This window comes from Peromyscus leucopus, chromosome 19, assembly GCF_004664715.2.
Source record: "Peromyscus leucopus breed LL Stock chromosome 19, UCI_PerLeu_2.1, whole genome shotgun sequence".
In the NCBI taxonomy this organism is placed as follows: domain Eukaryota; kingdom Metazoa; phylum Chordata; class Mammalia; order Rodentia; family Cricetidae; genus Peromyscus; species Peromyscus leucopus.
In genome coordinates this window covers 10,912,319-10,984,407 of record NC_051079.1, presented here as the reverse complement: position 1 = coordinate 10,984,407, position 72,089 = coordinate 10,912,319, and the positions used below count along the sequence as shown (strand labels likewise).

At 44.4% G+C, this 72,089-nt stretch overlaps 1 protein-coding gene across 1 annotated transcript; it reads right to left on the bottom strand.

Moving 5' to 3' along the window:
* Positions 1–13,513: 13,513 nt before the first annotated feature.
* On the bottom strand, positions 13,514–38,891 carry Rnf125 (ring finger protein 125). The gene is made up of 6 exons (XM_028886556.2): positions 38,345–38,891; positions 24,654–24,807; positions 20,032–20,129; positions 18,582–18,672; positions 16,722–16,829; positions 13,514–15,121 (listed from the first exon to the last, which is right to left on the bottom strand). The coding sequence occupies exons 1-6, from the start codon at positions 38,506–38,508 to the stop codon at positions 15,035–15,037; spliced, it is 702 nt and encodes a 233-aa protein (XP_028742389.1). The 5' UTR covers positions 38,509–38,891; the 3' UTR covers positions 13,514–15,034.
* Between the last annotated feature and the right edge of the window lie 33,198 nt (positions 38,892–72,089).

Sequence of the window (72,089 nt, the reverse complement as noted above, 5' to 3'; positions counted from 1 at the left end):
GGGCCAGGGAGATGGCTCAGTGGTTATGAACACTAGCTGCTCTTCCAGAGGACACAGATTCAGTTCTCAGCACCCACATGGCAGCTCACAGCCATCTGCAACTCCAGTTCTAAACATCTGAATTCCTCTTCTGGCCTCCTTGTACACTGAACATGGAGGTGCATGGGTATCCGTGCAGACAAAACATTCAGAAAAGAAAAATAAAATTGCAAAGAAAAAATATTTAAAAAAAAAAGACTAACCAGGCAGAGGTGGAGCACGCCTGTAATCCCAGCACTTGGGAGGCAGAGGCAGGCAGATCTCCAAGTTAGAGGCCAGCCTAGTCTACAGAGTGAGTTCCTGGACAGCTAAGGCTACCAGGAGAAACCCTGTCTCGAAGAAAGAAGAAACGAAACAAAACAAATGAAAAAGACACTAGTTGAGTCTCTCATGAAGGTCCTTGTCACTGTAAAGAAGAAACATTGGCAGGACACAGGTCTGGACAGAGCATAGGTATCACACATACCAGGCTAGACTAACATGGAGTCAGCCAAAGTCCTGTGCCATCAAACTTGAAACCAAGTTATCTGTCCTTGGTAAAAATCAGGATAGAAAGTGAGAAATAGTCACATTCTCATATAATCGAGTTTTAGCCGATCTAGGAAAGTCTTCCATTCTATGACCTTCACAGGGAAACTACACCAACAGACTGGAATCCTGCTTGTTCTAATCCTGCTCTCCTCAACCCGCTTCTGTCTATGCCGCCAGACTCCTCTACTCACAACAACACTGCTGTGCTTTACGGAATGGGGTGTTGTGGATTTCACAAATTGCAAATAAAACCCAACTAAGGTTTCAAAATTTATAATATTTCTAGTAGCACTGTTAGGTATTTTTGCAGATGCCACAGCTCTTATTGTCAACTAATTTCACTCTGATAGTTATCAAAATGATGGTTCAAAGAGTAACTGGAGGAACAAAGCATGCTTTGTATTACATTTTACATTAACAGTGATTATGGAGGTAGGTAGGAAATGGAAGGATTAGAATCTACAGATTCTTGGAAAACCTCCAGGAGCCTCAATGTGCATGAGAAAGCAAGGAGGAGTTCCTAATCAGCATGTGAGAGGCTGAAGGAGGAGGATGGAGAGTTCAAGGTCAACCTGGCCTACATAACAAGACCCTGTCTCAGGAAAAAAAGAAAACCGTAGAGGTGGGTGGGTGGGGTTCTAGAATAGCGAATTCCTTCTACCAGGCTGTAAGTGCTTGCATTCTTGTTCCTTTTGCTCCATAACAGTGGAAGTGGAAGCAGAGCAGGAAAGCTAATATTAGCTTGATATTTCCTGGGAGGGGAAAGAACATGATAGGAGGCATGTGCTAGCTTCTCAAAGTCCCATCAATGGTTTTCAGATGCCCAGTGTCACTGCTTGATAGTGTATTTTAACTCATTCCACTCATTCTGACCACCTTAGGAAATATATTATCTATATGACATTCTGTTTTTATTTAAAGTTTATACAACATATTCTAATCGTGGTTTCCCCTCCCCTGTCACCTCCCAGATCCTTCCCACCTATCCAACTCTATGCCTCTTTTTCTCTCCTTACAAAACAAACGGGGAAAAAAAGAGTAAAGGTTAGTAAGGGGCTGGAGAGATGGCTCAGTTATTGAGAACTCTTGCTGCTCTTACAGAGGACTCAGCTTTAATTCCTAGTACCCACAATTCCAGGAGACCCAATGACATCTGCCTTCTGAGACCACCAGCACACTGGTGGTACACAGATACATATGCAGGCAAGACACATAAATAAAATAACAAAGGTTATTTCATAAGTAAATAAATAGAGTGAAAAAAAAGTACAAGAAACACACATATAATATGATATTCTTTAATGTCATTCTTTTTTTTTTTTAAAGATTTATTTATATGTATACAGGATGTATGACTGCAGGCCAGAAGAGAGCACCAGATCTCATTACAGATGTTTGTGAGCCACCATGTGGTTGCTGAGAATTGAACTCAGAACCTCTGGAGAAGTAGCCAGTGTTCTTAACCTCTGAGCCATCTCTCCAGCCCCTTTAATGTCATTCTTAAGAATACCTAACAATGAAGTTAATTTCATGACTTTAATTTTGTTTCATCCTCTGCAACCCTAACTTTCCACATGTCTACTGCAAATATATTTATACTACTTGCTCCTGTATTCTAAATCGTGTAGCTGTAAGCATGTAGTTGGTAACATGTGCAAATTCATCAATAAATTGGTTGTAAGAACTGGATGTGGCGGAACAAACCTGTAATTAACACTCTATACGGGTAGAAAGAGGAAGTTCAAAGCTAGCCTCAGCCACAAAATGGGCTTCTCATGAGACCTTGTCTCAAAATTTAAACAAGAAAATAATTTTCCTTTCTTGACAGAGCCTGGCTTTGTGTCATTATAAAACTTCAAAAGCCCCTGGTGTTGGTTAAGTGATTGCCTTAGAAGAAGCCACTGGAAAACTGACAGAATGAGAGAAAGGCTCAGGTTTCACCTTTTGTTTGTTCCATGACCTTAAGCTACGAATGCCTAAAATGTGTCTATTGTCTTCTTAGATGATGATCTTAACTTGAACTTGCTCAGGAATGACTCCTTAATTGAGCATGCTTAGGAATGGACATGACTATATAGAGGCCCTGAAGAAAATCCCCATGATTCCTAAGTTCAAGAAGGGAATTGATGTGGAAATCACATACAAACACATTGTCCAGGCTTAACCATCCTGCTGTAGGAAAGACATCAAACACACACACACACACACACACACACACACACACACACACACACACACACACACACACAGATCTAGGTTCAACCATGCTACAGCAGGTAAGACATTTCACCATCCTGTTATGTCACGCTTTAACTTAATTTGCTGCTTTCAAGTCTCTAACTGGTCTGCTAAAGGTAACACAGCTTACCCTGAGTCAGCTATCTCATCAACTACCCCACTGTCTGGGTCGTGGCGATGCTTATTTCCCTTTGCACTCACCCGGAAATGAATCACTGTCAGTTTGTGTCAGGGGAACTTCCAAAATGCAAACATCAAAACCTCTGTCAGACTGCTGAATTGAGGAGCTGGGGCTGGGAAGGTGACTTGGTGGTAGAGCACTTGACCAGTATGGGTATGGTACGTTGCTGAGAAACTAGACCTTCGACTCCCGGGCAGGCAGGCAGACAGGGAGGTGGACCATGGCTAGGTAATAAAGGTGATGAACCTTTCAAGATGGCTAACTTCTTCCTCACCCTTTTGATCTGAGACAAGAGCCTAGCAGCTTAAAACAAGGGCTTTTCCAGCCCCTGCCTCCCATCAGTGGAAGGACTGGTTCAACAAGTTCATGGCTGGATCAGGACTCCTTTACAGCTGTGGGCCAATTGGCCATCTGTCCTTCTTCAAACTGACCAACCCTAAGTTAGTGAAGAGAAACTCTCCAGAGACTTTCATACTTCAAGCCTTCCAGAAAATACTGGATCTCTCACCTTCTCGAGCTTTGCAGAGGGTCTTTTCCCCTGTATGTCTGTGCATGTACATGTTTCCTCACCTCCAAAAACACCTTTCTTCAACTGCTGCTCTGTCTGTCTGCTCCTGTTGGAGGTGTTGGAGAGTTCTCGTGCTACCTGTGGCGCCTGAGATTCTTCCTGCCATTGGCAGAGAAAATGAACCCAATAAAGACACCCTAAGCTGTCTTAGGTCCAAGTTCATTTCTTAGTTCCAAAAGTACATAAGGGAGGGGGGAACAGAGCATGGTGGTGTGCTTCTGTATTCCTAGCCATTAGGGGGCTGAGGCAGGACGAACCCCTGGGGGCCACCAGTGCTACATAATAAGTGAGATCTTGTCGAGAAAAAACTCAAAGGGGATGGGGCTTTGGTTCAGATGGTATTGTGGTGAGGCCTGGAGTTCAGACTAGGTGTAGAGACATACCCTTGCACTCTGTACTGGGGAGGTAAAAGCAGGGGGATCTGAAGTCCAGGGGGAGGGACTCTACCCGGCTTGAGCATGGCAAACATGGCTCTGGCAGACCCCAGCATGGGGAACATGGCTCTGACTGACCACAGCATGGCAAAGATGGCTCTGGTTGGCCTTGCCCTCCCCCCCCCATTCCCTCTGCCTTGCTAAAATCATTAGATTACATTCCTAAAGCCAGCCACCAAGGTCCATCCCCTTGTTTGGCCACTTCCTCCTCCCGAGGCTGACCACCAAGGTCCAGCTATCAAAGTATTGAAGTCCAGCAACCAAAAGTTCCCCTTTGGCTGCCTTAATTAACCTGTCCAATCAAAGCTAAACATCTCATCCTAATAGGAGGTGTCCCCTTTTCTCTTTATAAACCGCCATTTGTCTATGGGCCATGTCTGTCTCCTCTCTATCCAGAGGCAGTCCTTTGTCCCTTCAGGATAAATACCCCTTCCCCTTCTCCCTTGCTCCCCTCTCCTTCTCTCCCATCCTCTGTCTTCTGTCTTTCTCTCTCTCTCTCTCTCTCTCTCTCTCTCTATATATATATATATATATATATATATATATTATTTTACAATACCATTCAGTTCTACATATCAGCCATGGGTTCCCCTATTCTCCCCCTCCCACCCCCTCCACTTACCCCAGACTACCCCCTCATTCCACCTCCTCCAGGACAAGTCCTCCGCCGAGGATTGCAATCAACCTGGTAGACTCAGTCCAGGCAGGTCCAGTCCCTTCCTCCCAGACTGAGCCAAGTGTCCCTGCATAAGCTCCAGGTTTCAAACAGCCAACTCATGCAATGAGCACAGGACTTGGTCCCACTGCCTAGTTGCCTCCCAAACTGATCAAGCCAATCAACTGTCTCACCTATTCAGAGGGCCTGATCCAGCTGGGGGCCCCTCAACCTTTGGTTCATAGTTCATGTGTTTCCATTCATTTGGCTATTTTTTTTTTCAATAATTGAGTAAAACCGAAATTTATTATAAGCCACAGTCGTCTAGGGACCTCCATGCTATATATATAGCCTCTATGGTTCTATGGGTTGTGGTCTGATTGTTCTTTATTTTATATCTAGAATCTACCTATGAGTGAGTACATACCATGACTGTCTTTCTGGGTTTGGGTTACCTCACTCATGATGATTTTTTCTAGTTCCATCCATTTGCCTGCAAATTTCATGCTTTCATTGTTTTTCTCTGCTGAGTAGTACTCCATTGTGTATATGTACCACATTTTTTTTCATCCATTCTTCCATTGATGGGCATCTAGGTTGTTTCCAGGTTCTGGCTATTACAAATAGTGCTGCTATAAACATAGCTGAGCATATATCTTTATGGTATGAATCAGCATTCCTTGGGTATATGCCCAAGAGTGGGATGGCTGGGTCTTGAGGTAGTTCGATTCCTAATTTTCTGAGAAACCGCCATACTGATTTCCACAGTGGTTGTACAAGTTTACATTCCCACCAACAGTGGAGGAGTGTTCCCTTTGCGCCACATCCTTTCCAACATTGGTTGTCATTGGTGTTCTGTCTTTGTCTCTTATTCCCTGGCTTTTGTCCCTCTGGGGCAAATAAATCTCCTTTGTTCTGAGAACTTGGTCTTGGTATCTGTGGTAGTTTGAATGTAATTGGCCCCATAATTTCATAGGGAGTGGCGCTATTAGAGGGCGTGGCTTTGTTGGAGTGAGTGTGGCCTTGTTAGAGGATGTGCATCATGGTGAGGCAGGCTTTGAGGTTTCCTATGCTCAGGATACCACCCAGTGTCTCAGTTGACTCCCTGTTGCCTGCAAAATATAGGACTCTTTGCTACTACTCCAGCACCAAGTCTGCCTGCACACTGCCATGCTCCCTGCCATGATGATAATGAACTGAACCTCTGAAACTATAAGTGAGCCACCCCAATCAAATGTTTTCTTTTTACGAGTTGCCGTGATCATGGTGTCTCTTCACAACAATAGAAACTCTAAGACCGGGCCCCTTCACAGGGTTATATAATCTTCCTCTGCTATATTGCAACCTGGACATCAGCATGTCTGGATTACATGACAATCCATCTGGGAAAAAAATGTGCATGAGAGAAGTTTAACCATGTCCAATGTCATACACTATAGTCCAGGCTATTTGAGAGACTGAGGCAGAAGGATCACTAGTCCCCAGGAATTCAAGAATAACCTGGGTAACATAACAAGGCACCCACATCCCCCGCAAAAAAAAAAAAAAAAAAAAAAAAAAATCAGTCCATTCCTATGTGTGTAACTCAGTGATAGAATACTTGAAAGAGGTAGTTAAGCTGAAATGGAGTGGGGAGACTAGAGATGTAGCTGAGTGCTAGAATGCTTGCCTAGAAGTGCAAGGTCCTGGGCTCCATCCCATCATTGCAAAACAAAATGCTAAAATGGGGTGGAGGGGTAATCATGGTGGTACACAACTTAAGTACCAGGCAGAGGTAAGAGGTTCTTTGTGAATCCCAGGCCAGCCTGGTCTACATAATGAGACCCTGTCTCAAAACAAAACACAAATGAACACAAAGTGGGGGTGATACACCCTGACTGGCAATCAGCCAGAGGAGCCCCACAGCAGCACATGAAAGGTGAAAAGTTCAAACAAGGCTGTGTGCTTAGAGCTTTATCAGAAGTCTGATCAGAAACCCGTGGGTGAAAACCAGCGACAAGGAGTTTCTCAGTCTCTATATTTAAATACTTTATTTTTGAAAGTTCAGGAGCATTGCCAGTGAGATGACATTTCTTTTATTCCAAATTTCACTGACAACTATAATTTACCAAACTGGTTTAAAAAGAAAAATGCTCGTGTGTGTGTGTGTGTGTGTGTGTGTGTGTGTGTGTGTGTGTGTGTGTGTGTGTGTGAGAGAGAGAGAGAGAGAGAGAGAGAGAGAGAGAGAGAGAGAGAGAGAGAGAGAGAATTGGGGTGAGAAAAACAACACTAATGTAGACTCTTAGGAGCTGGAGAGACAGCTCAGTAAGTGCTCACTGGACAGGCAAGAAGACCTAACCTTGATTCCCCAGAATCCATGGTATATGTTTGTTTCTAAAAAGGTATGGAAGTTCACATCTGTAATCCCCATGCAGGCCAGGATTCTCGGGACTGACTGGCCAGCCACTCTAGCCAAATTAGCAAAATCCAAGTTTAGTGAGGACCTTGTCTCCAAAAATAAGGTGCTGGGTATAGTGGTATATATCTTTTGAGGCAGAGGCAGGTGAGTTTGAGGCCAGACTGGTCTACATAGCAAGTTACAGGCTGGCCAGAGCTGCATAATGAGACCTTTGCCTCAAAAAAAAAAAAGGTGGAGAGTGATTGATGAATACACCAATCTCTAGCCTCCATGCAGTCCTCACACGCACAAAAGCACACACACAAAAGAAAACCCATCTAGATAATTTTTTTAAAGATTTATTTGGGGGTGGCAGTAGAAAGATGGCTCAGCACATATAAAGAGTTGTAACTCCAGTTCCTGGGTATCTGACGCCCCCTTCTGACCTCCAAGGGCAACAATCATGGACATGGTGCAATACACATGTTCAGGCAAAATACTTATAAAATAAGTAAATCTAATACAAATATTTTAAGATTTATTTCTATTTTATGTGCATTTATGTGCACTGGAACTGGATTTATCGACAGTTTTGAGCTGCCATATGAGTGATGGGAATTGAACCCAGGTCCTCTGGAAGAGCAGCCAGTGCTCTTAACCTCTGAGCCATCTCTCCAGCCCCTAATACAAATATATATGTTTGGTCTTTTGAGACAGGGTTTCTCTGTGTAGTTTTGGTCCCTGTCCTGGATCTCACTCTGTACACCAGGCTGGCCTCGAACTCAGAGATCTGCCTGGCTCTGCCTCCCGAGTGCTGGGATTAAAGGTGTGCACCACCACTGCCCGGCTGATAAAAATATTTTTAAGATTTCTTTCTTTCTCTGTGTTTAAGTGTTTTGCCAGTCTGCATGTCTATGTACCGTGTACATGCAATTCTGGCAAAGGCCAGAAGAGGGCTCTCCTGTGAGTGTTGGGAATTGAACCTAGAGCAGCCAGTGCTCTTAACCACTGAGCCCCTACCCATTTTGATCACTTTTAAATGTACAGTATCATAGTATCAGCTATATACTCGGTTTGTACAACAGGTTTTAGCACTTTTGCCTATTGCTGAACTGAAAGTCTATCCCATTAAACAACAACTCCCCATTTCTTCTTCCAACCCCTCAAAACCATTCCGTTTCCTGTTTCTATGAATTGTATTATTTTACTGCCTGTTTTTCACTGGGAAGGCTGGGGTGTTAAATGGTAGAGAACTTAAGTAGCATGTGCAAGGCCCTAGGTTCAGTGCCCAATACTTGGGGGCGGGGAGTTATTCTCTCTCTGTACCAGGCCTTTTCTTTTGGCTACCAGCCAGCTCCCAAATCATGACACAGAGACTTACTAGTTTTGAATGCTCGGCCTAGCTTAGGCACCTTTCTGGCGAGCTCTTTTGACTTAAATTAACCTGTTTTTCTTCATCTACCTTTTGTCTCGGGCCTTGTTACCTTTCTCACTTCTGCACATCTTACTCTCACTGCTTCTGTCTGTCTGTCTGTCTGTCTGGCAGCTGCCTGGCTTCTTACCCCAGACATGTCCTTCATTCTCTCCTCCATCTTCTCTCGTTCTTCCTCTCTCTCCTTTCAAGCCTAGATTTCTCTTCCTATTTATTCTCTCTTCCTGCCAGCCTATCCTTTCTCTGCCTAGCTATTGGGCATTCAGTTCTTTATCAGACCAATCAGGTGCCTTAGGCAGGCAAGGTGAAACAAATGCAACAATTTTTTTCATAATTAAATAAACGCAGCATAAACAAAAGAAACACACCTTTACACAATTAAAGTGATATTCTGCAGCATGAACAAATATAACACGTCTTTACCTAGTTAAAATAATATTCTACAACACCCCTGTAAGGGGTTTCAAATCAGCAGGCCCCAAGGCCCAAATTTCTGCAGAACACAAACTTGAAATCCTATAAAAGGATAATATAATGTTGCATTTTAGGCCCTCTATTAAAACAAACAAACAAAAAAAGATGTGGATGTCTGTGAGTTCAAAGCCATCCTAGTCTACATAGTGAGTTCCAAGACAGCCAGGCCTACATAGTGAGATCCTGTCTCAAAAACAAAACAAAAGAGAAGATAAGATGATAGGTGCTGGGAATCCTAACATTTGAGTGACAGAGTTCAAGGTTGTTTTTCAGCTATATGTTGACTTTGAAGTCAGTCTGGGCTACATGAGATCCTGTTCAAAACAACAACAACAACAAAACAAAACTTCACTAAGTTTTGAAGTCTAGACTTGAACTCCTTATTCAGCTCAGGTTAGAACTGAACTGTCTTCCTGCTTCAGCCTCTAAATGCCAGGGTTATAGGTATGTGCCCCCACACCTGGCTCTCACATATATTTTTGCCATGGTAACTTTTAGTTAATTTTATTCAAACTTGGGAATCATTAACAAACGAAAGATGTGTTTGGTTTTTGTTTTGTTTTGTTTTGATTCAGGAATGGTGGCACACATCTTTAATCTCTGTTCTTAGAAGGTAGAGGCAGGCAGATTTCTGACTTCTAGGCCCAGCCCGAGCTATATATTAACATTCTGTCTCAAATAAAAAAACAAAAACAAAAAACAAACAAACAAACAAGCAAAAAAAACTAGGATGTGTTCTTTTCTGGCTGGAGAGATGGCTCAGTGGTTAAAATCAGTTCTCTTGCAGAGAACCTGGGTTTCATTCTCAGTACCCACATGGCAGCTCACAACTGTAACTCCAGTTCCAGGGGATCTGATGCTTCTAACCTAAGGATTCCTGCATCCACATGATATATATACACACACACTCAGACACACACACATACATATATATTTATATTAAAACTTTTTAAAATGTGTTTCCTGAAATGTAAGACTGTGTATATTTTGTGGGCCAAGCTGACCTCAAACTCAATATAAAGCCAAGGATAACTCTGAACACCTGTTCTTCCTGCCTGTACCTCTTCGGGGCTGATATTACAGGCAAGTGTAACCACACCTATTTTATTTGGTGCTAAGGATGGAACCTACAGATGTGTGTGAGAGACAAGCACTCTAAGACACATCCCCAGCCCACAGGCAATGTAGAAGCACTTTTCTTTTTTCTTTTCTTGGGACCGAGTCCCATGTATCTCAGGCTTGACCACAACTTCTTCATAACTGAAGGTGTCCATCAAAGAATGCTAAGCAAGCTTTCTTATTGAGGTACACCCCACTTCTTTGTTTTTAACGGTTGCTAAGTAACATCAACCACAAAAGTAATCTTCATTTAGTTCAGTGGTTCTCAACTAAAGATTCTATTCCCAGTAGACGTTATCATTGTCTATAGACATGTCTGGTTGTCCTAACTGGGAACAGTATGCTATTGGCTTGGGATCCAGGCAGAGACTAAGGATATTCAATATTCTAAAGTGCAGAAGCTAGCCCCTCATCACTAACACTCCAAATACCAGTAACAGCAGTTTAGAAAACCTGATATTCTGAGCACCACGGTGTTACTGTTGGCTGTTAGCTCCACTGTTGGCTGGAACTGTGCATGTGTCCTGGGTTTCTGCCCTAGTACTGCAAAGAAGAGGGGCAAAGGCTTTCCTAACCTACTTGGCCAGAAATAGCAGTGCATAGCTACAATCCCAGCACTTGGGCAGAGATAGAAGGATCACAAGCTCAAGACCAGCCTGGGCTATGTAAGCAAATTCCAGGCCAGCAGGGCTACATGCTGAAACCTTGTCTCAAAACAACAAAAACTGTGTACAGTGATGCATGCTTGTAATCCCAGCTACTTAAGAGGCTAAGATAGAAGATTACCAGCTCAAGGGCAGCCTAGGCAACTAATTTAGATTCCGTCTTGAAAAGGAAGAGGACTAGAGATGTAGCTTGGCACTAGAATGCTTGACCAGCATTTGAGATCCTAGGTTCAATACCCAGTACCATAAAAATAAGAAAACCGAATAGACACAGTGGATATTTTAATGAAAGCAATGGTCCTGCCATTTTTTTATTTCTCATAATAATAGTTTTCAAAAGAAAAAGAATTACACGTTTTAAATTCTGATCAGAAGTTCTTTTTACATTTGAACAATAAAAGAATGAATCTTTTAGTACTTAAAAATACTTTCAATGTGTGAGCATACAAATTATCATATGATAACCATTCAAAAACTGGAGTAAGCTCACTTTAAAATGAAGCACACATAATGCTCAGTAACAGTAGGGAACCAACATTACCATCCTCAGGGGTTCTTAGGAGCGTCCACAATCAATCCATTTTCCAACCAAAGTTTAGCAGAACCTAGTTTTAAAATATCATTGGAATTGTTCCCCCCCCCTTGATAAAGTTGTAGCATGAGGCAGTATTTACAAAAAAGCACATGAAAGATTTTTATTGGTAATCAACAACTTTGAATACTGGCTTTTACTTCTTAAAGCAATGAATTACAAACTCCTTTTTATAAAAAGGTCAAAGCACAGTGGAAGGCTATCTGCATGTCATTTTCAAACTGCAGCAATTCAGAACACAAAATACCTCAGGCAGCCAGCACCTAATTTATCCTGTAGGTGACAAAATTAAAAAACAAACACACCAACCTCAGGTAGACTTCTGAGTGTGTCCCTGCACTGTTAGCAAAGCATGACTTCAACTTAGGACTTAGAACACAGGGCTTTGGTTTTGAGGCAGAGTCACATGTAACCCCAGGCTAGCCTAAACTTGCTAAGTAGCTGAGGCTGGCCTCAAGCTTCTGATCTTTTTGCTTCTATCTCCCAAGTGCTGGATTACAGACTTTAGTCACCATGCTCAATTTAGAATTCGGTTTTGTTGGGTTTCTTAATTTTTTGTTATTTTAAACATTTTGTGTAAGTGCGTATGCTCAGGCACCTGTGTTCTCAAGTACCAGTGGAAGCCAGAAGAACTGCTTGAGTGAGCTGTCCCACATGGGTGCTGGGACCTCAGACCTCACGATGGAGCAGCAAGTACCCTAGCTGCTGAGTCATCATCTCCTCAGCCCCGCCCCCCTGTTTATTTTTTTATGTGTGCTGATGTGAGTTCCGACATGAGCATGCCATGGTGCATGTGCAGAGGTGAAAAGACAACTTTCCGGAGTCAGTTTTCCTCCCGCCATGAGCTGCTGGGGATCAGACAAACTTGGGGGGCAGACTTGCACAGAGAGCAGTCTACCTGCTGAGTCATCTTGGTTATCCAGAATCGGTTTTTATTTTTCTTTTAATTTTTTCAATGTTTATTTTTTATTTTATGTGCATTGGCATTTTGCCTAAATAAATGTTTGTGTGAGTGTGTCGGATGCCCTGGTGCTGGAATTACAGACAGTTGTGAGCTGCCATGAGTGTTCTGGAATTGAACTGGGATCCTCTGGAAGAGCAGCCAGTGCTCTTAACCACTGAGCCATCCCCCCCAGAATGGAGTTTTAAACTTACTTACAGGTGTAATGACTTTATGGCTCTAAATTAACACAGATTGACTGACACACTAGCCTGACGCACATCAGTTCCTGGGTCAGCAATGGCCTGATGCACACCAGTTCCTGATTTTAATCTAACACCAAAAGAGAAATGAAGGAAAAAAAGGGATGTCCTGAAGTCTTTTTCTTCCCCTGCTTTATATCTCCCAAGTGACCTTGTCCTGGTGAGAAAACAGTAGCAATATCAAAGTAGTCATGGAAAATTCATTAGAGGAATTTTAGAAAGCAGTGGCCACATTTAAATCCCAGCACTAGGAGCTAGAAGCAGGAAGATCACCCAAAGTTTGAGGCCAGTGTGCTCTACACAGTGAGTTCCAGATCAGCCAGGTATACATATCGAGAACATGTCTCAAAAAAGGGGGAAGAACTCATGGCACCATGATTATGACAATGTTGAAGTGTAACAAATGGTGCTTATAAACGATTACCGTTTAAGGTGTTTTATGTCCATTCGTGGGTGGGTATGGGGGGTACCCATTATGTCAGCACTTGTGGGAGTCAGTTCTCTTCCACAAACGTGGGTCCCAGGGACCAAACCCAGATGGTTAGGCTTGGCAGCAAGTGCCTTTACCTCTCCAGCCATTTAAAGAAGCTAATTTTAAGTCAAATAACAGTTCACGCCCAGGAGTTGATGGCCATAGTCTCTGATACTTTTCTCTTCATTTCAAGATGGAAATTCTAATCAGTGTCCTGAATGTGTCATTAAAGAATCAAATGTGAAAAACTCCAGTAATAATAAATACACCTGAAGAACTGGGGGATAAAAAGGGAGGGAGTAGAGCATAACAAAAAATGTTGGCACAATAAAACTATTTTTGAAAATGGGGAATAATTGCCAGGCATGGTAACACAGACCTGTATCCTCACACACAGGAGGCTGAAGCAAGAGGGTCTTGAGTTAGCAACCATCCTGAACTACCATGACTACCATAACCACCATGCCTGGCCATAACGTATTCTATCTTTAAACAAACAAACAGCTGTTTCCTAGCTCTTCCCCCTGAAACAATGGCCATCTTAATAACAGCAATTATCCGTAGAGACTTTTTCTGGAATAAAAATAAGAGGGGGGTGGATTGAGACAGGGTCTCTTGTAGCCTAGGCTGTCCTTGAGTTGCTATGTAGCTGAGGAAGATCTTGAACAGATCTTCCTTACAGGCATGTGCTACCATCCCCAGCTTCCGACTGTGTTTTGAAATGTCATTCTGCACAGAAAGAAATCAGGCTTCTGAGGGAGTTGGTGATTTCAGGTCCATAATAGCAAACACAAATTCCGCATGGAGGATCTTGCCATAGGAAACAGCAAGGAAAGTAATAAAGTGTTCAAAGGACTCAGCCAACCTTCAAGGAATGGCCAAAGAAAAGAGGAGTCGGACCTCAATAAAGTGACGTTTGTAACTGATGGAAGTCCATTCATAAATGTCTAAATATATGAGTTCATAATGCTTTTGTTTCTTTGGTTTTGAGACAAAGTCTTACACTATAGCCCAAGCAGGCTTGCAACTTGTAGCCCAGGTTGGCTTTGGACTTGAAGCAATCCTGCTCTGCCTCTCAGGCATACGCGTGTCACCATCCATGAGTACTAATGTTTCTTATAATAACACATTAAGCTATACATTTTGCATCTGGTTTTTAGTATGTGTGCTTTATTTTATACTTTTTAAGATGTTAAAATTAAAAACAAAGCTTAGGAGTTCCACTCAAAATTACTAATGTAAAAACGTTGACCACAGATTGGTCTTAAGAAATCACTTATATTATAAAACACCTCTAAATAATAAGCTACAAATATTTGAAAAATATTCCATCAAATCTTTATATGTGCATATACAGTATGCCAATAGTTAAGTCCACATAATCTTTTTCAGTTTTTTAATGTTTTTTATGGTCTCATTAGCCAAGGCTGGCCTTACATTTCTGATCCTTCCACCTCCCAAATACTTGGGTTACAGGCATTCACCACCATGCCCAACTAAGTATACATTCCAAACACAAAATCCATTAGAGTATTAGGTACTGTAATTTGGTTAAAATGGATTTTGTTGATTTCAAGTTCTTTCCTTTCCTCCTTTCACATGAGGTTATTTACATTCCTTTATTGGAGATTAGAGCATGAAGATTTGAATAAATTTCAGATTTCCTTTAATGTCCATATTTTGTTCCTTTCTCCATCTTTTTGTGCAGAACGGAGATTGGTTATCTTGCCTAACCATGATGATAGTCATGAACATGTAGCATTATGCACAGCATCACCAATGTGCACATGGAGCTCCTCCACATACTCAGCCTCCGTCTCTTCCATCTGTTAATAGCTTATGGAGACTATTGCCTGTGGTTAAATGTCTACGAAACTCAAGAATGTAAAGGCAGTTCTAAACCGGAATGAAAGCAGTTTTTGAATGCAAGATAGCAAAAACAAGTGTGTAACACTGTAGTACAGTTTTCTCCATCAAACATTGACAATTTCCCTCCAGTCCTTTAAGCAGCATCTTAAATGGTATAAGTGAATGGTCCCTTGCTATTTATAAAATTATGTGGTGTTTGAGTGGTTCACATATTCAAGAAGTGAGCGGTCTAACACTCTTCGGATAAGGGCTTCCTCGATTATATCAAAGTCCTACAATAGAAAAGAATGATTAGAAATAGTAGTGGTTCAGAAATGGCACCAGGCTCAATGCAATGCTCACTTTTCAGGAAACAAGTTCCCTGAGTTCCAGGGCCTGTCCATCATTCCAGGAAGCCTGTCAGACCTAGAACTTATTGGAGGTTACTGTTTCCTATTTGACTACACTGGCCTTTCAGGAATTGCCATCAAGTCTTAATGAATAGTTTATAGAGAATCGTAGACATCTGGGTTGGAAAAATGGCTCAGTGTTAAGAACACAAATTGCTCTTCCAGAGGACCTGAGCTCATTTCCTAGCACCCACTGTGATGGCCAAAGAAACTCCATTTTGTACTAGGCATCCACCTTGGTATCTAATAGCTGTTTGTCTCTGACTCAAGTTACTGGAAGATTAGTTCCCGGCAACCCTGACTCCTTGACACCACCCCCGCCCCAGAAATGCACAGCTGTGACCATCTGCTCGTTATGATGACTAACTGCTGATTTTGGCTTCTGTGACTTACTTGTACAGACATTCAAGAATATTCTGAGGTCACCTCCACCATCTAATCTCTGCACAGCAGACTAGTTTTTGTGGACAAAAGGCTTTAAAAGCCCTTCCTTCACCTGCTTCTGCAAGGCACATCTCTGATTTGGGTTAAAGACTGTGTCCCTGTTAGTAGCCTTGATAAATTTGTTTAATTATACTCTGAATTGACTCTGGGGTCTTTTCTTGGTAGTCTCAAACTCTACAACACCACATCAGGTAGCTCATAACCACTAAAGACTCTGATGTCCTTTTCTGACTTCATTGGATAAACATATCCCCCCCCTTCCCGCAACATACACCTAGACATATAAGTAAAAAGTAAATTAAAATCTGAAGGTTCAGAAAAGGAAAAGAAAGCCTTGTCAGGTCAGGATGGTCTCTCTATTTCATAACTGGAATAATGTTTACACATTCCTGCTAGTTTGGGGAGGGGTCAGAGTTGAATGACAGCATTTTCCTAGAATGGGCAAGACTCCAGGGTCGATCTCTAGCACTGGGGAAAAAAATCAGGCCACTCCTAGGACTCAGAATGCTAACATTTCTATTAATTATTGATATACGGACAGGAAAATGCAAACAAAATGCTCTTCCTGCTTCTTTATGTGCCAAAGTAAAATTTAAGCTTCATATCAGCACTTCTCTAAGTAAAAACAAAAGGCAGTAAAAAACCTATCCCTCTCTAGTCCCTCTTGCTTCTAAAACAAAAGATGAAATCGCTATTGGAAGTCCATTCTATCATTTTAGTTTGTTCGTTGAGACAGTGTCTTACTATGTAGACCAGGCTGGTCTTGAATTCACAGAGCTCTGCCCACCTCTGCCTTCCCAGTGCTGAGAACAAAGGCAAGCACCACCACAGCTGGTTAAAGAAGACCACTCCAATATCAGTAGTGAATGCTATAAAGCATTCTGCTGTCTTGATGTTCTCCTTAATGCTAATGCTAAACCTGAACACTTTACCCACATGCTCCATTTTTCTCATATAATTTTATTCACAGGGATTTTAAAAAGGACGCTTAACACAGATAGCACAACACACACAATGTAAAAGTTAGAAATATACTTACTAAGAAATCATCATAAAACAAAGTGTGGCTGACTTGCAAGTGTCTAATTAGACTGCCATTGAAGGTGCTTGGGCTCTCATTAGGTAGCAAATGGCAAAGTGGGCAGAACTAGAAAGAAAGACCAATAAATAGTTAAAAAAGAAATTTTAAATAACTATTAATGCCAGAATTTTTAAAAAGAAGTCACCATTGAGTGTGAATTTTAACTATGAATCCATTGGCCATACCTCAGCATTGTATTTTGTTTGTTTAGTTTCATGTGTGTGTGTGTGTGTGTGTGTGTGTGTGTGTGTGTGTGTGTATGTGTGTGTGTGTGTGTGTGTGATGTATATACGTGTTCTTGTGTTTGCATGTGTATGTACAGCGTCATGCCTGTGCATGTTCATGTGAAGGTCAGAGGTCAATGTCAGGTGTTTTCCTCAATTGTTCTCCACCTCATGTTCTTAATTTACTTTTATTTTTCATTTCTACTTTATGTATTTAAGTTGCCATACAGTTTTTAAGGATTTTAACAAATGATTTATTAACTTCTACATGTGTGAGTGTTTGCCTGCATATGATATATGTACCACATCCATGCCCGGTGCCCACAGAACCCAGAAGAGAGCATCAGATATCCTGCAACTGAAATTATAGATCGCTGGCCCTGAACCCGGGTCCATTGCAAGAGCGGCGATCTTAAACACTGAGCCATCTCTTCAGCCCCCTCCTACTTTACTTTTTGAGACAGCTTCTCACTGAATCTGGAGCTAAGCGATCAGGCTAGGCAAGCTGGATGGCCAGCAAGTTCCAGGATCCGCCTCTGTACTCCTCGTCCCGGGCTTCCAGATGGGCACCGCACCATCCCACTCCGGTCTTGGGGGGGGGGCACTGGGGATCAGAACTCAGGTCCTCCTGCTTGTGTGCAGGCACTTTATTGACGAAGCCATCTTCCTAGCAATGTTTTGTTTTGTTTCTCATGTAGCTCAGGCTAGCTTCGAATCCACTGTGGCCAAGGCTGGCCTTAAACACCTGTCTACTACTACACTTGGCTTCATATATCTCAATAGTAAAAATTATATTTGTAGCCAGGAAGTTCTCTGTGAGTTCAAGGCCAGTCAGGTCAACACAGAAAGTTCAGGTCAGCTGAGCTGCATGGTGAGATCCTATGCATTTATCTTTTCAGCTGAATATCTTTTTCTTAAGAAGTAAAAAGAAGTGGGGGGGGGGCTAGAAAAATGGCTCAGTGGTTAAGAGCACTGGCTGTTCTTCCAACGGACCCGTGTTCAATTCCCAGCACCCGCATGGCAGCTCATAACTGTCTATAACTCCAAGATCTGACATCCTCACATAGATACACATGTGGACAAAACACCAATGCACACTAAATAAATAAGAAGTAAAAAATATTTTACAGGATTTCACTCTTGTAGACCTGCCTAGCATAGAACTCACTACGTAGACCAGGCTTGTCTTGAACTCACAAAGATCCACCTGCTTCTGCCTACCAAAGGTATGTACCATCATGCCCAGAAACACAATATTAAATAGAGTTTCTTAGGGTTGGTGAAATGCTCAGTGTGCTGAAAGTTCTCTCCCAAAAGACTCCCCAAAGTTCTCCCATCTCCACATGTGAACTTTGTGTGAACACATAGATAAATACGTGTAGTAACTTTAAACTCAGAAAATAAGTAAGTGCTGGCATGGAACTCCCTATGCAGCCCAGGCTAGCCTCAAACCTGCAGCATCTGTCCTTCCTTACCTCCCAAGTGCTGAGATGACAGGCCCAAGCCACCAGGCCCAGAGTCTAACAGAGCTTAAATCCAGACACTATACACAGACAGACAGACTGACAGACAGCTAGCAGGTAAGAATCATTACCACAGGCCTCCTTTCTGATCTGTGGTGGGTAATACAATGATCCAGCAAGCAGTCTTCATCCAGTTCCCTCTGACAAAATGGACATACACATCTGGAAATAGCACAGAATTACAATCACTAAAATAGTGGTCAGCTATTTTATTAGACACCTGATTAGAAACTTAAAAACATAGATTGTACAGACTACAGTTGGGTTAGTATCTTTTCTTGTGAGGGGGGTAGGCTCTCCCTAGGTAACCCAGGCTTACCTTGGTCCTCCTACTTCTAGCCCCCAAGATCTGGGGTTACAGGTATGCACCACCACACCTGGCTTGCTTTTCTGGTTTGTTTGTTTAGAGACAAGAGTCTTGCTATGTAGCTCAGGTTTTCCTCAAGCTCACAGCAATCCATCTGCCTCAGCTTCCTTGAATGCTGTGGGTATAGGCATTTGTCGCCATACTGGGCTGGGTGTTTGTTTGTTTTACTCTCACGACATGGTTCAAGCTGTCCTCAAAGTTGCTAGGTAGCATAGGCTAGCTCTGCATTGGTGATCCTTCTGCCTTGGTCTCCTGAGTACTGGAGACCAAGGTCTGTGCCACCAAGCTTGGTTGCCAGGGTCTTCACTATCATTTTAACCAGCAAAAGAAATTAGAGGTTAAGTTAGTTTCTATATATTTTAAATATTTCATAAACTCCATCAACTTGCAGTCAAAGCCATATTTTCTCCATCTATTTTTTAGTCTTCCTTCCTTCCTATTGGTCAATCTAGCAGAATCTGCACTCTGCTTACTTGAAGCAAAAATATTCATTTAAAATTTATGGCATCATTTATAAAACAAATCCTGCAATAACAGGTACATTAGCAAGGCAATTTCAAGTAAAATAAAAAGAACAGACTGAGCCTTAGACTTTGAGGCTGGAGAGATGGCTTGGTGATTAAAAGTACTTGCTGCTCTTGCAGAGGACTCAGGTCCAGTTCTCAGCACCTACACGGGGGCTCTCCACTCTGCATAACCCCAGTGGGAGGTCCAACACAATTTCCCTCCTCCGCAGGCTGCTACATCCACTTGGTGCAGACATACACTTGGGCCAACATACATACACCCACCATTAAGAGAGAGAGATGTTTGGGGCTGGAGAGATAGCTCAGCACTTAAGAGCACTGGCTGTTCTTACGGAGGAACTGGGTTCGAAATCCAATACCCACATGGTGGTTATCTGACACTTTCTGACCTCTGTGGGCACTGCATACACATGGTGCACAGACAATGCAAGACACACAAAATAAAAATCAAAAGTCTTTTTCAAAAAGAGATGTTCAAGTTCAATTTTGAGTGTACTTTTATGTGTAGCCCAGGATGGCCTTGGACTCATAAGTATTCTCCTCCTGCCTCAGCTTCCCAAGTGCTAAGCTTAAATTCATCATAGACATACTGAATTTAGCATGACATTACACTGTATTCAAACAAACCTTGTTGTTGTCGTCTCGCCAAGCTCTTGCAATGGCCCATATTTATCGATGTACTTCTCACAAGTCCTTATGTGCATCCTCATGTCACTGAGGCAAACCTACACAAAGGCAAACAAATAAAGATAAAACTCCTATTGGAAAGGGCCTTTATGTGACCTAGTTCTATAACTTTCAAACTGGGTTACATTGGGGCAGTAATTAATTGGTTTATTCAAGAAATAGTCACAAAGTATAGGCATTATCAAGAATAACACTGAGCCAGATGAGCATGCCTTTAAACACAGCATTCAAGAAGCAGAGGCAGGCGGATCTCTGAGTGTGAGGCCAGCCTGGTCTACAGATCAAGTTCCAGGACAACCAGGGATATACAGAGAAACCCTGTCTCAAAAATCAAAAAGTAAAATAACATCATCATCATCATCATCATCATCATCATCATCATCACAATCATCATATACTGGCCGGGCGGTGGTGGCGCACGCCTTTAGTCCCAGCACTCGGGAGGCAAAGCCAGGTGGATCTCTGTGAGTTCAAGGCCAGCCTGGGCTACAAAGCAAGTCCCAGGAAAGGTGCAAAGCTGCACAGAGAAACCCTTTCTCGAAAAACCAAAAACAAAACAAAAAAACAAAACAAAACAAAAAAACAATCATCATATACTGCGTTTAACATCTCCTAACACTTTGGAAACATTGAATGTTGAGATTTCAAATTTGTTCCTTCTAAAAACCATGCTGTTTTTTTTTAAAAAAAAAAACAGCTGGGCAGTGGTGGCCTGTAATCCCAGCACTCAGGAGGCAGAGGCAGGTGGATCTCTGTGAGTTTGAGGCCAGCCTGGACTACAGAGCTAGTCCAGGACAGGCTCCAAAGCTACAGAGAAACCCTGTCTCGAAAAACCAAAAAAAAAAAAAAAAAAAAAAAAAAGATGTATAGTAACAAAGGCTTTTTTGCATGCTGTTATGCAAATAGGTTTTGGACAGAAAGAAAACTAGATGAAGAGAAAGAGTAAGACTAAGAGAAGCAGAAAAACATTGACAAGAGATGAAAAGACACGGAGATGAGGACAACTGAGTACACACATTTTTCAAGTGTCCATCATAAAGTAAAGGAGACCTCACAGTGTAAGTGAAGTCGTAAATGCCACTGTGAGTTCATGACATGACTAGCAGTATTGTGTGAGTTCACAATGCACAGTACACTTAATAGTGCCACCAGGGCTAACCACCACAGCTCTTGTAGTCCGTCTTCATCAGCAGCCCTGATTCCGCACTGACAAACCCTCAGGGCTGTGCTGTGGGCACAGTACGCACGCCTCCGCTTCTTCAGGAGCACTGGTTAGATTTCCTGGTGGAGGAAGCTTCTTACAGCTGTGGCTAGGTGGCAGCCCACAGCCAGCTCACGCTGCCCCATTCCGCCCAAACTTCCGGTGGAAGTTCAGCTTCAGAAACTCTACCACGTGATGGAAATAGCCACAGTCATTTAACAAAAGGCAGAAAGAAGTAAAGCTAGGGAGAACATGAAAACAGTGACAAAGTATCCATCAAAGATATGAGGAGGAGGACTGATCAAGGCAGCCATCTTAAAAGGACGTGTCTATACCCAGACATGGTGGTGCATGTCTTCTTGTTTGTTTGTTTTTGGACAGGGTTTCTCTGTGTAACTCTGGCTGTCCTGGAACTAGCTCTATAACTCAGAGATCCTTCTGCCTTTGTTTTCTGAGTGCTAGGTTAAAGGGTGCGCCCAGCAGTGATGCATGCCTTTGATCCCAGCACTTGGGAAGCAAAGGTGAGTAAATCTTTTGAGTTCCAGCCCAGCCTGGTTTACACAGAGTTCCAGGCCAGCCAGGGCTACACAGTGAGACCCTATCTGAGATGGGGGAGGGGAAAAGGGGAGGGGGGGGAGAAAGGAGGAGGAAGAGAAATGTTTATAACCTATAGCATTTACTTTGGGGGCTGCTGAGATATCTCAGTGGGTAAAGGCACCTGCTACTAAGCCTGACAACTGATTCCAGGTCCCCACAAGGGAAAAGGAGAGAACCAATTTCTACAAATTGTACTCCGGCTTCCCACATGCAAGCTGTGGCTCATGTGTGCCTGTTCTCTGTCTCTCTCTCTGTCTCTCTCTCTGTCTCTGTCTCTGTCTCTGTCTCTCTCTCCTCTCTCCCTCAAGTAAAATAATAATTTAAGGATCCTACTTACACAGCTTCTCTTTCCTTAGTTTAATCGTGTATAAGTATGTATATACTTCTGAGCCAGGCATTATGGCACACATCTTTAATTCCAGCACTTAAGAGGGACAGGCAAGTGATCTCTGCCGATCTGATCCATACGTGAGTCCCAGGCCATGCAGGCATACAGAGGGAGACCCATCATAAACAAACAAATAAACAAAAAATAGGAGAAGGAAGGAAGGGAGGGAGGGAAAAAATTAGCGATACATAGGTGTGGTATACACATAATCCTCAGGATTTGGGAGGAAGATTTGAAGTAGGAGGATCATAAGTTTCAGGCTAGACTAGGCTAAGACTGTCTCAAAAAAAATTCATATTCTTTGTTCAAGAAAGATAAGCTTTCCTTAGAAAAATCATCAACCTGGGGATTGTACATTGACAAATACATAGATTGTTAAATTTATAATCTAGACATACACACAAAACTATGTAAGGCGCCATCGAAGAGCAGGTAGACAATGAGCCTCTTGCCTGTTCTAATGTTGCAGATAATCAGATAAAGGAAAAAAATCAGTGCATACAGGCAGCTAAGAATTTGTTTTGAGAGGAACTCAAAATACTGAGGCCAGGCTGCATGGAGAGGAGAGCTGGCCTGGACAGACAAGTATGCAAAGCTGAAACTTGCACAGGAACAGGCAGCATTCCTGGACAGAAGAACAGCCTAGAAAGCAAGGGCGTGACACAGAGTTCCTCAAACATTAACCCAAATCCTGGCACTGGTCAGATACCAGAGAATCTGATGACAACCAGGTGGGGACTCCACCCAGGACCTGAGAGAATGCTGTTGTTTTGGATAGACAACCACGGTAAGGTGGTCCATGTGTGCCCACACATACACACAAAATAAACAAATTAATAAAAATAAACAATGTGTGTCAAATCAGAAACAGTAAGTGAGAGAATTAATGTTGGATCTCAGGGTGCTTGTCCCCAAAGGATATGTATAAATTCTGGTCAGGTGGCCGTGATAGATTATTGAGCCTTACACTTACAAATATCTTTAAATGCACCAAGGCCTTAGTGGATCAGTGTTGGGTACCATATTAGAGGAGGTGCCAAGCTCCCCGAGTGTCCTTGCCTCCAGGGCCCTGGCAGTGGCTGACACATGGAGTGTGAGCATACAGCTCTCTAGGGAAAGATGGTAACAGGAAAGGAGCCTACAGGAGACAAGGGCCCTGAGAACTTAAGGGGTGCAGGTAGTCAAGTCAATCACTCTGGGGAGCTGAGAAGCATCTTCCTGCTACCTCACTCAGAGTCATTCCTTAAGGGCCAGGGGAATGAGTTCAGATGGTCCCCAGGCTCTGAGGCAAGGAGAGAGAGTAAACATGTTCTTCCACTGCTGAGGATTGATTTTTTTTAAGATTTATTTATTTATTATGTACAGTGTTCTGCCTGCATATATGCCTGCTTGCCAGAAGAGGGCACCAGATCTCATTACAGATGGTTGTGAGCCACCATGTGGTTGATGGGAATTGAACTCAGGACCTCTGGAAGAGCAGCCAGTGCTCTTAGCCTCTGAGACATCTCTCCAGACTTTTTTTTTTTTTTCCAGACAGGGTTTCTTTATGTACCCTTGGTTATCCTGGAACTCACCCTGAAGACCAAGTTGGCCTCCAATTCACAGAGATCCACCTGCCTCTGCCTCCTGAGTGCTGGGATTAAAGGCATGCGCCACCACCGCCTGGCGGAGATTGACTTTTTGTTTTGGGTTTTTGTTGTTGTTGTTCTGACACAGTGTATTGTTATACAGTCCTAGCTGGACTGGAACTTGCTAGACCAGGCTAGCCTTGAGCATGCAGCAGATCCTCTTGCTTCAGCCTCCAGTGTGCTGAGATTAAAGGCATGAATTCTCATATGTTTCTTTAAATTCCATCCAAGTTAAAAATTCTTAATTTTCAGCTCTGGATGGTGGTAAGAAAACCACCAAAGTTCCAAGTTTCAAAAAGAATGTTTAAAAGGCTGGTGGGGCAAGCATGTAATGCAAGCTACTTTAGGGATACAGAGTCAGTTCACAGCTAGCATAGGTAACTTAATGACTCTGTCTCAAAATCATAAGTAAAACTGAGAGCTGGGGATATGGGCCAGTGGCACAACAGTCATCCAGCATGCAGGAAGCCTTAGGTCCACTTCAGTATGCATGTATGCATATATATTCATATACATGTATGTATATATATCCATATATATACATATACATACATTCATACTGAAGGAGCTGATGTGGTGGGCATGCATGTAATCTTGATACTTCCAAAGCAGAGGTAGGAGGATAGCAAGTTTAAATCCATCTTGGGCTATGGAATGAGACCCTGTTCCCAACGTCGGGGAGCTGGAAAGATGGAGCAGGTGGAATGATTTCACTGGAAGAATCATGAACATTGGTTATGTTACTCACCAGAGTCCCACACTCAGTACAGTTCTGGTATTCTGATTTCATTCTTTTGGCTATGTCAGTTGCTGGAACTCCCTCTGAAGGAAGGTATGCCCGGCAGTATGGACATGTCCATTTATTATTCTTTATACTGGTCGCAATACAGGATCGGCAGAACCTACTCAAAACAGAGAATAATCAGGAGACATGGCTCAGCACTTGAGTTCACACTGCTCTTCCAGAGGGCATGAGTTCCACTCCCAGCACTCAAGTCTTCTGGCCTCCCAGGACACCTGCACTCATACCCACATATAGACACATACATGTAATTTAAAATACACATACATGTATTTAAAAATAAAATAGCTAGGCATGGTAGTCCATGATTTTAACCCTAGCACTCAGGAAGCAGAGACAGGCAGATCTGTGAGTTCAAGGTCAGCCTGGTCTACACCATAGGTTCCAGGCCAGCCAGAGTCACACCATGAGACCCTGTCTCAACAAAGAAGGTAGGAGTAGGTAGGCCTATAAAGGTCCATTCAACTGCTCCCAGGTAAAAAGACCAGAATCTCCATTCTACTCATGGCTCTGTGTGGAGTTCCAAAACAGTCAATCCAGTTGGGTCTATCAGTCACCTCAGACAGGCTGCTTTCCTCAAGTCACGGTAAGAAGAAGAAGGGAGGAATAATTACCCCCTTAATAAGGTACTTTTTCTTCTCAGAAACCCCACCCTGGAAGTAGTCTCTTATGGAGACACCACTTTTCTGAATTATCCAGAAAAATGTAACTTTTTCTCTTTCTTCCTTCCAAACTCTGGGCATGCTTTCATCCATACTCTGGGTTTTCTCAGTCTCTGCTCCTGCCATGTGGCTGCTTGCCAAACATGTTGGACCCTAACTCAAAAGGCATGACTTTCTCGTCATGTCTAAATTCTTTTATGAATGAGACTAAGAATCTGAAAAAGGAACCTCAGTTTTCCCACTACCATCTCTACCTCCTATAATCTCTACCTGGGATTACAGGAAGCCATCACTTAGCCTGGCTGAAAATATATTCTTGTTTTGTTTGTCTGTTTGTTTTGAGAAAGACAACTGTGCAGTCTTGGTTGGCCTGGAATGTACTATGTAGATGAAGCTGGCCTCAAAGTCATAACATTTGCCTGATTCTACCTCCTAAGTGATAGTATTAAAAGTATGGACCATTATACACAACCTTGGAAGTATATCCTTGTAAGAGTATTCATTACAAATGGTTCAAATGTGTTCTCCTCCCCCTCAAGACAGGGTTTCACTGTTGTAGCCCTGGCTGTCCTGGAACTCTGTAGACCAGGCTGGCCTCAAACTCACAGAGATCTGCCTGCCTCTGCCTCCTGAGTGCTGGGATTAAAGGGGTATGACATCATTGCCTAACTACAATTGTTCAACTAAAAAAAAAAAATAACATTCCAAATACAACATCAATGGCTCCAACCTGAATTATCTGCTCACGTGACTTACATACCAACAGATAACCCCTCACTCTATTGAAGTCAGAGATGAGACTGCAGAAATACTCAGTTTAAAAAGACCTCAGGTTTTAAGTTGGGATTGGTGGCACACAGCTACATAATTTCAGCACTTGGGAGATGGAGGCAGGAAAATTGTAAATTCAAGGTCATTTATAGCTTAACAGCTAATTTGAGTCTAGTCTAGCCTCAAAACAAAACAAAACAAAACAAAGAAACAAAAGGGAGATAAGGAATAAAATAAAAACGGGTATATCCTTTGTCATATTAGAAGAAAATAATTTAAATCTGCACGATAATACACCACTATAATCCCAGTGCTTGGGAAACAGAGGCAGGAGGATTTTAGTCAACCTGGGCTACATGTGAGAGTTCTAGGATAGCCTGAGCTACAATACAAGACCCTTTCCAAAACCAAAACAGAAAAAACAGTGGTGTGACTCCAAAGGAACCTGGAGAACTGGGGATACTTTTCTAATGGAAACAAAACAAAAAACTACATCAGCCCCTCGAACTCACAGAGATCTACCTGCCTCTGCCTCCTAAGTACTAGAATTAAAAGCATGCACCACCATAAAAAAAAAAAAAACTACACCAGCCTCGGACCACTTTGCTGAGGTTCTGGAGGGCAACTAGGAATCCCAGGGCATAAGCTGAGCTGTGCAGAGGGAGATGAGTAGACACAGGACCAGCCTAAACTCAAGAGGAAGATCACACAAGTTCAAGGCCAGCCTAGGTGCCAGTCCAGAGTACCATGAAAACATGTATTGTTTTTAGTTGAACGTTTGAACCACTTGCAATACATACTCTTCAAGAATACACCTTCAGCCCATAAGCCCTCTCTCAAAACAGGAAACCAGGGCCAAAGCTGAGAGTAACAGAGAGGTAGAGAGAATTAAGCAGGAGTTTTAATATTTCATAGGTCATTCTAGGCCCTACAAAAGAATCAACCACTTCATATACTTTCAAGTTTATAGCAAATTTATTCGAGACACTTTGGTGCCTTAAACTGGGTGTGGGAGAACAAACCTGTAAACATGACACTTAGGAAGTCAAAAAAGGATTACAAGTATAATATGATCCTCAGTAAGTTCAAGACTAGCTTGAGCCACACGAGATCCTGTCTCTAAAAACCAAGACTGGGGCTGGAGAGATGGCTCAGGGGTTAAGAGCACTGGCTACTCTTCCAGAGGTCCTGAGTTCAATTCCCAGCAACTACATGGTGGCTCATAACCACCTATAATGAGATCCAGTTCCCTCTTCTGGCATGCAGGCAGAACACTGTACACATAACAAATAAATAAATCTTAAAACAAAACAAAACAAGACTGGACTAGGCATAGAGCTCAGTTGGTGGAGCGCTCGCCTTGCTTGTATGCACCCCAGGTCCCATCCCCACCACTGTATAAGCTGGACCTGGTTGTACACACCAGTAATCCCGGAAATCCAGAGGTTGAGGGTGGAGGAGTTCAGGGTCATCTTAGCCTCATCAGCGAGTTTGGTATATGAGACCCTGACTCAAAAAGCCAAGACATACCGGTGCCTTACACCAGCAAGTGGCAACAGACGGTGGCAAAAGGAAGAGACAGGCAATATAAAACCATGCCCCTTGTGCAAGTGAAAAGCTGCCAGCTGCATGATCCCAAAGTTGATGCCAGAGCAGATGGGGCTGATGGGGCTAGCCACAGGGGGAGAGACTGACCACAAAGGACGGGAAGGGATTCCTCAGCGGAAGGGAACCAATTGTTCCAGATCTCTCTCCGTGTGGTGTTGCTACAGGCTGTGAACAATTGCTGCAATTCATCAACCACCATACACTGTATGAGTCACACTGTTTCACCTCAGTAAAGCTGAGAAGCAAAACAAAAACATCTCTGTGATGACAGGCCAGTTACAGTAACACTGTGAGAAAGGTCCCAGGGCCACTTGGAACACAGGCTCCCTCCTACACAACGCAGGCACAACAGCAGTTGCTCAGAGCATGCTCAGAAAGTTGACATAACAATCAGGAGGAACTGCCCACTAGACTTTTCTGGGAATTCCCAAAGTTCCCATGAAGAAATCGCACTGTGGTGCCTGTAGCTCAGTTGAGGGCGTGCTTGTGCACAAAGCCCCGGGTGCTGTGGTATATGCCTATAAACCCAGCACTTGGAAGTGAGAGCAGGAGGGGCCACAGTTCAAGACCAACCCCACTGACAGAAACAGTTGACCAGCCTGGACTCTGTATGAGCTCCTCTCTCGAAAAGAGTGCGATTCTTTCTACCATGAGGACCCCAGGGGAGAGGAATGGACACTAGGAGAGGAGGGATTTGGTTGTCTACCCCGTCCCAACAGGAGGCTATGAAGTGAGAAATCACAAAAGGAAGGATCAATACAAAGAGAGTATGCAGTTGAAAGGGAAAAGCTGGACGTGGATGTAAATGGCACACCATTTTGAAAATCTTGCTCCAGCCCAGCGTGGTGGAACACTCCTGTAATCCCAGTACCCAGGAGGTGGAGGCCGGGGGAGCTCTGGGAATTCAAGACCAGCCTTGTCTACTGGCCAGCCAAGGCTACATAGTGAGACCCTACATCTCAAACAGCAACAACAAAAACCAATCTGCCTCCTTGTTTTCAAAAACTCTGAATGCGGTCGGTGAAATACCCAGTAGTAAAAAGCGTCTGCCACCCGTTGTCTTCTGACCTCCACGTGGGCAACGCGGCACACACACCCCACATAAAATTAATAAATGTAACTTTTAAATGAAAAAACAGCCAACAAAAGGAAACCTTCTGGATTCATTCCCAGGGCTTTGAAATCAGATTTCACACTCGAGTCCAGTCTCCTGGCTCAGCTGTGAGCCTTGTCTTACTAGCCTGGTACCACTCCAGTGCCATCTCCCGGAAGTGCCGGGCTGAGGCCTCTCCTAGGAGTGTGGGTGGCCCTTTGCGCCAGCACTCCGCCTGGCCTCCCTTGTAGCCCAGCAGGAGAAAATCAATAAGGAACTCCATAATGACTCAACCAACTCTGAAACCAGCTGGAAACTTAATTACATCACTCCTATTTGTTATTTTACGAACCCCAGTCTATTTCTCCAAATTAAGTAATTAGCCAAATCCCCCGTAATAAAGAGGCCAGCAGAGTGCTGGAAGGAAACAGGAAAACACAGCTAAGGACCCAGGAGAGACTTATGTCCCAGTCTCAGGGCAAAAGTGGACTCTAAATGAATTGAAACAGGAAAGAGAAGCGCTGGGGACTTTCTGGGGTGGAGGAGAGGGTCCTGGAGGGGAGAGTTCTGGAAGAGGCTGTTGGCAGCATGTGGCATCCCTCACCTTCTAACTGAGAGACCCAACACAAAGTTTCATGATGGGTGTGCTGATAAAAAGACGAATTCAAACCTTGAGATGGCTAGTTTAATGGCTCACACCTGTAATCCCACCAGTTGGGAGGCTGAGGCAGGAGGATTGCTTTAAGTTGAAGGCTGGGCAGGGTCAGTGTGTTCCAGGTCAGCCTGGGTTAGAGTGAGAACCTAAAATAACCTTAAAAAAAAAAAAAAAAAAAGACATGAGCTGGCAAAGTAAGTATGGAAATGGAGACAGAATGAAGGGAGCCGCTATCCAAAGATAATAGTCACGGGCTAATATTCCACTACGGGGCAAACACACACACACACACACACACACACACACACACACACACACACACCACAAAAACAAACTAACAAACAAACAGTCCCCTTCAACAAGGAATCCTACTGGTCAGGCCCAAGTACAGCTTCATAGTACTGTGTGTGTGTATAGTACTTGCCTATTAGGAATGAGAAACCGAGTTCAGTTCCCAGCACAGGAAGAAAAGCAACCCTATCATGTCTAATATGGACACACACACACACAACACACACACACACACACACACACACACACACACACACACACACACACACACACACACACGGTCAGGTGACTGATGCTGTGAAAGAACACCAAACTGTACAAACTGTTTTGTTCTGGAGTCACTTATATTCATTAATCCAACATTTCATCTCCAAACCTTCACAGAGTGGTGACACTGTGCTTTTAAAAGGAGTGTTCCCCTACAACAATGATGCTCAAGAATTTCCCAATTCTTGTGGCACAAATGGCTTCACACATCACATTCTAACACACTCACAAAGGACATTGGGGTGTGCTTCTGGGGCACGGAGGGTTCGTGTCTAGTCATCAGTCTTACACTAACATCACTAGAGAGGAAGCACAGATCACTGGAGCTGGGGGTGTGACTCAGTTGGTAGAGTGCTTGCACAGCACGCACAGAGCTCTGGGTTCGATCCCCAGCACCATCTCATAAACCTGAGTACGTGTGTCCCCGCCCCCACCCATCTGAGTTTCCTGGCCCTGAACGTGTTGCTTCCTTTCTGATGATGAAGTCTGAAAGTACGTATGAGGCAGGTGAGGATTTCCAGGAAATTAGAGACTATCTACCACACCCTAATGTTGAAATGACAACGGTTTGGCCAAGAAAACAAAAACGAAACAAAAACCAAGCTAAGAAAAAAGCCTAACTGGCCCTTCATTTACTTAGCTGTAGCCAAAATAACTTCCTTACCCTTCTACCTTCCCCCAAGAACAAGGCTGTACAAAATTAGCCTTTGTTATCAATGTTCACGTTAAGCTTAGCATGGTGGCACACACCAGCAATTCCGGCATGCCCTCCTAGAGGGGAGAGAAAAGCTCATAAAGTTCAGGATGCAAATGAAGTCAGAAGAGACTGTGATGGCTCATCTTCATCATCATCAGTTCAACTGGATTTGAAAGCATGCAGGAGACACACTTCTGGATGTTCTGAGGAAGAGTCAGAGAAGCTTAGCTAAAGAAGATCCAGTCAGAATCTGGGTGGCACTCTCCCATGGGCTGGGGCCTTGGATCGAGTAAAAGTGGGAAAGGATAAAGCCAGCTGCTTCGTAATTCATCTCCCTCTGCTTCCTGACTGCAGACAAAATAGGATCGGCTGCCTCATACTCTGACCACCATATCTTCTGTATGCCCAAATAAATTCTGTCTTTTACAGGTTGCCTTGGTCAGGGTCACCAGAGTAACTGACATGTATCCCCAGCCCTCTTCAGCAGGCATGTCTATTTTTCTGGGGCTTGGCCGTGAACCTGGGCTTTGCACATGTTAGACAAGTACTTTACCAATGAACAACATCCCCACACCTTTGTAAATTGTAAAGCAGCTTCCTCTTTAGTTCAGTTTACAGTTTCTATGTAGTAATTCCCTCTTTTCCTAGTTCTCTGACAATATTAAAGCAGATATAAGAAGTCCTTTTCTCCAATTCTACTTTTAAAATTATTTTTTGAGAAATGAGTAATCAATTTAAAATATAAAACCCAAACAAACCCTTCCTAAGTTGCTTCTCGGGCATTTTGTCACAGAAACAAGGAAACTCTCTAGGGCTAGAGAGTTAACTCAGTGGTTAGGAGCGCTTCCTGCTCTTCTGGAGGACAGGGTCCTGCCCGGCATCATGTCAGTGGTGCAGACACGGCTGTCCCAGACCTAGGGGACGGGGCGCCCTCTTCTGGCCCCCTACACTGGTGTGCACATACCCACAAACACACCCCCCACACCCCTAAAAATAAACCGTGAACAATTTCTAGTGGAGAGGCCACTCTTGAGTGGAGGGACCTACAGGTTGTTCAAGGAGCTCCAGGGACACAGCTCTTCAGGTTCATTGTCCACACTGGGAAAGGGTGTGTGGAAACAAAGCCTGAGTCACCTATGATCCTGTAAAAGAAACCCAAAATGAACTCATTGTTTTACCAAGCTGTACTTGAAATAAACCAGTGGTCTATCACTGGTGTCCTATCTGGAGTGAACAGATATCCAGTCACACCTCGGGAGGAAAAGCCATAAAACTTCTGTCTACTGTCTTCACCAAGCTCAGTTCTCTCCCAGAGGCTGAAAATAACAAGCACACAGGGACACAGGTCATCTGGATGGTTTTTCTAGAGAGCTCTCACTAACTGATGATACATAAGCAGATAACAAACATCTGTAATACACAATAGGGTGAGATGGTTTCACTGTAAGAAAGAAGTCTTGGAGTTGTTCCTCTCTAAGAATGGAAGCACTGTGTTTGGGGGTGTAGCTCAGTGCTAGATTGCTTACCTCTTGAGCTCAAGGGCCTGAGTTCAATCCTTAGTCAAGGGGAAGTGAAACCTCATTAGAGTCTGGTGAATAGAGCGTGCCTATAACCCTAGCACTTAGGAGGCTGGGGTAAGAGGATCTCAAGTTCTAGGCCAGGATGGGCTACATAGCAAGAACCATCTCAGAACAAAACAAACAGAAAACCGCCAGGATCTCCTTACTCCAGAGAGCCACCACTTTGGAGAGGCTTTATTCATTCTACTTAATCACAAATGGAACATTTTCATCCACTTTCCTCAAAGTGATAAGGAAATAGCCTTAGCAGCATTTCCTTCTAGGAAAAGCATGCACATCTATGACTTTAAGCAGTTGTCTCCACTGAGTGAGAAGGAGATACAGCTCTTTCCATCCTATACCACACCCCAGTTTTATTCCTGACCTCTAGGCAAGTAGCTCTCAATCTTCCTAAGGACAAGGCCCTTTAATACAATTCCTCATGTTGTGGTGACCCCACCCATAAAATCATTTTCATTGCTACTTCACAACTGTGATTTTGCTAGTGTTATGAACCATAATGCAAATATCTGCATTTTCTGATGGTCATAGGCAAACCCTGTGAAAGGGGCGCCTGGCCTTCAAAGGGGTCGAAACCTACGGGTTGAGAACCCTGCTCTAGACCTTTTGGGTAACCCCTTTAGCTTTCACCTACTTCCCCAAACATACTCCACAGACTCTCTGAGATATTTGTGTTTGCTTGTTTGTTGTTGGTATTTTGTGATTTTGGAGACAGTGTCTCCTTATGCCGTCCTAGCTGGCTAACACTTGATATTCAGGCTGGATTTACACTGTGGCAGTCTTCAGGATGCTACATTTCAAACTCTGTGGTTATGGGTGTGCCCCCACCAGAACCAGCTATAGGTAACTGCATTTTAAATTCTCTTTACCAGATTGCTAAATGTTCAGTAGGCTTGTAGTGGCTATTCTTGGTTGTCAACTTGGTAGTCAGCATCTAGAATTAACCAAAATCCAAAAATGGAGGGCACATCTATGAGGGATTTTTTTTTTCTTAATTTGAAGTATGTAGATCCACTTCTAATCCAGATCTTTAAGATAGGAGGACACAAGCCTTTGATCCGGATCTTGAGGCAGGAAAACACACCTTTAATCTGGGCCACACATTCTGCTGAGGACATGGGAGACCAAAGCTTTTGCTCTGCCTGTTTGTCCTTCCCTCGCTAGCATGTCCATTCATTCCTGGGCGTTACAGCCTACTTCTTCAGGATTTTAGCGTATATCGAAGACCAGTTGAGACATCTAGCCTTGTGGACTGAACAACTACTGGATCCCTGGACTTTCCATTCACAGCCAGCCATTGCTGGATTACCTGAACTACAGCCTGTAGTCATTCTAACAAATCCCCTTTCTATACATCTGTAAGTTCTGTTACCCTGGAGAATCCTGAGTAATACAAAGCCCTTTCATGAGTTTACTAAATCCTAGGAATTGTCTCTAACATTTCTCTCCTTTGTCTACCATGTCCAGTTGGAAAACTAATTATTTGGCTGTTTTTATTTGAGTGTGTGATACCTAGGGATCAAATCCCAAACCTTGTGCATACTAGGTAAGAACTCTGCCTCTGCAAGATACCCTGTGGTGGTTCGGAGGAGATGTCCTCCATAGTTCTGGGCATTTGAATATTTGGTCCCTAGCTGGTGGCAGTGTTTGGGAAGGCTTGGGGATTGCATCCTTGTTGGAGGAAGCTTATCACCTGAGGTAGACTTTGAGAATTTAAGGACTCTGTCCATTCTGAGTTCATTCTCTCTGCTTCCTGCTTGGGTTCCAAGATGTAAGCTCTCAGTTTCCAGCTGCCAAGCCTCCACTCTGTCATCATGGAACAATATGCCCAAATAAATTCCTTCTTTTATAGGTTGCCTTGGTCATGGTGTTTTATCATAGCAACAGCAAAATAGCTAATACGCATCGCTTCCCCACTTCAGCAGGCATGTCTATAACACTCAGAGCAGCTTATTTTTCTGACGCTGGACACTGAACCTAGTCCTTGCACATGTTAGGTAAGGGCTTTATCAATGAACAACATGCCCAAACCTTTGATTTTTCTCTTTAACTGCAAATCAGATTCCTTTTTAGCAACTCTCTTTCCCTAGTTCTCTGACAACATTGAAGCAAACATATCAAGTCCTTTTCTCCTAATCCACTTTTAAAACTATTTTTGTGATATGAATAATCAATCTAAAACATAAGACACTGGATATCAGGCATGGTGGTGCACACCTTTAATCCTAGCACTTGGAAGGAAGAGGGAAGTGGATCTCTGTGAGTTCAAGAAAAGCCTTGGTCTACACAGTGAGTTCCAGGCCAGCCTGGGATACAGAATGAGCTCTTGTCTCAGGAAGAGCGAGAGACTGAGTCCTAAATTGTAGAAAACTGTCCAAAGTATAAAACACTGGAGTCATCAAGATGGCTCCGAGGATAAAGGCATTTGCTATTTCGATCCCCAGAACCCACAAAGTAGAAGCAGAGATGGAGGCATGAAGATCAGGAGTTCAAGGTCACCCTTGCTTCTAAAGTGAGTTTAATGCCAGCTTGAGGCACATGAGACCCTGCCTCAAGTAAACAAGAGACTAGCAAGACGACTTAAGGGGTAAAGGCACCTTCCACCCTACCACCCTACCTTGGAGGGAGATCTCCAAGACATAAGAGGTGGAAGGAGAGCCAACTCCTGAAAGCTGTCCTCTTCTCTCCACTCCCCCACGTCCTGGGAAGCAAGTATCACCTCGCTCAAATGAATTCACTGAAATCCCATACATTCCATTAAACAAGCAACCAAACAGGCCTGGGATAGAGTTCATTTGGTAGAGTGCCTGCCCGGCCTGCCAGCAGACACAGACCCTGAGTTTGATACACAGCACCCTATGCGTAGTATATCTGTAATCTCAGCTAGGAAGAAGAAAGAAGCAGGGCTTGCTAGTCATGGTGGCACAAGCCTTTAATCACAGCATTTGGGAGGCAAAGGCAGGAAGATCTCTGAGTTCAAGGCCAGCTAGCTCTACAAAGTCAGACCTTGTCAAAGAAAGAAAGAAAGAGAGAAAGAAAGAAAGAGAGAGAGAGAGAGAGAGAGAGAGAGAGAGAGAGAGAGAGAAAGAGAAAGAAAGAAAGAAAGAAAGAAAGAAAGAAAGAAAGAAAGAAAGAAAGAAAGAAAGAAAGAAAGAAAGAAAGAAAAAAGAAAAATGAAAGAAATTTAACGACTAAAAATGGAGTTATCCTTGACTACATAGTGCGTTCAGGGCCAGCTAGGATAAATACCTGGGACTCTGTGTCAAAGTCAAGATGACCATGATAATACCTATTTATGGACGTTTGGAGTATAAGATGACTGGAGCAAACAGAAGTCACAAGCTGAGCCTTTTGTGTGGGGCATTGGCAATCCAGTCCAGGGCTTGGCTTGTGCTATACAAACTTTCTACCACTACACTCCCCATTTCCAGCTCTCAGCCTGAAATGCAGAGGCTTCTCTGCATTTCAAATGTTCACAACATTTCATTTCTCACCATTTTTAAAGGAAGAGACCGAGTTTCTGAGATTCAAACACTTGGTCACAAGATGGCTCATGGCTGTGCTGACTTCAAACCCACTTTCAGTCACGCTCGGCTGCCACAGTGCCACAATTGTGTTTGTAAAGGATCATTTCTACATTCGTCCAGAGAATTGTTGTCACTGTGCATGCTTGATTTGCCATAGATTTATAAACTAAAATCAACAAAAACCAGCCCTGTTTGAAATCTAATCCCAATATGGGATACTGAAAACAAAGAGCTTCGCTTGCAATTTTCTCATTTTCCAACTTAAGTTCGGCACGAAAGAGTAATTTAGTTAGAATGTACAATTGGTGTTAACAACAGTCTCCAGTGCAGAAAGGACTCTGGTTAACATTTATAAAGTGGAAGGGGCCCAAGTTGGCCAAAAGGAAGAACATGGAAATTCTGCCCACAGGCAGAACAATGGACATAGATTTGTCCAAACAAAGAACAGTTAAGGGAGGGAAGACAATTTGTCCAGCCCTTGTTATGATATTTTATGACTATTTTTCCAGTGACCAATTTCCTATTCACTTTAACAAAGAAAAAAAGATTAAACAAAAATAAATGTAACATTTTGCGAGTTTATATTATCCTTTGGCAGAAACAAATAAATTACTGTGTTCAAAGTCCAGCCCCTGAAAACAATCTGGAGTCATATGATTACAGAGGCAAGGCTGCCCCTTCAGAGCTGTAGAGGAAGTTTCAAGACTTATTGTTCATCTTTGGTTCAACTGCAAAGCTTTCATGTTAATAAAGGTTAAACTCAGATCCTGGGGATCTATCTCAGGACAGAGAACTTGCTTAGTGATTTACAGGTCCCTCAATTCCACACAGGCTCACAAAGTGGAAAATGGGGAGTCGGTAGGGAGCTTTCTTACCATGCAAGGATCCTCAACCTGATATAAACTGGACATGCAGCGCATGCACGTCAGTGATCCCAGCAGTCCCCAAGTGGAGACAGGAGGTTCAAGGCCAAGTTTGGGTGAGTGTGGTAGCACCTTTAGTCCTAGAACCCAGGAGGTAGAGGCAGGCAGATCTCTGAGTTACAGGTGGGCCTGATCCACATAGTGATATCAAGGCCAGCCAGGGCTACACTGTGAGACTCTCAAAACAAAACTTTTCAAGGTCATCCTCACATCCTCAGCTTCTTTGTGAGCTAGACTACGTGAGACCCAAACTTACCCCTGAGCCCCCCAAGGGTAAACAAATAGGTCTTTAAAAATGTCTAATCAACATATTCCATGACATTACACAACAGAACCTTGGCTCTCACACTGTCTACCTGGCCTTTAGACTGCTCGTCAAAGAGCTATGTCTAGAGCTAGGAAACAACATCACTAACTGGAAAAGACGTTAAAAACGTAAGCCTTGAGTTTAAAGTACAAAGCTGAAAAAAGAAACAAAACAAAAACCAAAACCAAATAAACAGGTCCTGAGAATAAACCACAAAGTGGAGCCAAGAGCACTCTTGATTTAAACACTGTGTGGGCGGCACATTCTCCTCTCTGGTTCACGATGGGCACCAGGGCTTCTCGGCTCTCCCTATTTGTCAAGCCTCACTCAAGTGCCGTTAAAAACCACGGTCGTGCATATACATTTTTAATATACAGGGTTTGGTTTGGTTTGGTTGATAAGCCGAAAGTCGGCACCAGCGTACAGTGTTTGTGTTCTGTTGCTTTATCTTGCTGTAGCTAGTTTCATAGAGTGGGCTTTGCTTTCGACCTATACATGCAAACACACAACTCAGACCCATGTAACCAAGAAAAAAACAAAACAAAACAAAACTGCCGGAACAAACGGCTAACACAAATTCATACATCGAAGGCCTCTCTGCTTATTCAAACATCCCCTAAGAGCATACCCATTACGATCGGGGCTTCATTTTTAAAGCCTTAGAAACTACCACTGCTTTGCAACGGTAGTGAGTTTTCACTACACGATACGAGATTTTGAAGAAAACTGTCTAAACTTTCGGTTCTGGGAGAGGCCGGTGCCTATGGCAGGTAGCACATAACCTCCAGTCACTTTGCAGCTGAGTTTTAAATGGGTGAATTAATTCAGTGGCATGGAGCAAACGTCCGAGCGACCTCAGAAAGCCTTTGGCAACACACGTCTGTGTGTGTTGGGAAAGGGATGTGGGGTGAGAATTGAAAGAGTTTGTGCAGATCCTCTACAGCACAAGAGATAAGCCTCCGGAGGTTCTGGAACATGTGCACAGATCCAGGAAAACAAAACCCACCCAGGTTCTCAGGAGAGTGAGAGACACACCCAGATCAGTCAAAATCAGCTGGGCTACTGTGCATGGTGGGAACCCCCTGCCATACCGCCCCACGAGCCCCGGCTCTCAGTCCTGTGTAAGCGTCCCCCAACCAGCCCTGCATCGGGTTCCCCAATAGTCGCTGCTCTACTCCCACCCACTTTGTGCCCTCCGCTTCCCCAGCGTCCTTCCCCGCTGGGTGGTCGCGCCACCCGAGCTCCCGGATACTCACACGTGGCCACAGCGGGTCCGAACCGGCTGATGTAGCACCTCCAGGCACACCGAGCAGTCGAAGGAGGTGATGGGAAGCTCCGGGTCCCCGCTGCGCTCCAGGGGCCGCGGGGAGGCGGAGGCGGGCGCGGACTTGGAGCTGTCGCTGCTCAGCAGGGAGCCCATCGCTGCGCGCTAGCTCTGCAGGCTGCCGGGAGCTCGGTGCGGGCTGCGGGGGGGGTTCTGTTGTCCCTCCCCGGAGGAAGGAAGTCCCGGCCCAGCCGGGATCGCCGCCTCCTGACTCGGCCAGCCGCGTCGCGGGGCCTCTCGGTGGAGCGCAGGCAGAGCGCGCGGCTGCCGCTTGCAAACGCTCTTCCGCGAGCTACCAGGCTGCAGAAGCTCGAGGTCCCCGGAGAGTGAAACCTGAGCATTCCACCCCGCGACCGCACTCAGAGTTCTGCAAAGTGCAGTTTGAGAACACCCACTGGAGACCGGATGACTCTATCTGGCCTCCAAGTTGGTATCTTAATAAGCCTCAGAGCCGACCTATGACCATTTCGGTGACTGACTCAATACTTCAATCAGGGAGAGATAGATAGCCCGGGGCACTGGAAAGTTTCCTGATCCAGAGCCCCACTTGGTGGTGTACAAGTACGATGCCAGCAGTCAGGCAGAAGGATTGCTGCGAGTTCGAGGCCAGCCTGGGCTGCATTTGAACACGGCTATGTTTCGAAAGTAGGCAAATAAGCCAGATACCATGGCTTATGCCTTCAATTTGAGAACTTAGGAGGATTATCCAAAGTTTCAGGGCAGCCTGGACTACACAGTGAATTTCAGAACATTCAGGGCTGTGGAATGAGACCACCTCAAGAAAACACCACCATTTTAGATGTAGTTCAGTGGTGGTGTGCTTGCCTAGCCTGTATGAGGTCTGGGTTTGTTCCCCAGTACTGATGTAAATGATAAAGTGAGGAATAAAATAAAACTCACCTGCATATGGTGGGGCACGCCTGTAATAACAGTACTTGAGAGGCTGAGATAGGAGGGAAAAAATAGGTTGGAGACAGCTATAGATTTAATGCAATTGTATGGAAAATACACGCTGCTCTGTGGACTATACATAATACTACAAAATCCGTAATGTATTACAATCTCCCGGTCTTCACCCAGTTTCTCCTAGTCTTTACCCTTTTACGTTCGTTTTTGAGACTTTAATTTTTTTTTTTTCTCTTTTCAAGACAGGGTCTCTTTGTATAGCTCTGGCTGTCCTGGAACTTGCTTTGTAGGCCAGACTAGCCTCAAACTCAGAGAACGCCTGCATCTGCTTCTGCTGGAATTAAAGGCATGTACCACCATGGCCAGCCGACACTTTTAATTTTATTTTATGTTGTTTAATCTTATGATGCTGGGCCTTGTCTCTCAGGCAAACACTCAGTCATTAAGCTGTAACTCAGCTCCCTTTTTGCCTAGTTTTCGGTTTTGATTGTTGTTGTTTTTGAACATGGGCCTTACAGTGCAGCCCTGGCTGGCCTGGAGCTTACTATGTAGGCCAAACTGGCCTGGAATTCTCAGAGATCTGCCTGCCTCTTCACCCTGAATGCTGGAATTAAAGACAAGCACCAATGTAGGCAGAGTTTCCCTGTCCTGCAGCCACTTTCAAACACACTGAGGCTTATATTAATTATAAATGCTTGGTCAATAGCTCAGGCTTATTACTAATTAGCTTTTACATTTTAAGTTAATCCATATTCCTTATTTACACTCTACCATGTGGCAGTACCTTTATTAACATGGCATATTTATCTCCTGCTCCCTCTGCATCTGGCTGGCAACTCCAGGCTCTGCCCTTCTTCCTCCCTGAATTCTCCTTGTCTGGCTCTCCTCCCTAAACTTATTCTGTTCAGCTATTGGCCAGTCAGCGTCTTTATTAAACCAATCCCTGTGACATATATTCACACAGTGTAAAGGAATATTCCATAGTACACCAACATGCCTGGCCTAGCCATAAGCTAATGAATAGGTTTACAGTATCGAGTATGTATTCTCTCCTTTTGACCAGGCCTAAAATCCAATCAGAAATCAGTTGGTTAATCCCAGAACAGTCATGTCACTATTACACCAGTGATAGGCAATTTTTGCAGGTAGAGTTTTTGTTAGAAGTAAATGGATGGAATGGACAGTGACGCCTACCAGGTGGAGTTAAACACATGTTCTGTCTCTGACTTAACTCATTCTGCAGGCATTTAATGAGGGAGCCTACTTGGTGTCAAATAGATCACTAGTCATCAGGGGCAGGATAAGGGATGTTCTAGTTAGTTAGTTAGCATTAACTGCGAATTTGACCCAGTCTAGAAAGTAACTGGGGAATTGCCTTTATCAGGTTGTTCTCTGGGCTTGTGTATGACAATGAGAAGTTGTCTTGGTTGTTTGTCGATGAAGGAGAGTATAGCCCACTGCAGGCAGCACCTCTCTCCAGGTGGTCCTGAGCTATATAAGAAAGCTACCTAAACATGAGCCTGGGAGTGAGCCAGAAAACAACGGTCCTCCATGGTCTCTGCTTCAGCCTCCTGCCTTGAGTTCCTTCCATGAACTCCTCGATAATGGACCGTGACTTGGAGGTGAAGCCTAATAATTTGCTTTTGGTTGGAATGTTTTATCGTAGGAACAAGAAGGAAACCAGGACAGACCAAGGAGTGGACAGCTACTGGTTCTGGCCGCCGAGCGCCTCTTCACCCTCACTGTCCTCCTCTTTAGGTGGATTCTTTTTTTCATCTCTGAGTTTAAGAGACTCTTCTGACTGACTACTGTGGACCTCGGTGGTGAAGGCAATGCAGTGTATGTTTTTGTGTGTTTCCATGACACACAGTGACTCTGGAGTGCTACCTCTCACTGTGGCCTTTTCAACCTCATGGCCCTCCCTTTTCATGGAGTCACAGCGTTCCCAGCACCTACCTCTTAGTGGATGATGCACTTCCTCTTTACCTCCTGCCTTTACAGCTCACAGCATTTTACCAACACTTCCTTTTTCTCTTGCATAATCTATTCAGTTAGTCCGTGGTTTACACCAAAACTGACACCTCTTTCCTGTCCTCAAGGCTTTTATTCTGATAGATAAGCTCTTAAGAAAATAATACCTTTAGCTGGGCGGTGGTGGTGCACACCTTTAATTCCAGCACTTGGGAGGCAAATCTCTGAGTTCGAGGCCAGCCTGGTCCGAAGAGAGAGAGTTACAGGACAACCAGGGCTACACAGAGAAACCCTGTCTCAAAAAATCCTCTCCCCAAAAAGAAAAGAAAACTTTTATAATAAAGTATATCATCAGTGATCAGAATCTATGAAAGGAATGAGGATGCTGACTTCCCCCAGAGTATAAGGAAGGAGAGAGCAAGAATGAACTTTCTGGAGTTAGAGATGTAGCTCACAGTTGGTAGAGTGCTTTCCCAGCATACAGAAAACTGGGTTTCATATCCAGCACAACAGAAACTGAGTGTGGCTGTGCCTATCTGTAATCCCAGCTCTGGGGAGGTGGAGGCAGGAGGATCAGAAATTCAAAAGTCTTCAGCAGCTATGTAGCAGATTTGAGGCCTGCCTGCTTGACACACCTAGGCCTATCTTAAAAAGTTACAAATACCAGCATGGTGGTGAAGGCCTTTAACCCCGGCACTTTGGAGGCATAGGCAGGTGGATTTCTGTGAGTTTGAGCACAGCCTTCTCTACATACCAAGTTCCAGAACAACCAGGGCTATGTAGAGAGACCCTGTCTCAAAAATAAAAGTAGAAAATAAAAAAGGTAGAAAAAGGCAGAAAAAAAAAAAAAAAAACCCAGAAAACAGCATTCCATAGCTAGTCATGATGAAGCACGTCTTTAATCTCGGCACTCAGGGGGTGGAGATAGGACATCCTCTGTGAGTTGAAGCCTGTCTACTTGGGGAGTTCCAGGACAACCAGGACTATATAGTGAGACTCTGCTAGGAGGAGGAGGAGGAAGAGGAGGAGAGAAGACATTTCAGTTTCAAATGGAAGGAAAATCCAAGTGTTCCAGACAGATGGGGATGGCTGGGCTGTGGTGAGCACAGACGAGGGGGCAGGAAGCCCCACGCTCCGGCTCTGAAAGCTTCATTCAGTTCCCTGATGCTCGGGTTTCCAGCACACAGCACTCAGCAGAGGGAGGGGAGACTGGAGACGAGGCAGTGCGAACACCAAAGCGGCCTTGGTTGTATTTTCAGGTGGCTTCTGTGGCTTTACTGACCCAGTTCAGAGCTTGAGCAAGTCAGTGACATGGCCACATCGGCAGTTCTGTCACGTCATCCTCTCCCCAAGTTGTCTTGCGTCAGACTCACCTGAGAAGCCTGTTGAAATGGCTTGACGCCAAGATACCAGACTTCAGTGTCTGGGTGAGTTATGAAAGCAACACGTTAGCTGGCTGAGGTGGTGCCCTCAGGAAGCGAACTCAGGAGGATGGCTGAGAGTGCCATGAGGCCAGCTCGGGGTATACAGAAAGACCTTTGCTCAGAAAGGGAAAGCAAACAATAGCTCATCAAAATGGAAACCAAACCAGACAACCAACCAGACAAACACCTTACACTTTAGACAGTCCCCAGCGGCCGCACTCAGGGCTCAGTGGGCCATTCCTGGAGAAGCAGTTCAGTGGTGTCTACGGCAGCCCGCTCTGTACGTCATAGTGGCAACAGCACACCTGCCAGGCGGCAGGAGAGCCACTTACACTCTGGCCCTGAAACATGGGTATCTCCATGCTTACATGGATCACTTCATAAATTCTCACCTATAATCCTATGGGAGTAACAATGACTTATAACACTCTACAGAAACATCTGAGATGTGATCTTGAATAGTCTGTAGCACCTTCACAATGATAAAATGAAAAATCGTTTCTTTTGTAGAAGGCAGTACTTAGGGATGGAAACCAGGGCCTTACACATGCTAGGCATATGCTCTGTATTAAGCTGTCTTCAGAGCTTTATTATTATTATTATTATTATTATTATTATTATTATTATTACTATTAATTTTACTTACTTTTTTTTGAGACAGGGTTTCTCTGTATAGTTTTGGTGCCTGTTCTGGATCTCGCTCTGTAGCCCAGGCTGACCTCAAACTCACAGAGGTCCACCTGGCTCTGCCTCCGAGTGCTGGGATTAAAGATGAGCACCACCACACAGAAGGCTGAAAAGATCGGGGTCCCTTTGGCCATTGCCCACTCTCAGGCCTTATCACTCTGTATTAAACTCTGTCTATATTCTACACCTAAAGAACTGGCAGGCAACAATAAAAATACAAACCAGTGCTGAGTGTAGTGGCAACTATCTATGATGCCAGCAAGGCAAAAGGATCATGAATTTGTGGTTAGCCTTTGCATCAGCTCCTGTGTCCAGGATCCTGCCCTGCTTGAGTTCCTGTCCTGACTTTCTTCAATAATGAACAGCAATATGGAAGTGTAAGTCAAATAAACCCTTTCCTCCCCAACCTGCTTTTTGGTCATGGTGTTTCATCACAGCAATAGAAACCCTAACTAAGACAGTATTAAAGTTTAAAGTCTGCATTCGTAAATCCCTGAGATGATACAAAGTACAGGAAAAAAAGGAAAACTAGGTCTTTAAAGCACAGCCTTAAGATCTCACAGCAGAGCCTTGGGAGAGGGATCATCAACATAGTGTTGTTCCCACACCACAAAAAGTCAGAGTAATGAAAGTACCTCCAGAAAAAGCATTTATGAATTTTATTATCCCATTTCACAAATGGAAAACTGAAGTGTATAAATAGATGTGGGACAATTTATTTATAGTCTGCGCCCCCATAATTAGAAACATAAGGCAGTTGAGAAATAGATGCATGGAAACTATGGTAGCAGTTACAGGTTAATGATCTAAAGCTGGCAAGAGAAAATGATAGATGGATTTTAGGAACCCCTGGGAAGGACAGAGCTAAGAACTGTTTGTAAAAATACAGCTTTTTCCTAGCTCTTTCCTTGAGACAATGACAACTCAGTAACAAGGATGGGACAGGCAGAAGAGTTGAGAATAGATTTCTTGTAGCTGAGGGTGGCCTTGAACTCCTGCTCCTCCTGTTTCTGAGTGCTGGGATTGCTGGTGTGTGCCACCACAGCCACCTTGTCACTTTTTAAATCACCTCAAATTTCAAATTACTTGTATCATATGAAACACAGTTTGTATTGTGCTCAGGTGTGGAAGGAAACTAGAAAAAGAAAGTTTTTTTGTTTGTTTTAAAGAAAAAGGAAAAACGGCAGAACACTCTTTGCATTTGGCTCTTTTCTGTCCTGTTAGCGCTTGGTCATTTGCTTCTACATAAGAGGAAAGTGGGGCAGCATGGAGGCGGTGGGGAGGTGTGGTCCACTTAGTGATTATAGACCACGGACTCCTGGGCTAGGCTACATCTCTAGATACCACAATGAGCTCACACCTGAACTTGCCAGCCTTAGCATCCTGGAAGCTGAGGAGGGTCATCCTCTGCCCCTTTACAGCGGGCAGCAGATGCTGTAGGAAGAGACATCATAGATCAGCAGGCGCCAGACTTTGACCTTAATTTGAGGACATTAAAGAAAACCATTAAACCAGGTGTGGCAGCACTCAGGAGGCAAAGGCAGGAAGACCAGAAATTGGAGGTCATCTTGGGCTACGCAGTGAGCTCCAGGGCAGACTTGGGTATGTGAAATGCCTCCTCTCAAAAATATATGCATTTTCCTCCTTCAGTGCAAAACATCAAGATAACACATCATCACTGGCAATAAAAAACTCATTAAAACAACAATGTGAGTATATAAAAGGTCATATGAAGAGAACTAACTTACATTTATCCATAAATTCTTCAAAGCATTAGGTAATTAGACCCAAAAGGATCAAAATATGCCATAATTGCTTTTTAGTCTGCGTCTAGCTTGAATGCACTGCATTAGCCTGTTTTCTTCTTCTCTTGACCCTAATGTAAAACTGGCTGCCCTTCTGTTATGTGAGCCCGAAGCTTTGGAAATGCCAGTGCTGCTGCAGTGAGGGAACGAACCGGTGACCATAGACACAATGATGCAAGCTGTCAGACGGGATACACTATTTCATTTTTATATCGAGCCTCATCAAAGACCATCCTACTGAATTAAAGCAACACTACACAAAGAAATGGCAAAGGTCTGAAGAGGGCACATGCCAATAAGCCCAAAGCTTCGGAGGCTGAGGCAGGGAGATCAGTAGTTTGAGGTTGGCCCAAGCCACATTGTAAATTTGAGGCAAGTTTGAGCTATGCATCGAGACCTTTTCTCTCAAAAGAACAAAAATAAACCGGGCATAGTGGCACACACCTTAATTCCAGTACTAGCACTTGAGGGGCAGAAACGGGAGGGATCTTTTTGAGTTTGAGGCCAGCCTGGTCTATATAGCAAGTTCCACTACATAGTGAGACCCTGTCTCAAAAGACCAAAAACAAAACCCCAAACCCAACAAGAAAAAACAAAAGTATTTGCCTTGTACACAATATATACATGAATATTAAAATATGACACAGTATCTCAGAAATGTGTGAACTTTTTATATGTCAATTAAAATTAACTTTGGCTGGGCTGTGGTGGTGCACGCCTTTAATTCCAGCACTTGGGGAGGAAGAGGCAGGCGGAGCTCTGTAAGTTTGAGGTGAACTCACAGAAAGTCTGTCTCGAAAACCAAAAAAAAAAAAAAAAAAAAAAAAAAAAATTAATAATAATTATAACTTGGGCTGAGGGTGTAGGGCTATAAGTTTACAGATAAAGTCCTGGGTTTGATCCTTAGCATTGCAACATTGTAAAAAAGGAAAAGGAGGACCAAAAAACTTAATTTAGTGGCAGATCACCTGTGTAGCATGCCTGAGACCCTAGGTCCCGTTCGCAGTAATGTGTCAGCACTCTCTCTCTCTCCCTCTCTCTCTCTCCCTGTCTCTAATAAATAAATGTAATTTTTAAGACCCCACAACCAAAACCCAACTAACCAACTCTAAGCCTTGCGATTAAACTCAAAACAAACCAAACCAAACAGAATGGATGAAGAAAATGTGGTACATATACACAATGGAGTACTACTCTGCAGAAAAAAAACAATGACAGCATGAAATTTGCAGGTAAGTGGATGGAACTAGAGAAAATATCCTGAGTGAGGTAACCCAAACCCAGAAGGACAAACATGGTATGTACTCACTCATAAGTGGATTCTAGATATAAAGCAAAGAACAATCAGACTGCAACCCACAGAACTAGGGAGGCTATATATATAGCAGGGGGGACCCTAGGATGACTGTGGCTTAGAATAAGTTTTGGTTTTACTCAATTACTGGACAAGCCTCAATGAAACATTTCACAATTAGGATAAGAATTTATACTGTATCAAGCTAACAATAGAAAAATAAATAAAAAAAACTGTTTTTTTCTGTGAAAACAGAAAAAAAGAAAAGAAAAAGAAAAAAAGAAAAGATACCTTACTTCCTTTGTGTTCTGGGGTTTTCTTTCAAACCCCGCTTTAGGGAGACAGCCCTGTTGGGCAAAAAATAAAGCTTGCTTAATTAGACTAAAAAATCTAAAAAAACAAAAACAAAAACAAACAAACCAAACAATCCCAGAACCTTACACGTATCTAGCAAGCATTCTACCACTGGGCTCTATGCCTAGTAGCAACACGGAACCACCAGGCGATTAACACATATAACATCTGAGAAATGATGTCTTTTCTTCTAATATATGGACAGGGCTTACTAAGTTGCTCATGCTGGGCTCAAACACTTGGTGATCTTCCCTTGGCCTCCTGAGTGCCAGGACTTACAGGCCAGGCACTGTCATATATATATAATGGCTTTGTGTCTGATATGGCAGTGCGTACTTCCTGCTTATCTCTCTGTTTTCACAACGAATATGGAAAAAGCAGGTGCTGCTCAGTCAGCTGCAGCAGAGGGGAGAGATTCAGTTTCCTTTACTTCCAGGCTCTTAGCCCCTCCCTCGGGAAGGGCAGTGAGAAATCGATGCCAGAAGGCTCTGGAGGGGCCATTGCTGATGGTTCTGCTGTCGTCAGGCCTGTGAGCAGATTCCTCTGCAGGGAATCGATACAAACATCTTGCCGCAAAGCAGACTGCAGATCAGGAACTGCAGACGTCCATCAGAGAGAACAGCTGATGTCCTCAGAGTCCAAGCCAGAACTGCTTCTCCTGGTACCTGGGGCTGATAATTTGGTTCAGATAAAACAGAAAAGATGTCCAGCCCTCTCCATTTTCAGCCTGCTGTTAAAGTGGTACTTGATAGAACGCCTGCCTACCATGCCTGAAGCCCTGGGTTCAATGCCCAGTGCTGCAGAAACAGGCAGGTAGTACTTGTCTGCTAAGCCAGCACTATGAAGGTGAAGGCAGGAGATCCAAGGTCATCTTAAACTGTGCGAGGCCAAACTGGCCCACATGAGACATGCTTCCCCCCCAAACAAGCAAGCTGTATTTTAATTTTATCTTGGTGCTGGGGATTGAACCCACTTACTTATTTGTTTGAGGCAAGGTCTCAAGCTGTACTCCAGACTAACCGGGAACTTTGTATGTAGTTTCATTGTGGCAATGATCCTGCCTCAGCTTCCGGAGTCCTGGAATTGCAAGTGTGTATTACTATGCCCCTCTCAGTTTTTCTGTTTGTTTTGTTTGGACGGTGTGTAGGGTGTGTGTGTGGGGGGGGGGTTGTCTCATGTAGCAGTGGTTGGCTTCTCAAACTCACTGAAGCTGGAATTGATTTTCTTGTCCTTACGCCTCCACTGCCTCCACCCCTGGGTAAAGGCAAGAGCCACCACACCCTCATTTATGCAGTGCTGGGGATGAAATCCAGGGTCTTGTGCATCCTAACTGAGCTACATCCCCAGCCTCTGTCTATAATGTTTAAAATATTTCGTCCATTTAAGGGAAATTCACAAATAATAACAGCTACTCTTTCTTTCTTTCTTCCTTCCTTCCTTCCTTCCTTCCTTCCTTCCTTCCTTCCTTCCTTCCTTCCTTCCTTCCTTCCTCCCTCCCTCCCTCCCTCCCTCCCTCCCTTCCTTCCTTCCTTTTTGGGAGGGGTTTGTTTTTCCATACAGGGTTTCTCTGTGTAGCCCTGGCTGTCCTGAAATACCTTTGTAGATAAGGCTAGCCTTGAACTCACAGAGATCGGCCTACCTCTGCCTCCCAAGTGCTGGGATTAAAGGTGTGCTCCACCCTGCCTGGCACTATTAGCTACTTTTAATATACATTAACTTTGTTAGTTACTGTGTGGGAACACAGCACAGTTGTGGAGGTCAGGGGACAGTTTACAGGAGCTGGCTCTCGCCCCCCACCATGTTAGTCCTGGGGATTGAATCTGAGTCCTCAGACTTAGCAGCAAGCATCTTTATGCCACCCCTCAATTTTTATTTATGGGTGTTTACTGTGCTGAGTATATTGTATAGGTAACTGGTCTCGCCTCTAACTATTAGACAGTACTACCATCCCCATTTGAACTCAAATAACCAGCACAAGGAATGCAGCTGATAAGTTCACAACTCAAAGGTGGGCTTGGGTCTGCGTGACTACAGTTTCAGTTTGTTAATTTGTGCACTGTGTTTTCTGTTTGAAGACACACAATTTAAGGAGAATAGTTTCATAAGTACTCACACGACTGCTAAGTGCTTTCAGTTTCTGAGATCCCCTTCATTACTATTTGAGTGAGTGTTGCTGGGAACTTTTCCTTCTATTGTTCTCCCCACCCACTCTGTCCTTTCGGATCAGCAGGAGCCACCACTTCTCCAGAAGTGGCCTTGAACTGGACCTCCCCTGACCCTGCCAGCTACTGTTGACTAGCTGAAGGTAGCTGCCTGACTCCATCCAGGCAGAGTTTATTCTACGGAAATTTCGAAATTCAGGTAGAAAGATTTCAAAATACAGAGATGGGAGAAAAAGGAGGGAGGGAGGGAGGGAAGGAGGGAAGATGAACGTTTCTCTTGCATTATCTCTGACATGCAAAATTCAAAAGCTTTATGTAACTCACATTCAGACAAAGCCACTGGACAGTGAGGGAAAACAGAAGACCTAGAGAAAGACAGAGGAAGAATTAAAGCTGGGCATGTTGGTGAACCTCTGTAATTGGAGCCCTCAAGAAGCTGAGGTAGGAAAATTAGAAGTGCCCATCTCAAAAACTAACAAGACGGTCAGGTGTGGTGGTGCACACCTTTAATCTCAGCCCTCAGGAGGCAGGGCAAGTGTGTCTCTGAGTTGGAGGCCTGCCTGGTCTACATACCCAGTTCCAGGCTGGTCAGGGCTATGAAATGGGGAGAAAAAAAAATGAAATAGGGCAAGCGCCATCCAAGTGTTTTGAGACACAGCTACATCAAAAGCATAGGAAGTCTTCAAACACATTTCCTAGGCTCCGAACCCTGCTGTGACACAGCATCTGTGTGAACCAGGGTATCATGTTTACTTCTCCAGTGCCTGGTTGTCTTACCCATGAAACAAGGTTAGTCGTGGCACTAATTGTGCATGGGGTGGGGTGGTGCTTAGTGAGGCAGACCTCAGCACTTGGGAAAATGGAGGAGGAAGGGGTGCCTGAGTTCAAGATCAGCCTGGACTATGCAGTAAGTTGCTGGTTAACCTGAGCTACAATGTGAGCTACAATACTATCTCCAAAATATTTTATATATATATATGCTATGATAGTTCTTTCTTTCTTTCTTTGTTTTTTGTTTTTTTGAGATAGTGTTTCTCTGTGTAGTTTTGGTGCCTGTCCTGGATCTCACTCTGTAGCCCAGGCTGACCTCGAACTCACAGAGATCCACCTGGCTCTGCCTCCCAAGTGCTGGGATTAAAGGCGTGCGCCACCACTGCCCGGCCTGTATCTTTCTTACAATGGTGACCCACGGTTAATTTTACATTAGGTATTCTAATTTTGTTAATGCCAGAAGTTCAGTAGAAATTAAAAAAGAAAGAATAAAAATGTATGATGCCAAGGAGTAAGTAAAATCAGGGGGCCTTTAGGCTGGAAAGATGGTTCAGTGGTTAAGAGCACATACTGCTCTTACAGAGGGCTAGTTTGACTCCTAGCGCCCATAATGGTCTGCTCATAATCATCTACAATACTAGCTCCAAAGGATTTGATGGACTCCATGGGTTCCCCACACATATGCACATATCTGTACACAGACACATAAATAAAAATAAAATACTTAAAAAGTGAGGAGCCTTGTCTGTCTCCTGAAGTGGGTATTGGAAGTGAGGGTGCAGTAAAGTCACCGAACTCAACCACTCTGTGGGTAGAAAGAAAAGTCTATAGGGGATCGAACCACCGGGCTGCCTGTGAATAGAAGCCAGCAGCCTGGTGGGAAAGTTTCGAATTTTACAGGACAGTCAGCAGGGTGGGAGTCTTCAGTTGACGCAGGCTCTTCAGGTTAATGGGAACTAGATGTTCTTGCTTGGGGTTGGTGACTGTTGGGAAAGATAAGGCAGCTAATGTTTTTTTCTGAGGAATGCTGAGTGTAGCTATCCTCCTCTTTACCAGGGCCTTCTGTGGGATGCTGTCACCAGCATGGCCGTTAGGGGGCTTGCTTTGGTCCTAAGAGATACCTATGCCAGTCAACTTTATACACCTAACTTCTAGTACAAGGTCCTTTGTTTGTTGTTGTTTTTGATACAGGGTCTCTCTATGTACTCCTGGCTGTCCTGAAACTTGCTGTGTAGACCAGGCTAGCCTCTGGCCCCTAGTGCTGGGATTATTGACATGTACCACCAAGACTGGCCCTTTGTATTTCATTTTATTTTTCTGTCCAAGGTCTTAAATGTAGAAGAAATATGATAACAACTTGTTGAATGAAAGTGGGAACCCCCTGTAACTATTTACTTAACAATTACTCCACATTTGCATGTTGCCATCCCCTCCAAAGGGAAGGTTGAAGCAGGGTCTCATGTAGCCCAGGCTGGCCTCACAGTTTGCTATACAGCTGAAGATGACCTTGAACTAAATCTTCCTGCCTCCACCCCTCCATGCTGGGACCACAGATGCTCAATTTCTTTCTTTCTCCTTTTTTCCATGTTCTGCTCCCCCTCTTCCCTCCTCCTCATCTCCCCCCTCCCTCCCTCCCTTGTCCTTTCTTTCTCTTCACTCTATAATCTTCCTCCTCAGCACCTAAGTGCTGGTTTATTTTCTTTCAAGAGAACTTAGGGAACTCAGGCTAGAGACTTAGCTCACTTTGGTACAGACCTATGTGGTATACAGTACACTCTGGGTTCCTTTCCAGCAACAAAGAACACCTATAATCCCAGCACCTGGGTTAAGGATCAGAAGGATGAGGTGTGAGAAACATTATTTTTTTCCTTTCAAAAGTGACTAGGTCTCCAGAGGCCAAATTTCACAGATCTCCCCCAACATTGTAAAACTTTTATGCAAACCCTCTATTTCCCACCTGACCAACTTTTGTTTATAAAAGAGGTCCTGCTGCTTCCCAGAACCTTGACACGGGGGCTGACACCTCTCCCTTCCCTTCATTTTCTCTGCGCTGATTATTTATTAACCATTGCCTCAGATAGCGAGGTCAAGCTCCCACCGAGAGGATAGCCGCTGTCCCCTTCTGCATTAGTATAAAAGCTCCCATCTCCATCGCGGTGTGCTCACTAGCCCAGCGGTAGGTTGTGGCACACCCTTTGTGCAAGAAGAAATTGCCTTGTTGGGGTCCCTTGTGCTTTGCTTCTTTGTGAGATGCCTTTCTAACAAAGGAAACCCTGGGCTGTGTACTGAATTTGAGATTACTCTGGACCACACTAGACCTTGTTCCTCCTGCTCCCCCAGACCCTCCAGGAACCATACTCAAATTGTGTTGTAGCACCCTCATAGTGCAGCCTTTATTCTGTCCCTTGTCACTCTAACTGTAGTATTTTTAGGAGCTGTTACAAGGCAGGAGTTCACTCCCATCAATCCCATCATTTCCCAGTGACCTCACACTGCTGGGTGCTGTTGTGAGCCTTTGCAGGCTACGCCAGTTCTCTAGCCAGGGTGTCTATGTGAGGCTCACAGCTCTGACGACTATTACTGTCTCTGTTGCCTACTACTATGAATGGCATACCTTCCCTTTACATAGAATTATCTAAAATGTCTTTGAGTTGGCTTTTTGTTGTTGTTTTGAGACAGGGTTTCCTGTATCCCAGGAAGACATAAATTCACTATGTACCCAAAGCTAGTCTTCAAACTTGATTTTCTGCCTCCCCCTCTCAACTTCTGGGAACACAGATGTGTGCCACTATGCCCATCTATGGACCTGGGGTCTTGTGCATTAAGTAAACTGAATTATACTTCTGATGTTAGCTTATATTATGTATCTAGGTATATCAGATTAGTAGAATTTATTACCTATTTCAGTGGCATTGTCTGCTGTATCAAAGTGGATCTAAGTGATCCTCTGTTGTAGAATAGTTTTTTGTTATTTCCTTCTTTGCTGTTATGATGGTGCCACTAGGGACATCTATGGAGTGAGGTCTTGCACATCCCCCTCATATTTTCTTTAGGACAATAATTGCTAACTTAATTTGTTTTACATTCTCTTCATAATAAGGAAATGATGTCATGGGTAGTCAAGGACTGAATAGTTTTCAGGATTTGAAAGTGCAACTTGATAAAAATAGAAAATCTTAACAATTCCACCATGAAGACCAGCTTAATTACCAACGTCAACAATTCAAGGAAGCTGTGTCCCAGTGGCCCAGCACAGCCATCTTCCTGGCTACCTCATTTCTGTTTAGAATCTTGCTGTCAAGTAAACAATGTAGTTTGGGAAGAGTTTTCAATTATTATGTTTTGCTTTGTTTAAATATATAGTTAAGCTATCTTTTTATCTTTAAAAAAGTCGAACTGAATAAGAACTAAGCAAACATTTGGGTTTTTTTTTTTTTTACTGTTTTTCACCTGATTAAATCAGAGTGTTTAAACAAAAGATGTATATAAGTGTATACTCCAAGCTGGGTATGGTACCTGTAATCCCAGCACTTGGGAGGCAGAGGCAGGCAGATCTCTGTGAGTTCCAGGCCATCCTGGTCTACAGAGTGAGTTCCAGGCCAGTCAGGGCCACATAGTGAGACCCTGTCTCAAAAACAAACAAACAAATAAATGAAATAATAGTAAAAACCCAGTATATTCCAGGGATGGAAAGGCAAGTCCTAATGATATAAGGAAGCTTCTAAGGGACAGTGAGCTGCCTCACCTAGCAGGACCATAGGAAAAAGAATGAGCCCACAGTCAACATCTATGTGACTTTAAAAAAAGTTTAATAGTTACATTTTATCATCATCATCATCATCATCATCATCATCATCATCATCATCAGTGTGTGTGTGCATGCACCTGTGTGCTTGCATGTGCCATAGTTCAAGTGTGGAGGTCAGAGGATAACTTTTTTCTCCTTTTATTGAAAATATTTTTTTTTCTCACATAATACATCCTGATTACAGTTTTTCTTCCCTCTGTTCCCTCCAGTTCCTCCTCACCTTCCCTCACATCTGGATCCACACCCTTCTGTCTCTCATTAGAAAATAAACAGGCTTCTAAGGGATAATCGTAAAATAGAATATAGTAAGAAAAACAAAAACTAGCATATCCAAATTGGACAAAACTAACAGAAGGAAAAGAGCCCAAGAGAAGGCACTAGTTCATGTTTCTCCTCCTATTGAAAGACTTTAACCCTTCAGGCTTACACCTCCCAAGCTCCAGGAGAATAAGGAACTAAAAGGAAAACTAGTTCCAAGGGCAACCTGACTCAGCCATTATTCAACCTGTTACAATGTAACAATGTAAAAAGATTTCTGTTAAGAGATGCGCTCAACTGTGACTGGGATAGTTGCAAGTGTTCCAGGAAGGACCACTGTGACCTTTGTGTAAACTCCACTCCCGCCCTGATACCCACCTTGAGGTTTCAGGAAGAATGTACATGTGGAGGTGACTGTACCCACTCTGTGATCAGACCATGATCTTGTGAAACGAACTTGTATGGGAATTGTAATCTTGTGGTTTTTGTGGGTTTTTCCTTTAAAAGCACCCATGTGGCTACAGTAAGAGGCGACTCTTGCTCTTTGGAGCAGAGTTTGCCTGACTGTACAGCCACATCAATAAACACCTCTTGCTATTGCATCAACTGGACCGGAGTCTGGGTTCTTGGGGCACCCACTTGAGACCCAAGATTTTGGGGTCTAACACTATGACGTGAGTCCAGGGGATGGGGCTCAGGTTGTCAGGTTTGGTGGGAAGAGATTCACTTCCGATCTCCTCTCTGTCAACTAGAATATAGATTTTAGGGGGAGGGGGGAGGGATAAAGGGAGAAGGAAGGAAAGGAAGAAGGAAGGAAGATGGTTTGATGCGTGTATATGTGAACATGAATAATAGGTTTTCTGCCATCCGACAGTAAGTGTCTCAGCCAACGCAGTAAGCCAGATCAAGCTAAACTGGAAAAGTGTAACAGCAGGTTTACTGAGCAAAGCAGCTCCGAGGTGAGTTCACCATCGCAGGGAAAGGGCTAGAGAAGTTGTTGGCCGTTGGCCGGAACTATGGCAGGGAAGTTTTATAGACTGTAGGGGAGGGGGATGATGGGTCTGCCACATCTGGGTTTGTGACCAAGTAATGTCAAAAGCAGTGCTTAGGCGGGGACTTGGGTGCTTGGCAGCATCAGGGGAGAAAGCTGCAAGACTCGCCAGGCATGCATTTTGGCACCTTTCCTTTGTTCAGAGACTCCCAGGGCTGGAGTTAACAGCAGGTTGCCAGTTGCCTCATGTGAGTGCTGGGAAACAAACTTGGGCCCTCTGCAAGAGCTGTATACATGCCCTTAACCACCAAGCAACTCCATCCCATGCTGTCCTCTTGTAAGGGCACTGACTCCATTATGAGGGCCCCAGCCTCGTGATCTCACTTACACCTAATTAAATCCAAACTATCCCGAATGAGACCTTCTATACAGATGTGCCTAGTTCCCTTCTCTGGGGTAACAAATGTGCTTCTTCTACATTTTCATCTTCTTGTTCTACCAGTACTTCCCATGTCAGTTCGTGTTTATGGAGCTTGCTGATGTATTGGTAAGACTGTGAAGGCTCTCAATGGTCATTCTACTTCCAAGCCTTCTCTTCTTATACATACAATACATACAACACACAGTTCTTTCCCTTTCCAACCTCAAAGCCATACAGGAGCCCTCATCAGTTCAGTTATTCTGGCGCTTTTCAAAATCCTGAGGACCACAATGTTGCCATACACTCCAAACGCAGCCCTCTGCTCATGCCGATCATCAAGCAGTTTGGAGGGCAGAAGAGTGAGCTTTACACTAGCCAATTCTGACACATCTGGAGAGAAGTGTCTGCAAGCCAAGGACATTTTGCACCATAGACTCCCACTTGTGGCCCAATGGAAACTTTCCGTGGTTGCTCTAATGTGTTCCTCCCACCAGCATATCAAAGAGCCAGAAAATGTGGCCTTCAAGGGCAGGGCAACAGAGACAGTTCCTACCAGCTTTGCATGAGGTCTATGGGCCTTACCCAGGTACCTTTGCAACATGTTAGTTGTGTGAGCATAGTTCAATCCATAGCATCCTTCCTCATATTTTATTTGCCTCCCCTGGACCAGTTATCAGCAAAGAGAACAGGATTCTCCTGATTAGCTTAGTTTGACGAGCTGAGGAGAAGAGGGTTCGGGGGTGGGGTGGTGGGGTGGTGGGGAGTCAGTCACAGAGTTCAGCCACAGAGGAAGCATATGTCACCACGGAAGACCCGGGTCTGAGTGATGAGGGAGCAGCCCAAGGTCAAGCAGAAGCAGCAGCACAGGTAAGAGTTAAACTCAGCCAAGATCAAGCGCCTGCCTTTGCTCGACTCCTGTTGGCCTTTGCAGTTCCTCTGGACCTCCTTGTTTCAGTTCCTTCTCCTTTTGGTTTTGTGAAATTTTTTTTTTCCATTTTTTTCGAGACAGGGTTTCTCTGTGTAGTTTTGGTGCCTGTCCTGGATCTCGCTCTGTAGACCAGGCTGGCCTAGGACTCACAGAGATCCACCTGGCTCTGCCTCCCAAGTGCTGGGATTAAAGGCGTGCGCCACCACTGTCCGGCAGGTTTTGTGAAGTTTTAAAAATTATTATACACGTGGGTATTTTGCTTGCATGCATGTCTGTGCACCACATCCATGCCTCATGCCCACAGAGGCCAAAGGAAAATGTGGGATCCCTGGAGTTACGGATGGTTATGAGCTGCTATATGGGTGCTGGGAATTGAACCCAGGTCCTTTGCAAGAGCAGCCAGGGCTCTTAACCTCTGAGCTGTCACTCTAGACTCCTCTCCCCTTTTTTGAGATAGGGTTTCACTATGTAACCCAGGTTGTCCTGGAATTTGCTGTGCTATACATACCAGGCTGGCCTGAAACTTACAGAGATCCTTCTGCCTGTGCCTCCCAAGTGCTGTGATTAAAAGTGTGCACCCCACACCCACCTTCCCAGTCCAGTTGTAATGGTACTTGGGACTGAATGGAGCATTGCAGTGTCAGTACACACAACCCAGATCCTGGAGCTTCACCCTCCATTCTGGACTCTAGGCATGATGGGCCAGGCCATACAGTAAAGCCTGGCCACAGCTGTTGGCAAGCATCATTTGAGGTGCAATACCACTTTCTGAAGAGCTCCATTCCTGTTGAATAGGGCAGCGGCGTAACTCTGTGTAAATCTCTGTTAACTTGTTCAAGCTGTGCAATCTACCAGGGGCTTCAACTGTGTTTGTGCTGTTCCAAAAGAAAAACTGTGACAGCAGGTATGTACTGTCCGAGTCCAGTGGCTCCGCTGTCACCGTCTGGGTGACACAGGCCCTCACATTGCTTATGTACACCCCATGGATAGGAAAACTGATCTCAAACACACTCAGAGACTGACAAGTAAGAAACACACAACAAACAGGAAGTCCTGCTGCCAGGCGCCACCAAACACACAGTGATTCCACTGCTTCGGAGGCAGCACTGGGAAGATCAGGATCCGCCGCCACCACCCATGGTGAGTCCGTGCTCAGGCCCGCCTGGGCTGCACGAGCCCCCCCTCTAAAAACACCACCGCCCCAGAGACGTTCATCAGACCTGACACCCCACCTTTTCCCTAAGCTTCTTCGGATTTTTCCAGCATGAAGTGATTAGTGCTTTTTTTTTCAGATTCTCATAAAAATGACAATAAACACAACTAGTTTGCTGTTAAGTAGGCTTTTTTTTTTTTTTAAAGTTAACCACATTCTGGCATGTTTATTTTATTTATTTATTTATTTAAAGACAAGCTCTTGATATTAGCCCAAACTATCCTTGAACTCAAGATTTCTCTGCTTCAGTTTTTTGAGAGGCAGAATTACAGACCTCTATCACCATACATGGCTCCCAGGCAGAAATTTATGTCTTTTATTTTGAGACAAGGTCTCGTGTAGCCCAGCTGACATTGAATACAATAGTTAGCAAAGGGTAACCTTGAATATTCAAGGCATCACATGGCTCAAATTGTTTCTTAGGCTCCCAGTACTGCAAGAACTGTGTACTTATGGTCCTCTGTTTCTTCCCTGGACTCCTGTTGGCCTAGTTGATAAAGTTGTTTTTTGCTTTAGTCTCTATTGCAAAAGAGTATCCTTCCAAGTACATCATGTCAATAATGACATGATATTTATTATCCTAAGCAAGACCTTGTTGAAGATGAAAAAGATGATTCTTGGGATTTGGAGGCAAGGAGGGGTAAGACAGGGTTCCATGTAGCAAAAGGTGACCTTGAACTCCTGATTCTTCTGCTTCTATCTCCTGAGTAATTGTATCTTAGGCATGCCATCATGCCCAGTGAAAGGGACTGTTATTTACATTAAGACAGCAGGTGCTACACAGCTGTCCTGGCCTACGGTCCATACTAGCTATAAAATTGGGAGTAAAGCTGTTGGTGGGCCTTTGCTCATCTTCTCCTTGGCAACTGAGACCTTGTCCCTGCAACGCAGTCTTTTTGGTAAGTGGAGGTTATCCTCAAGCAAGACAGATCTCCCCAAGATTGGTTGCTTTACCCAAGGACACTGTCCTCTATCCTCTTGACTAGACTTTTACTAGCTGACTCACACTCTCCAAGCCCTTTCTGGGATGGCACTCCTATGGCCTGGTGCCCATTTCTCTCTCAGCAAACACCCATGTTCCCAGTGACAGTGCAACTTGTGCTGCTAATGAGTATATGGTTAAAGTGTAAACCGTCCTCAAACAAGGGCAAGGAGACACAAGGTGCTTTGTGCCCAGAGGGCTCCCGCCAATGCACTTTGCTGGGAGCTACAACAGTCTCAGCTGGGCATGAGTTAGGTCACTGGGTCAGATGATCCTGGAGTCACAGCACACAGCAGTTATTTGACAAACAGCTTCCCCTCCCTCCCTCCCTCCCTCCCTCCCTCCCTCCCTCCCTCCCTCCCTCCCTCCCTCCCAGGCTTTCTCTTTGGGGTCTCTGCATGTGACTGCTTCAGACTCCTAGTTTCAGACACTTGCCACTGAAATGCTTTGCCAAGTATCTCTTCCTAGATGATAATTTTTCCTTTATTAAAAAAACAAAAACAAAAACAAAAACAACAAACCCCCCTAAACCTTGCCGAGCTTCAGGTGTGTCTCAGTTGGTGGGATGCTTGCCTAACTCTCAAAGCCCTTTTTCTATATGATCATCAGTATTGTATAAACCAGGCAGGTGTGTTGGGGCACAAGCGCTAAATCTATCTTAGCACTTGGGAGGTGGACAACAGAGGTCCAGAAGTTCAAGGTCATTCTCAGCTACATTGGGAATTTGAAAAAAAAAAATTTGCTTCAGTGAGCTTGTCACAGAAATCTGACAACCTTAATCTCATTCCTGCATCCTACCTGGTGGATGGAGGAGAGAGCTATCCAAAAGTTGGCCTCTGATCTCCACATATTCACTGTACCCCCCATTACATGTACACACATGTGCAAAGTCAAAATAAGTAAGTGTAATACTTTCTTTTCATTAACAAGTGAACAACCCCTTTGCTCGAAGGCTGTGACAGGAAGGGAAAGAATGACAGTGACACACAGGCTGCAGTCGCTTAGGTGATTCCACTGGTGGTGATCTAAGGCGGGGGTGGGAGGGTGAGGGGGTGGGGGGTGGGGTGGGGGAGCAGGACAGCTCAGAAGGTGAAGAGCTTGCTGTGCACGCCTGTGCTGAGTTTGAGCTCAATATCCCATGATGGGAGGAGAGAACGGACTCTCGAAAGTTACAGCTTCCACGTGGACATCACGCAAGTGCGTATCCCCCACTAACAATAAATAGAATTAAACTTAAGATAAATGAAAAGGCAAAGCTTTTAGGGTGGGGTCGGAGGGCTTCTGAGCTATGTCATCTCCTGAGGACACTCTGGGGAGTACAAGGACAAGTTTAGAAGCACTGTGTTGCAAGTCTTCCTTGAAGTAAATCCAATCCGTCTTCCCCATCAGTACATTGCTTTTCCAGTTCTGGAACTCAAGTCAATTCAATGTATTGGGGTCTACTTGGAACGTAGCACAGAGTGGTGTTAGCATTCTGACACCACAAGAACAAGTCATGGTCCTGACTTTGTTTTAAGACAGAGTCTTACTGTGTAGCTCATGTTACTATCAAACTCAAACTCACGGCGATCCTCCTGCATCAGCCTCCCATGTGCTGGATTACTGTGCTGTTCTACCATGCCTAGCTGAGAATGAGAAATCTTGAAACACGTTAAATTCGTCTTAGATTTTTGCTGTAGGAAACTGAATTGCGCTTCTTCTACAGTATAAGCACTAGACCACTGAGCTGCACTTTAATCCCCCATTAATCTTATTTATTTGTTTAATTTATTTGGTGTATATGCACTTTTTGCTTCTATGTCTGTGCACTACATGCATGCGTGGTGTCTGAGGAGGTCAGAAGATTGTGTCAGATCCTTTGGAGCTGGAGTTAAGGATAGTCGTGAGCCACTGTGTGGGTGCTGGGAATTGAACCCATATCCTCTGGGAAGAGCAGCCAGAACTCTTAACTACTGAGCCATTTTTCCAACCCCCATATTAACTTTAAATAAGGTAAAAAGCTAGATGACCTCACTTTTTGTCTTATTTTGTTTGTGTGTAGCAGGGTCTCGTGTAGCTCAGGCTGGACTTAAATTTACCATGTATGGAAAATGACCTTGAACTTGTGACCTGCCTGCCTGGGATTCCTGAGTGCTGGGATTATAGGCTCCACCACACCGGCTGCCTGACGTATTTGTGCTAGAGACTGAACTAAGGGGGCTTCATGCAGACTAGACCAGCACTGTGACCTCAGTGCTTTTCTGCAATAGGGATTTAACCCACAGCTTCATACATACCAGAGTTTACCAATGAGCTATATCCTCAGTCCTGGATAAGTTCTCAAGGGAAGTGCAGTGAACATGAAGATCCCTGTATGTTCACAAGCTCTCGCTGGCCTGTCTTCAGAGAATGGGGAGACCCCTGAACAGGCAGAGCTTGGTGCTGAACAAACTTAAGCTTGGTGGCTCTCCCTGTTTGCTGGCCTCTCACATCCCCAGAATGGAGTGTCTGTTAACTGGCCTTGCTTCTCTTGGAACAGAGGACACTTGATGAAACAAGATGCTGTCCACATAGGCACCCAGGCCTAGGAATTCTTAATGAGATTTTAATAGCAGACGTAGGCTGGATCTTCAGTCCCCACCGTCACAGAAAGTCCCAGCTGTCCAGTGACTACCTCAGTTTATGGTAAAAGGCCGTGGCTTGAGAAATGAAACAGAATCTGGCCGTTACTCAAGCATTTAGAACAAAGTTTAAACTAAACTGGGACCAGTGCCTGAGCAGTCATCAACTTAGCTAGTGGAAGGAGGTGGCACAGACGACACCCCTCTGGGACAGAGGGGAAAGGTCACACTGATGGCCATTTTTAGACAGCGGTTTTACACAAAGTGAACACTGCTTATTTTTTAAGTTTTTACTTTCAGGGCAGGCTAGAAAGATGGCGTGGTGCTTAAGAACACACACTGCTCTCCCTGAGGACCTGAGTTCCATTCCCAGCACCCATGTCAGGTGGCTCATACTGCCTGTAACTCCAGCTCCAGAAGATTCGATGCCTCTAGCCTCGGAAAACACTGCAGTCACGTCACATACCCCTTCCCATAGAAACACACAAGTTAAAAATGATTAAAAAAAAAGTTAATGTCTTTTAAAGTCGTGTGTGTGTGTGTCTGTGTGTGTGTGTGTGTGTCTGTGTGTGTGTGTGTGTGTGTGTGTGTTTTGAGACAGGGTTTCTATGTGTAATCCTGGCTGTCCTGGAACTTATTCTGCAAACTGGGCTGGCCTTGAACTCAGAGATCCGCCTGCCTCTGCCTCCCCAGGCAGAGGGATTAAAGGTGTGCACCACCACTGCCCGCCAAACTTTTTATTTTTTGAGACAGGGTCTCACTGTGTAGTCCTGACTGTCCTGGATCTCACCATGTTGCTCACACTAGCCTTTTTATTGTCCTGAATCTCACAGCACTTGCTTTCTCCAATTTCTCCCCTGTTCTTTGCCACCAGCTCTTGAACTCCATTGTAGCAAGTAATAGATGTGTGTGTGTGTGTGTGTGTGTGTGTGTGTGTGGTGTGAGTGTGTGTGTGGTGTGAGTGTGTGTGTGATGTGAGTGTGTGTGTGGTATGAGTGTGTGTGTTGTGTGGGTGGTGTGAGTGTGTAGTGTGTGTGTGTATGTGTGTGTGTGAAATGCACCAAGCATTCTACCACCAGCATTCCAAACTCTTTACTTTTATTTTGAGACAGGATCTCACTAAATTGTCAAAACTGGCCTGGAACTTACTATGTAGCCCAAGGCAGACCCTGAACTTGCAATCCTCCTGCCTTGGTGTCTCAAGTGCTGGGATTGTAGGCCTGAGCCACCATCTCCCGCTTTCCCCTCTCTTTTTTGGACAGGGTCTCGTTTGCAGTTTGATGGCACTGTGCAAACTAGGAGGCAGGGCCTCGTTGGAGGAAGTAGTAGCTAGGCGGTCCATGAGCACTCCTCCTTGCTCTCTCTGCTTCCCAGCTGCCTTGAGGGAGCAACTCTGCTCTATCACACCCTTCCCACCATGCTGTTCTGTCTCATCTCACACCTAAAACAATGGAGCCAGCGGACCGTGAACTGAATCTCCCTGTCGTTGAGATGAAAAGTGTCTAACAGAGTAAGAATACAGTGTAACCATGAGTCATGCTCTCTGCCTTTTTAAGGGGGCCAGGTGGGTCTCCTGTAGCTCAGGTTGGCTCTGAACTCATTATGTATCTGAAGATGACCTTGGATGTCTAACCCACTTGTCTCTGTGTCCCAGGTATGGGAATTGCAGGTGGACACCATATGTAGTCCTCTCATCTTTTGGCTCATCTCTTCCTGAGATTCTGAAGTGTACGTCTATGCTCAGTATGACTTGAGTGAAATGTCAGTGTCTGCTCTCACTTCCCCAACTCTGTTATCCAGCTTCATCTTATCTGACCACTTTAGCGGGTATTACCACACAGCTCACAGGTAAAAGAGACAGTAGAGGGAAGAGAGGCAAAACTTCTGAGTCACACAGCAGTATCTGCCAAAACAGTGTTTTCAACCCCAGCTCATGACCCTCTACAGTTGTGAAATCAATTCATGAGTTTTAAAAATCCAAGAGATAACAGAAAAGGAAGAGCAGATGCAGGAGCTCTACAACACATACAGAACACGAAGCAAGGCCTTGGCAAACACTCATTTCTCTCTTACATCCATAAGTACGTGTGTCTTGGTAAAACATATTCTAAACCAAAGTCACGAGGAAAGGAAAGGAAAAAGGAGGCCACTTCTATTAGCCTGTTTGTGTTATTGTAATGCAATGCTGTGGTTGGGTAACTTTATGGAGAAGAGGTTTATTTGCTCTTGGGGATCTGATCCAAAGTCCAAGGCTGCCTCCAGTAATGGACTTTGCCTTTGTAATGGCAAAGTCCCAATGGTGGCAGACAGCGTCACAAGGCAAGAGGCAGAGAGTGTGCATGTGTCTGTCTAATCTCTTATAAAGCCACCAAGATTCAACCATGTTGAGTCCACTACCCTGACCTTCTCCAATCAAATTAAACTGTTTTTAAAGACAGGGTCTCTCTGCACAGTTGGGGTGGAGGGGTGGGGAGGTGTACTTGGTTGGAACTTGAGGCAATTTTCCTGCCTCAGACTTCTGAGCGCTGGATTACAGATAGAAACCACCATGCCTTGTCCCCTTCTTCACATTTTAGAGAGGGTTTCATGTATTCTGGGCTGGCACCCAAGTCATTATGTAGCCAGTGAGGACCTTGAACTTCTGATGGTCTTGCTTCTGAGTGCTAGGATTACAGGTACATGCTACCATGCCCAGTTTATGCTGTTTTGGGACTAGACCCAGGACCTCTTGCATTTGAAGCAAGCACCGCCACAGAGGTACTCCCCCTACCCCATGCTCATGTCCCGTTGCTCTGTTCTGTAGAGCTGGTGACCTAACCAAAGGCCCCACGTATCCTGAGCAAGTGCTGGACCACTGAGCCAGCTAACTCATGCTCCTAAATTTGAACGTCAGTAGTCTAAGCCAGATTAGCACGAAGTGAAGATCAAATATACCTATGTAGAGAAGCATAGACAGTGAGGCGGTAAGAACGTGAGATCTACTCAGTCTCCATCTAGTATTTAAGAGTAAACTGTTCAAGCACAGCTTGCATTTAAACATTGTTTTCGTTGGGCATGGCGCACGCCTTTAATCCCAGCACTCTGGAGGCAGAGGAAGGTAGAACTCTGTGAGCTTGAGGCTGGCCTGGTTTATAGGAGTACCAGGACAGCCAGGGCTGGCTACATAATAGAGAAGCCTTGTCTCAAAACACAAACAAAAATTGTTTTTAGTTCAATCTACTGTATTTATTTATATGCATATTTAAATTTCTTTTATACACCTATTAATTTATGTGGGGTGTGAGTGTATATGAGTGGCACAAATACCATGGGTCACAACCACTTACAACTCCTACTCCAAGGGATCTGATGCCCACTTCTGGCATTTTCCACTCACAGTCATGTACCTAGTTACCCTTTGACACCAGAGGCAAAAAATACCTAACATTCAGGGCTACGAGCAAGGAGAGAACGATGAAAGGTTTGTTTTGTTTCTCTTAGAATGAAATGTTTCCCCTCATAGCAGATGCTTTTAGTTCCTTTAAAAAATAGGTTACACTTATTGATTTTGGTGTGACTATGTGAGTTGGTGAGCAATCTTGCCATGGTGCCCATGTGGAGATGAGAGGGAAACGCCCAGGAGTTAGTTCTCTCCTTCCATCAGGTGGCTGCTGGGGTCTAGACTCAGGCTGTCAGCCTTGGCAGCAAGTGCCTTACCTGCTGGGCCATCTAGTCTCCCCACCCCCTCGGTGGATTCTTAAAGCACATTCTCCAGTAAGCCACGTGCCAGGTGAGTATCTTTTGGTCTGTTACCCATTTGGCATGGATAACACTCAGTTTTCTCAGCAAGACCAACCAGGTCAGCCTCACATACTTGCACAGCACCAGCGGGAAGGCTGGATATGTTTCAGCCAAGTAACCTCTTTAAATTATAAGATGTTGCATATTTTATAGCAACACAAAATGAGCTACTGTAGCCAGTGACACAAAAGAAACTCTGAGACAATTTCTCAGAAATTGTTCTGGACAATTCCTCACACCAGATGATGGGAGGGGTGTCTGGAATCAGTTTAGTGGGTGGCCTGTAACCAGTTTTCTGGGATACCACAGTAACAGGCCTGCAGCCAGAGGTTTCTTCACCGCCAGGAGAGGGGCTCGCTCTCCTGCGCAGTCTGTTCCGTTAGCCACTGTGGGTCTGAAGACAGACTACTTTTCATGAGCCCTAGCATGAAGACCTCCCCTTCCTCGTTTCCTCAGCCATGCTACAGTAACTAACCTAGAGCCAGGCCTCCACTCTCGGGTCTTCCTGAGATGACTCCTTCAGCTCCACTAGTGCCACGCTGAAAGCGCTGCATGAAGAACCGGAAGAAGAATCAAGTCACCAGCTTTGGTGACTCAAGCCTGTGGCCCCTGCAGTTGGGGCAGAGGCAGGAGGATTAAGGGTTCAAGGTCTTCCTTGTTTAGATAGCGAGTTGAATGCAAGCCTTGGCTACACGAAGCACTCTCAAACGAGAACCACAGGGACAAAGCCTACGAGTTGTAAAGTGGGCATGATGGTATAGTCTTTTAACCCCAGGGCTGGGGAGGCTGAGGTGGAAGGGTCTGGGGTTCAAGGTTGTCCTGGGCTGCATAAGGAGAAGCTGCAGGAAATGACAACAACAGACTGCAAAGTCATGACATCCGGGAAGGGCTCTGGGTCCTGGCTGAGGTACTGTAACCTGGAGAGTGAGTTCACCTTTCTTACCTATGAAACGGAAAGGCCAGACACTCACCCAGAAACTTCTCTGGAAGAGGCCAGTGTTTGGGTCTTTATGTGGCATTCTGAGACTTCTTCCCTCATTCTCCCTTTCTTCCTTTCTTATTTTGTATAATGTTGTTGAGTCTCCTATGTGAGAACTTACTTGGAGGTCCTCATAGGGAAGTACAGCTATGTCGATACCTTCCACCCAAGAACAGTCTCTTCCACCACGCACACAGCTAGGGGAGGGAGACAGAGTGGAGAGGAAGGGACGCCTGCATAGCCAGCCCGATCCCCTGAAGTCACCCTGCTGATCAGTGGAGTGACACACGTCACGGCCAGATGGCCCTCCATTCTATTCTACATTGTTTGTTTGTTTTTGAGACAAGAGCTAATGTAGCCTAGACTGGCCTTGAACCTGCTAGGGAGAATCTGTTTCTGTTTCTCTCTCTCTCTCTCTGTCTCTCTCTCTCTGTCTCTCTGTCTCTCTCTCTCTGTCTGTCTGTCTGTCTCTCTCTCTCTCTCTCTCTCTCTCTCTCTCTCTCTCTCTCTCTCGTGTGTGTGTGTGTGTGTGTGTGTGTGTGTGTGTGTGTATGCAGTTGCATGGATCCATGTGCCTGTGTGTGGGCCAGAGAACTCCATCTGATTTCCTTGAGGCAGGATCTCCCATTGAATCTAGAGCTAATCTTGTCGTCAGCAGCCCCCCAATCCTCCTGCCTCTGTCTTCCATAGCACTGGGGTTACAGGTGTGTGCATGATCACACCAGGCTTCTTGTGCGGTACTGGGGATTTGAACTCAGGTTTTAATGCTTATGCAGCAAGCACTCTTCTTACCCACTCAGCCATCTCCCCAGCCGCATATCTTACTACTCAGAATCATGGTATCAATTGCCAGAGATATGATAACAAACAGTTCCTACACCATTTTTTATACTTTTATTTATAGTCTGTGTATGGGTATTTTGCTTGGATGTTTGTCTGTGTATAACTTGTGTGCTTCATGCCCAAGGAAGGGCATTGGATGTCCTGGAACTGGAGTTACAGAGGGCTATGAGCAACCATGTGAGTGCTAGAAACTAAATTCAGATCTTATGGAAGAACAGCCAGTGCTCTTAACTGCTGAGCCATCTCTCCAGGCTCAGTTTTTATGTCAGTGGTCACCAGCTTGAATCTCATGTGGTCCAGGAGGATCTCAAACTTGCTATGTGACTATGGATGATCTGAAACTTGTGATTCTCCGGCTTCCACTTCCCAAGTTCTGGGACTGCAGTCTTTATCTGTGGCCCACCATACCTTCCGAAATGATGAATCCTTGCTCTCCATTTAGACAAGGCATTCTTTCACACGTTTATTACAAAAAGATTTCTTTATAGAAAAACCTCCTCTTCTCAAGTAAAGAGTTCACATTTGGGGCTCAAAAGAAGGCTTAGTGGTGAAGAGCACTGACTGCTTTCCCAGAAGACCCAAGTTCAATTCCCAGCATCCATAAGGTAGCTCACTCACAACCAACTGTAACTTTAATTCCTGGGTATCTCAGGCCTTCTTCTGGTCTTCAAGGGCACTGTATGCCCATAGTGCACAGATGGACCTGCCCGCAAAACACTCCTACACATAATACAAGAAAATAAACACACCTAAATTCAAACCTCACATTTGCATAGAGAACAGATGGTGACAACTTCCTGTTTGGCAAAGCCTTTGCTGGCTTGGACTAAGGGCGTGTTCTCCTTAAGTGCTGCTGCCATGCGGCCGCAGCTGGCCAAGCTTCATGTTCTGCCCAGGTTCTGAGTCCCACTAACATATGGAAGTGTGCTGGGATAGGAATCACTTCCCAGGTGATAGTGTGCTTTAAAGCAGGGTTAAATAATAGTGGCTATTGATATTGATCAACACTCCAAACTGGTGCAACGTTCATGTTAGCCCTAGAGAGCAAACACACTGAGATGGTTTGTAACAAAGTAAACATCTAGCCTTATTTTGCAAGTTTATTTTTTTGTCATCCCTCCTTGTAAGTTTTTAAAAACAAAATCAAACAGCATGTTCTTCTCTTTTTCTCTATTTGAGGGAGGGAGGGATTATTTATTTCCTTTGAGACAGGGTCTCATGTAGCCCAGGCTATGACAGAGGATGGTCTTGAATGAAATCCTCCTAGCTCTGCCTTTTAAAGACTGGGATTATAGGGCATGAATACCATGCCTGGTTCATGAAGTGCTGGTGAACAAATTTAGGGCTTCCTGAATGCTAGACAAGTACTTTATCATCTTAGATATATCTCTAGAATTATATATATATATATATATATATATATATATATATATATATATATACAGCTATATGTGTGTATACATCTATGTATACATATACACACATACATATATTTTTTTTCTTTTTAGATAGAATCTTGTTATTGTTGTCCAAGTGGCTTCAAGCTCAAAGTCCTCCTCAGCTACTCTCATGCTGGAACTTATATATATAGGCATGCTCTCATTTTGTAGATCAGGCTGGCCCTGTAACCGGAAGGAATCCTCCTGCCTTATCTTGTCCAGTGCTGGGATTACAGGTGTGAGTCACCATGCCAGCTTTTGCTTTGCATTTAACAACACTCAGAAATAATTTTGTATGCATACCACTCAGTGAACACTTAGAAAACTTTCTTTTTGCTAAAAGCCACTAAAAAGCCTACTGGCTAGGGGGTGGCCAATCAATAAAGTGCTTGCTACCCAAGGATGAAGACCTGAAGCCAGATGCCCGGCACCCTCATAAAGAATTGGCCCTGTGGCACATGCCTGTAATCCTAGTGCTGAGCGTGTGGAAATACGTGAATCTTTGGTGCTTGACAGCCATCAGCACAGACAGATCAGTGAACTCCAAGTTCAGTGAGAGACTGCCCCAAAAAATAAGGTGTAGAGTTAAAGGGAAGGACAACTGACATTGACCTCTGGCCTCCAAGTAAAGGCAGTGTGTGTGGGGGGGAGATTCCCCAGTTATCAGAAGATGACAATGGCCTTGCATTCTGTAGTGGTCACATCCACTTGGGGAATACAGCATAAACACTGGGATCTTATGGAGACACGAGCAACGGAAGCATTCACAGACAAGTGAGAGAGAAATGGATAGAAAACGTCAAATCAAACCCCAGCACTTCAGAAGCTAAGGCAGATGTCACACATTCCAGGCCAGCTCAGACTACACAGTAAGAACTTCTTCTGTTAAAACAAACAAACAAACAAAACACTTTATGTAACCTTAGCCAAGTATGGGTCAGTGGCAGACACTCATCCTCCTAGGACTCACGGGAAGATCCAGAGGATCACAAATGTATAGGCAGCCTAGGCTACACAGTGAGTTCAAGGCCAGCCTAGATTGTATGAGTCTTGTTTCAAAAACAAACATACCAACCAAATCCAACATGGTAGCACTGGCCTTTAATCCCGGTACTGGAGAGCAGAGACAGGTGGATGTCTGTGAGTTTGAGATCAGTCTAGTATACAGACTGAGCTCCAGGCCACCCAGTGCTACATAGTGAGACCCTGTCTCTAGATAAGTAGTCAAATGAAAAATTAATAAATGAAGGTTCACAGTGGTTAACTTGCTATCTTTAAATATCTCTAAAGAGGCTGCACCCTCATCCTGTGTTGCTCTGGAAAGCAAAATGTAGATAAAGGGCAGAAGTCGTGAACAAGCACGTTCTTGGTCAACCTAGGATGCTGACTAGGTCTTTGCTTTCCTTCTCGGTGATCTTCGGATCATCAAGGGTCATTTTAGTGGTTTGAATGAGAAGTCCCTCGTAGACTCGGGTATTTGAATATCTGGCTCTCAGTTAGTGGAGCTGTCTGGGTAGGTTAGGGTGCAGCTTTGCTGGAAGAAGCATGCCACTGGGGCAGACTTGGAGAGGACATGGGCTTGCCCTCCTTCTGTTTGCTCTCTCCGCCTCACACTTGCACTTGAAGATGCGAAGATGCGATCTCTCTGCTTCCTGCTCCTGCCGCCTTGCCTGTGGCTTACTGCTACACTTTTCCTTCATGGTGGACTCTGGTCCTTCTGGAGCTGTGAGCACAAGCAAACCTTCCCTCCTATAAGCTGCCTTGACCAGGTGTTTTATCACAGCAACAGAAAAGTAACTAACACAGTGGTCAAGGTCAGGTCAGAGATCACTTGGCTGGGACACTGGAGTCTTTTATGATACTTTCCTGCCCCTTGTTGACCTCCATTCCATCCAGAACCTCAGGAAGGAAGGAGACCCTGTTCTGCATTTCTACAATATATTTCGAAACTTTCCAGGCATGTCCACTCTGTGGCCCAGGGTGGTTATGAATTCAGAGAGACACATTTGGGGATGACAAAGTCATGCTGCAAAGTAAAGAGGGCAGCCCCCAGGCTAGCTAATGCCACTGGATGCAGAGCCCAGGTCTTTGTTGGAACTCATTATGCTCTACACTAATTGCCAGGTTCTGTCTGATATCATTCACAGTTCTGGTGGATTTCTGAGAATATACAGTACAAAATATCCCATGACCTCGAGAACATAATTTGAAGACATGTCTTACTTGCAGAACCATAAATGTCATGTTTCCACTTCTTGGAAATGGACACTGAGAGTATGTTCTTAAAATAGACTGAACTCAACCCGCCCTACAATTCTCTAGAAGAAAACATGTTATCATTTTTAGACATTCATTCTAGGGTGAAAATATAAAAATCATAGTCCATGTGTAGTCCATCTTGTGAGTAGGCAGAGCATACTAAAAAGTAGTATACATGCTCTGAGTTAGGGATAAGGAAGGAAGGTGGTCAAGGGTAACAGAATAGAACCAACAAATGCATGGAATGGGGCAGAGAAGAGAGAAATTGGAGGGCACAGCTTGGCAGACAGAGAGAGCAAGGACTGTGGGCACAGAAGAGTGGCCTGAGAGCACAGCCACTCCAGAAGGACTCCTAGGTAAAGGAGAGGGACGCTCTCAGATTTCAATCCATTTGTCTTGGAAAACAGACAAGCCTATAGATCCGAGTGATGGTAATATTACTTTATATTTGAATGCTATTTTCTAGTTTTCAAAATGATTTTACCTTTTTTTTCAATCTCAGTGAGAGACATTGTTTCAAAAAACATGGTGGGTGGCTCCTGAGGAACAGCATCTGCATAGCCAAACTCTCTCTCAAGAAACCCCCAAAAAGGAGGGGGCTGGGAGTCCAGCTGGGTTGGTAGAGCACTTGCCTATGTTCTGTGCTCTGTACAGCTCCAGAAATTGAACTCACTGGGGTGGCAGGGGAAGGAAGAACTGACAACAACTTACAGAAAATCTGGGATTGGTGATCTGGGCTCTCGGAGAGAAAAGCCACATCATCCTGCAAGCTCAGTGTGTTTACTATATACAGATGAACAAGGAGACAGGGCTACTGCAGACAGATGAACAAGGATTCAGGATTATTCTATACAGCTGAACAAAGAGGCATGGCTGGCTAGTCTTGGTAGAGGCTCTGTAGGGGAGCAGTCTTCAGGCTGTGAACATTCAGGGGCAGAAAGCTGTCAGAGACATTTTCTGAACACACCGTCAACATCACACTCAGAGTAGTGGAAGGCTTTGCCACTCTCTCAAGGCACTGGGGTCCTTGACATGGGATGCTCATGTCAGACATACACTTTCACTCAGGATGTTACTAGGATACAAGAAGTGCTGAGTTCAGTCCTCAGCACTGCATAATTCCAGGCAACGTGACACATGCCTGAAATCCCAGCACTTGGAGGGTAGCAGAAGGAACAGAGGTTCAAAACACCTTTGGGCTACACAGCAACGTTAAGATTAACCTGGGTTATATGAGACCCTGTCTCCAAAAATAAAATAATAAAATTCTATTGAAATGGCAGAGGCCTTGGCTGAATTCTCTAGCACACTATCCTGGTTCTATCCAAATCAGTTTTCAAGTATTTATGAAGGATACTATCTGAAAAATATAATTGATGTTGGGTGGTGCAGCTCAGTGGTAGAGTACTTGGTTATATCTCAGCCTTTACTTAATCCATAGCACCAAAATAATAAATACTGGGAAACAAAAACAAAGGAAAAAATCATATAGGCCAGAGAGATCATCCACTTAGTAAAGTGCTCGCCACACAAGCGTTAGGACCTGACCTCAGATTCCCACTGCCGGTGCAGCAGTGTGCATCTAGAGTTCTAGCTCTGGGATCCAGGGAGCTTGCTGGCCAGCGAGTCTACCTGAAGCAGTAAATGTCAGTTTCAACGAGACCCTGTCTCAAACAGCTGAATATAGAATGATAAAGGAAAACAGTGGCACCAACCTCTGAAATATGCATATACACACAAACATGTACACACACACACACACACACACACACACACACACACACACACACACACACCAATTG

Bases quoted from the DNA above. Each gene is read 5' to 3' on its own strand.
- Rnf125 (XM_028886556.2), bottom strand. From the start codon at position 38,508: ATGGGCTCCCTGCTGAGCAGCGACAGCTCCAAGTCCGCGCCCGCCTCC. The intron at 20,130-24,653 runs GTGAGTAACATA...GCCTTTGTGTAG, and splicing joins GTACTGAGTGTGGGACTCTG to GTTTGCCTCAGTGACATGAG. The intron at 18,673-20,031 runs GTTTGTTTGAAT...TGCTATTTCCAG, and splicing joins GGCGAGACGACAACAACAAG to ATGTGTATGTCCATTTTGTC.